This window comes from Tupaia chinensis, unplaced genomic scaffold, assembly GCF_000334495.1.
Source record: "Tupaia chinensis unplaced genomic scaffold, TupChi_1.0 Scaffold143673_1, whole genome shotgun sequence".
NCBI classification, from domain to species: domain Eukaryota; kingdom Metazoa; phylum Chordata; class Mammalia; order Scandentia; family Tupaiidae; genus Tupaia; species Tupaia belangeri.
The window spans coordinates 5516-60008 of NW_006203521.1; the positions used below are offsets into that span (position 1 = coordinate 5516).

At 43.4% G+C, this 54493-nt stretch overlaps 1 long non-coding RNA gene, 1 other non-coding gene and 1 pseudogene across 3 annotated transcripts; all 3 read left to right on the forward strand.

Annotated features, from left to right (window-relative positions):
- Positions 1 to 3235: 3235 nt before the first annotated feature.
- Positions 3236 to 3342, forward strand: LOC114005366 (U6 spliceosomal RNA). The gene has a single exon (XR_003547226.1). It is a non-coding gene; the product is annotated as a U6 spliceosomal RNA (small nuclear RNA).
- Positions 3343 to 10047: 6705 nt separating this feature from the next.
- Positions 10048 to 26887, forward strand: LOC114005365 (uncharacterized). 2 transcript variants are annotated; one of them, XR_003547225.1, is made up of 4 exons: positions 10048 to 10413; positions 11353 to 11481; positions 12522 to 12611; positions 26868 to 26887. It is a non-coding gene; the product is annotated as an uncharacterized LOC114005365 (long non-coding RNA). The 2 variants fall into 2 exon arrangements; XR_003547224.1 differs by lacking the exon at positions 26868 to 26887 and adding an exon at positions 14787 to 15092.
- A 14550-nt stretch (positions 26888 to 41437) lies between these two features.
- Positions 41438 to 43160, forward strand: LOC102478856 (ribonuclease P protein subunit p30-like; annotated as a pseudogene).
- Positions 43161 to 54493: the final 11333 nt, after the last annotated feature.

The window sequence follows — 54493 nt, forward strand, 5'->3', positions numbered from 1 at the left end:
GTAGATACTGGGGACCAGCAGTTGGCATAATGGCTGTCGCTGGACTCCCATGTAGTCGACTGCAGTTCCAGTCCCAGACTGGGTGGCTTAAACTCACATTGGGCGTGTGTGCGTGCATGCCCAAGATCCCAAGAGGAGAGTGGAAGAGAGGGGATTGCAGCGTAGCCATCCCCCCAAGGGTGATTTCTCACTTTCTGACTCTGTCTCTCTGTCTTTCTGGCAAGCACACACACCCTATAGCAAAAACCTCTCCAAAAAAAAAAAGAGAGAGAGAGAGAGAGAGAGAGAGAGAGAGAAACATATCAACTGTGTGTGTGTATGCATGCCCAGTCCCTAGAGAAAATGGAGAAGGAATTGTAGTCTAACCATCCAACCCAGGGGTGCTTTCTCACTGTCCTCTCTCTCTCTCTCTCTCTGTCTCCAGCAAATGTATGTGTTTATAGCAAATTAAAAGAAGAAGAAGAATCCTTACCCTTCACTGGTTTCTGCCAGTTTTCCAAGGATACCATCTGCTGGCTCCAGAACAAGTGGAATGTCCCAGCAGTCCCATCTTCCACCAGAAGAAGGAAAAAATAATGTCTTTCTACCTTTTTGAGTTTTTAGCTGGGACTCATGTAACAAAAAACAGATTATTAAGAAAAATAATAATGTTATCAACACTTACACATGAAGAATACCTAAGGAAAAAAATGAATATTTCTCCAAGTAATAGTTTAGAATTCGGATTTATAATGACTCTTCGGTTAAAAGGAAAGAATAAAGGTGTGGGGTGAACTGTGTATAGGGGAGTAGGAAAAGCCTGGCAAGCAAGGGAAAGGCTTGTTATGCAAATTTAGGTTGATACCTTCTCCACTGGTGACAATTTGTTGTTATTTAGTCACCCGTCTCTTCCTGGTTCAGAGAGGAAGACACCCTTACAAATGGAGATTTTCTATAAAATGTAAATTTTTTTGAAGATGTAAATTTTTCTTACAAAAGGATAACTTCTACTTTGTTTTAAGAGCTTTCCTGTGCCTGCTGTTTCTCAAAATAATCAGCTTGAAATAATCCTTACGCCAGAAAGACATTTTGGGCTGGTACATTCTGGTCTCCTATAATACCCATTTAAATATTGTCCTTTACCTCCCATTATAGCCTTCATTTTTTGGTATTAAATAATTTTACATTTATAGGTAGAGTAGATGGTATAAAATGTTTTTTTCTGTTTTAACTTAAGAAAATTTCTAACTGCTGAAAAAGTGTAATTTTTCTTTCTTCTTTTTTGTCTCTGTGACTAGAGGGAGTGTGTACTTGTCAGAGAGAGACAGAGAGGCATAGAGAGAAGGGAGGGGGAGAGGAGAAAGCACCCTCCGTAGTAAATGGTCATGCCACAATCCCTTCTCCATTTGTCTATCCTGTTGGGATTTTGGGTATGCAAGCACATGCACCTGGTATGCCACTGGGTCCAGGACTCAAATCATCTGTGTGGGATCCAGCTACCTTAACCACCAGGCCACCTAGCCAACCCCCCAAAGTGTAATTTTTCAATATGTTTGAAACATGAATCTCACATATATAAAAAAGTGAGTAGTTGTTGGGGACAGCAGGTGGTGAGGTGGTTAAGGCATTGGACGCTCTCACATGGCTGACCATGGTTCAAGTCCTGAATCTAGTGGCTTGCTTTCTTGCTTCCACTCTCTCTCTCTGGTCAAATTAAAATAAATGAATGAATAAATAAAATTAAATAAATAATTCTTTTTTAAAAAAAGTATTTGCCAAATATTTATTTAACTCATTAAAAAGAGACTCAACAAGATGACAAGGGTGATTTTTAAAAAATTAGAGAACTTGCCTTTACAGTGACTTAAAAAAGAGAGAGAGAAATAAAGAATGTTTACAGAATTTGATATTTACAAACAGAACTGATTATTATCCTATATCATCTGTAACCTTTGGGATCATCTTCTCTAAGGGACTGAAAAAATTAGCATATAGGTAGGATAAAATTAATTTAAACTGTTGTTTCTACAAGATAGGCTTCTAGTAAAATACTCTTATCAATAGTATAACTATACAAACAAAATCACAGATGATCCCTAACCAATCAGATAATCCTCTGGTAGGCCTGTTAGACAAAGTCTGTAAAAAAAAAAAAAAAAAAAGGTAATCTCTTTTCTCTATTTCAGAATTTTTTTCTTAACTTTTTTTTTCTTTTAATAATAGTTTAGGTAGACTGGCCTTCATGTATTTATCAATTAATTTTTCTTGCATAGAAATTTTTTTTATGTTTTTAATTTATTTATTTTAATTTGGCCAAACACACACACACACACACACAGAGACAGAGAGACAGAGAGAAAAAGTGAGAAAACAAACCACAAGGTCCAGGACTAGAACCATGGTCAGCCATATGGGAGAGTCCAGCACCTTAACCACCATACCATGTATAGATCCCCCTTAACATATTTTTGGTCACCTAAAAGTCTTCTTTCTTTCTTCAATCCTTCTTTACTTTTTTGTTGTTGTTGTTGTTTTAAATAATTATTTACTTAATTTTATTTATTATTATTACTATTTTGAATTTATTATAGGGCAAATGTACTCACCAGAGAGAGAGAGAGAGAGGGAAAGTGAGAAAGCAAGCTTCCATGTCCAGGGCTTGAACTATGATCAGCTATGTGGGAATCCACCATCTTAACTGCCATGCCACCTGATGGCCCCTCTTGTTTTATTTTTTTAGAGAGATTTTTGTTATTGGGCAAGTGTGCTCAGTGGAGAGACAGGGAGATGGAAAGCGAGAAATCACACCCCAGTATGAAAGGTCATGCCACAATCCCTTCTTCTCCATTTTCCTATTGGGATTTTGGGCACACATGCACACTCCCTGATATGACTTCAAGCCTCCAGGTCTGGGACTCAAACCACAGTCAGTCATGTGGGAGTCCAGCAATATAAGGATTACGTTATCTGCTGGTTCCTATTTTTTTTCTTTTTTTTTTTGGAGAGGTTTTTGTTATAGGGCACTTGCACTCGCCAGAAAGAGAGAGACAGATAGAAAGCAGAAATCACCCCCCAGGGGGGATGGCCACATCACAATCCCTTCTCTTTCTCTCTCGGGATCTTAGGCATGCATGCACACGCGTGTGGTGTGAGTTTAAACCACAGAACTCGAACGTGTCAGCTACATGGGAGTTCAGTGACGTAGCCATTATGCTAACTACTGGTCCCTATTTTCCTCTTTAAAAAAAAATAATTAGTGCTCGCTTTGGCAGCACATATACTAAAATTGGAATGATACAGAGAAGATAAGCATGGCCCCTGCGCAAGGATGACACGCAAATTTTTGAAGTGTTCCATATATATATTTTTTCACTATAGGGCGCGTGCGCTCGCCAGACAGACAGAGAGAGACATAGAGACAGAAAGCGAGAAATCACCCCCCAGGGGGGATGACCATGCCGCAATCCCTTCTCCTCTATTCTCCTCTCGGGATCTTGGGCACGCACGCGCATGCCCCCAGCGTGAGTTTAAGCTGCTGCATCCGGGACTCAAACCGCGGTCGACTACATGGGAGTCAAGCGACATAGCCATTACGCTAACTGCTGGTCCCCTCAGTGCAAGTTTTAAGCTGCCAGGTCTGGGACTGGAACCACGGGATGGTCGACTACATGGGAGTCCAGCGATGTAATCATTATGCTAGCTGCTGGTCTCCATTTTTTATTTTAAAGAATTATTTTTATTTAACTTTATTTATTTACTTACTTATTTTAATTTGACCAGAGAGGGACAGAGCGAGAGAGCGAGAGAGAGAGAGAAGTGAGAAAGTGAGCTGCCAGTCTGGGACTCAAACTGCAGTTCACCATGTGGGAGTCCAGTGCCCTTAACCACCTGCCAACCCTGGTCCCTGTTTTGTTTTATCTTGAAAAGGGAACCAGCAGTTAGCGTAATGGCTATGTCGCTGGACTCCCACGTAGTCAACCGCAGTTCACGTCCCGGACCCGGTGGATTAAAACTCACGCCGGGTGCATGTGTGTGCATGCCCAAGATCCAGAGAGGAGAATGGAGAAGGGAATGCAGCGTGACCACCCCCCCGGGGGGTGATTCCTCTCTTTCTGTCTCTATGTCTCTGTCTGTCTGGCGAGCACACGCACCCTATAGCAAAAACTTCTCAAAAAAAAAAAAAAAAAAAAGAAAAGTTATTGGTCTACACCAAAACTTTTTTTTCTCTTTTTCCCATTTATTTGTTTATTTCTTCCATGAGTGAGAAAGAGAGAAAAAGACAGATGACTGCTGGGTCTTGCTGCTGTGACCCACCTCCAGACTCAGTCAGAGCGGGATCATGGCCAGCCACGTGTCTGGTATCTCAAGGAGTTCTCTGGATGTAAATCCGGAACCTTACCATGTGAGTCAGCTTCAAAGAGTATTGCATTTTACTGCTGTGCCACCATCTGCCCTCAGAAATCTTTTTTTACTAAGTGCTTATTCAAGATAAATAAAAATGTTTGAAAGTGGCATATTTTTTACTCATTCAATATGAAAACAACTTTACTGTATCCCTTGGAAACAGTGTATATTCTCACAACTTTGATAACCTGCCATCGAGGAGACATTGGGAAACTGGGTCCTCTTTTAACAGCTGAGCCTATTTAAGAACTTTCTAAACTTCATCTTGAGTTGAGATATCTAGTCTCAGTTTATCCTGCTCAGGTCACTTAAATTGGCTTGGGCATTGATTTAAAGAATTTACTGGCACAACTCCATAGGGAATGTGACAGAGTAAGCTATTAGGGACAAGTGGGAAAATGTGGAGTTGGGGCCTTTTATCTGGAGAGGTTTTTGCTATAGGGTGCGTGCACTTGCTGGAAAGACAGAGAGACAGAAAGCGAGAAATCACCCTCCAGGGGGGATGACCACGCCGCAATCCCTTCTCCCGGCATGAGTTTAAGCCACTGGGTCCCATGAGTTTAAGCCACTGGGTCCCGGGACTCAGACTGCAGTCAGCTACATGAGAGTTCAACAACATAGCCATTGCGCTAACTGCTGGTCCTGGGACCTTTTAATTTCAGTTAGACCTAGACTCAAAGTTCAAGACCATTCAAGTGAGAGCCTTAAGATAGTAGGAGAGAGACCAGCAGATGGCATACTTACCTTGCTAGACTCCCACATAGTTGACTGCAGTTCGAGGCCGGGACCCAGCGTCTTAAAACTCACGCTGAGCTCATGTGCGTGCGTGCCCAAGATCCCGAGAAGAGAATAGAGAAGGGATTGCGATGTGCCCATCCCCCCGGGAGGTGATTTCTTGTGTTCTGTTTCTCTGGCAAACACATGAGTCCTATGGCAAAAATCTTTCAAAAACTGAAAAAAAAAAAAAAAAAGATAGTAGGGGAAAAATTCACTTCACTTCTGAAACTCCTAATTCTCATGGGTTTAGAGAATTTAAAAGGACAACATTTTCTTTCTAAATAACGGAAGATGGGCAATAAAATGTGATAGCAGGGCCAGCAGGTGGTGCAGTGGTGAAGGTGTTGGCTCCCACATGGCCGATTCTACGGGTCAAGTCCTGGACCTGTTAGCTTGAGAAATATGCTCGATGCGTGTGTATCTAAAATCCTGAGAGAAGAATGGAGGAGAGAGGATTGCAGCATGGCCATCTCCTTTGTGTGTGTGTGTTTTGGGGGGGGGATTTCTCACTTTTTCTCTCTCTCTTCAGTGAGCGCATGTGCACTATGACAAAAATATCTGGAAAAATAAATCATAGCAACCCATCCTCTGCCTCTAGGTCATTACCAGTCCAAGTAGCTTTTGCGTGAGTGGCATAGTCTACTGGATAAATATTTCTTTCCTTCTAAATTGTACATGTGCCTTCTGGAAATAACATTTTCATCCATAAGAGTAGATAATGGGGCTGGCAGGTGGTGTGGTGGTTAAAGGCACTAAATTCTCACATGGCCTACCATGGTTCAAGTCTCAGACCTAGCAGTTTGTTTTTTCATTTTTCCTCTTGCTATCTCTCTCTGGTCAAATTAAATAATAATAATAATGTAATTCTTTTTTTATTTATTTAATTTTATTTATTATTTTTATTTATCTTTTAATTTGACCAGAGAGAGAAAGTGAGCTGCCAGGTCCAGGACTCGAACCCCAGTTGGCCATATGGGAGTCCAGAACCATGCCACCTGCTGGCTCCAATAAAGTAATTCTTAAAAAAACAGTAGTTAATGGTGGGGATTTCAGATACTTATATCAGGTCAGTAGTACTGATATTACTGAGTGGTATAGTAAGTGTCCTAACTATCCTTATTGTAAGAGACCAGAAATATGCCACCCTAAAATATGACTGTAGGAGACCAGAATATGCCACCCCAAAATATGCCTATTTTGCATAAGAATTATTTTGAGCTGATTATTTTGAGAAACAGCCGACACAGGAAAGCTCTTAAAACAGAATAGAAGTTACCATTTTGTGAGGGAAATTTACATTATAAAGAAAAAAATCTGTGAGTCTGCTCCATAGCCTAGTGGTTAAGGGAGCTGGATTCCACATGGCCTTCTGTGGTTCAAATCCTGGCCGTAGAGGTTTGAAAAGCACGCCAGGCATGTGTGCATGCATGCCCAAAAAAGCCCTGGCAGGGTGAAGAGATGGAGGACAAGGGATTGTGATGAGTCCACGGCTCATTGAGGGGTGCTTTCTCTCTCGCCCTCTATCTTATGAGTAGATACACTCTCTGGCAAAAAAAGAAAAAGAAAGAAAGAAAACGAAAATATCCATTTGTAATGATGTCTTCCTTTTTTTCTCCGTATCATAGAGAGGAGAAGGATGACTAAACCATAAGAAACTCTTATCAGTGGAAAAGGCACCAGCTTAAATCAGAGAGGCAGAAAGTGAGAAATCACCCCCCCGGGGGGATGGCCACACCGCAATCCCTTCTCCTCCATTCTCCTCTCGGGGATCTTTGGGCACGCACACACACGTGCCCGATGTGAGTTTAAGCCACCAGGTCCGGGACTCGAACCGTGGTCAACTACGTGGGAGTCCAGCGACATAGCCATTATGCTAACTGCTGGTCCCAGAATGATGGTAATTTAGTTTGAATTCTTAGCCTTAAAGATTTACTAATATCTTGGGGCCAGCAGGTGGTTTGGTGGTTAAGGTATTGGACTCCCACATGGCTGACCATGGTTCAAGTCACAGATCTCTCTCTCTTTCTGTCTCTCTGGTTAAATAAAAAATAGTAATAACAAATGGAATTAAATAAATAAATAATTTTAAAAATATTTACTCATATCTCTGGGTCTCTTCCATGTATACACTGAGTTGTATACCAACTCTGATTTTCTCTTGTTAATCTGTCTTTTATTGGGGCAGGCTTGTGACATGGAGGTTAAGGCGGCTGGGTCCTACATCGCCCACTGCACAATTCAAGTTCTGGCCCCACGTACATGTGTGTATGCCCAAAGTCCTGAAATGGAAAAGAGATTACAGCCTGACCATTCCCCATTGGGAGGGGGGTGTGCTTTCTCATTTTCTCTCTGTCTCTCTCCAGTGAGCACTCGTATACTTTGGCAAAATTTTAAATTAATAAATAAATCTAGGACCAGCAGGTGGGTGTAGAGGTTAAGGCAGCTGGATCCCACATGGCTGATTGCACAGTTCAAGTCTCAGACCTGTGGTTTAGAAAGCAAGCCAGGGGGCCCAGTAGGTGGCGTGGTGGTTAAGGGTGCTAGACTCCCACATGGCAAACTTGTTCCCGTCCCAGGCCTGGCGGTTTGCTTTCTTGCTTTCCCTCTCTCTGTCTCCATTCAAATTTAAATAAATCAATGAAGTTAAATAAAATAATTCTTAAAAAAAGAATTATATTTTTAAAATTTAAAAAATATAAAACAAATCCTGAACTTCTCTCTCATCCCAGCAATGAGTTAGGCAAGAACCATGGCAGCTTTCTCCTTGTGGTGGCTGCACATGGGTCCCTGGCTGCCTCTCTCAGCTTATGGAAGAAGAATCAACATCAGATTCTGCAGTATAGGAATGACCTTAGACAATATCAATTGGGCGGGAACCAGCAGTTAGCGTAATGGCTATGTCGCTGGATTCCCACGTAGTCGACTGCGGTTCACGTCCTGGACCCGGGGGATTAGAAATCACAACAGGTGCGTGCCCAAGATCCCAAGAGGAGAATGGAGGAGAAGGGATTGCGGCGTGACCCCCTGGGGGGTGATTTCTCGCTTTCTGTCTCTATGTATCTCTCTGTCTGTGGTGAGCTCACGCGCCCTATAGCAAAATTAAAAAAAAAAAAACCTCTCAAAAAAAAATATCAATTTGGCAGCGGTGGATCAAATAATCTGAGTAGATCATGCAGGTGGATGGAGCAAAGCACATCTATGCAGGGCAGATGATTGTCCTGAGTTGGACAATCGTCTGCCCAGTCATTCAGAAAATGTGGGACCAAGAAAAGGACCATTTGGAAAGGTTCAGTGAATTGATGGTTGCATTCAAGGTCCGGCCAACAATTCTGATGCCCTTTTGGAATGTGGTAGGATTTGCACTGGGAGCAGGAACTGCCTTTTTGGAGAAGGAATACTCCATGGCTTGCACTGTGGCAGTGGAAGGGTCCATAGCTCACCACTACAACAACCAGATGAGGACGCTGATGGAGGAATATGAGGAGCTTCTTCAGGTGATAAATTCCAGGATTGGAGCTGGGATGTAGCATGATTGTTAAGGGCACTAGACTCACACATGGCTGACCAAGGTTCAAGTCCTAGACCTGGCGGCTTGCTTTCTCACTTTTTCTCTCTTTGACTCTCTCTTGGTCTGTCCCTCTCCAGGCAGATTAAAAGTAAATAAATAAAGTTAATAAAGTAATTCTTTAAAAAATAAAGAAATTCCAGGATAAAGAGCTTATCACCTTTGGGAGGGATGTAATTTTTCATCTCCCTGTCATAACAAGCTTTATCACTTTTTGCCATATCTTTAAACTTCGACTTTTCCTTTGCAGACATGGTCTTCCATCTCTCTGAACATTTCTTGGAGAATTCGGCAAAATTGACCAAAGAGTCTGGGTGTTTCTTTTTGTGCTCTTCCTGGCAGTTCTACACGAAGAAGCCATACGAGGACATTTTGCCCCTCAGCTTGTTGGGGTCTCCTTTGCCCATGGTGACAGATGGCGTCTACCTGATGTGAGCTCTCCTCAGAGTCCTGCAGAGTGGCTGGATCTGACAGAGAAGCTTCCTCCCCAGGGCTCTGGCATGAACACGAGTTAAGTATACTATTAAAAATATTGGATCATTGGGGAACCAGCAGTTAGCATAATGGCTGTGTCGCTGGACTCCCACGTAGTCGACCACGGTTTGCATCCCGGACCTGGTGGCTTAAAACTCACGCCGGGCGTGTGTGTGTGTGTGTGTGTGTGTGTGTGTGTCCAAGATCCCGAGAGGAGAATAGAGGAGAAGGGATTGTGGCGTGACCATCCCCCCTGGGGGGTGATTTCTTGCTTTTTGTCTCTCTGTCTCTGTCTGTCTGGCAAGCGCACGCACCCTATAGCAAAAACCTCTCAAAAAAAAAAAAATAATAATAATAATAATAAAAAATTGGATCATTGAAAAAGTCATTTCTATATTTTTCTATGCAAAAACGCATAATGACTTTTTAAAAGAATTATTTTATTGAACTATTATTGAATTATTTTATTGAATTATTTTATTATCCATTTATTTATTTTAATTTGACCAGAGAGGGACAGAATGAGAGAGAGAGAGGGAAAGTGAGAAAGCAAGCCACCAAGTCTGGGACCCGAACCATGGTTGGCCATATGGGAGTGCAGTGCTCCTAACCACCACGCCACCGGCTGGCCCTCTATAATGAATTTTCTGACAACCTAAAAATAACCCAGGTCCGGGAGTGGCATGACAGTTAAGATTCTGGATTCTACATAGCTGACTGTGCAATTTTTCAGACCCATCAGCTTTAAAAACATGATAGGCATGTTTGTACGTGTGCCCGAAAACCCAGGAGGAGAATGGAGGATTGTGCCATGATCATCCTCCATGGGTGTGCATTCTTACTTTTCCTCTCTATCTCCAGCAAGCACACATGCCTTATAGCAAAATAACATTAATAATAATAATATCCCAGCTCTAGGTCTCAGCTCTGGCACCACTGGGCCCTGCCAGGTTCTTAGACCGTAGCCACCACTGAGAACAGCTTTATCACCATCAGTCCAGTAGTGGTCAGCACAGCATGGTGGGAAAGATCATCAGCTACTCTGAACAAAAAGATTCTTTCTTGTGACTGTGAAGTTCACATCTCTGAGGACAACTTGAAGCAGCACTAACTACCCTGAAAGACTGTCCATTTTTCCTGGAGCTGGTCAAGTATGTGAACTCAGGATTGGTTGTGGCCCTGTTCTTAGAGCAACTGAACATGGTGTAGACAGGGTGAGTATGCTTGGGAAGGCCAGTATAACAGAATCTAAGCCAGGCATCATTTGGCAAAAATCTCGTTCATGGCAATGATTCAATAAAGAGTGATGCAATAGAAATGAACCTATGATTTAAACTGGAAGAATTGGTTGACTCCAAGTCTCTCGTCTCTGAATGAGAGTCCTTGGAGACAGGTCTTTATTTCACCAACTTAGACACAACAGGATCATTCTCTTCTAAAGTATATTTACCAATAACCTTTAGAAACCAGCAAGGGGAATCTTACTGTACTTCTTCCTACTTTTATTTTTATTTATTTTTTTCAGAGAGAGATTTTTACTAGGATTTGTGTGCTCACTGGAAAGACAAAGACAGACAGAAAGTGAGAAATCACCCTCCAGGGGGGATGGACATGCTGCAATCCCTTCTCCTCCAATGTCCTCACAGGATCTTGGGCACACATGCACATGTGCTCGGCATGTTTTAAGCTGCTGGGTACAGGCCTCGAACTGCAGTTGATTATATGGGAGTCCAGCGACGTAAGCATTACGCCATTTGCTGGTCCCTATTTTTTCTTACTTTTAAAAATGTCCCAAATAGGGAACCAGCAGTTAGTGTAATGGCTATGTCGCTGGACTCCCATGTAGTCGACTGCGGTTCACATCCCGGACCCGGTAGCTTAAAACTCACGCCGGGCGCATGTGTGTGCATGCCCAAGATCCTGAGAGGAGAATAGAGGAGAAGAGAATGCGGTGTGACCATCCCCCTTGGGGGGTGACTTCTCGCTTTCTGTCTCTATGTCTCTCTCTGTCTGTCTGGTGAGCACACGCGCCCTATAGCGAAAACCTATCCAAAAAAAAGTCTCAACCAGAAAATTTTAAATGACATGTGACTGGCATTGATTATATTTCTAGTAGATGGTGCTGATCTCTCTCATTTGCTGCCTTCCCACAGCTCCCAAGACATGGCAACTCCCTTGGCTGTGATTCCTCCCACCTGTCTGACGGGAGTTTGCTTTTGCACTGCAGCTTCTCTGGCTCATGCTCATTCATGGGTTGGATGCCTCTTGTCTTCAAGTAACAGGTACTCCACTCATCTTCATTTGTGCTACATGCAGTTGTACAATTGACAACCCAGGGTTGCAGTGAAAGACGGGGATTGGGAGGTGGGATTTATTCCCAGCATTGGCACTGATTTGTTAGTGGACCAAATCAAGTTCCTTAACCACCAGAGTCTCACCTTCCCCATTTAAAAAAAAAAAAAAAAAGTTGTCAAAGTGTGTATGTGCTCACCAGAGACAGAGAGAAACAGAAAGCACCCGCCAATGGGGTGTGCTCACAAGACAATCCCTTATCCTCCACCTCCTCATCCTGTAGGGATTTGGGGCACATGTCTGGTTTGGTTTTCAAGTACCTGGCGTCAGGACTCAAACACTTGGTCAGCCATAGTGGGATCTGGCTCTATCAACCACTAGGCCACAGGACCAGTCCCTTCCCCATTTCTTAAATAACACAGCCTGGGAACCAGCAGTTAGCATAACGGCTATGTCGCTGGACTCCCACGGAGTTGACCGCGGTTCGTGTCCTGGACCCGGTGGCTTAAAACTCACACCGGGCGCGTGTGCGTGCGTGCCCAAGATCCCGAGAGGAGAATGGAGGAGAAGGGATTGTGGCGTGACCATCGCCCCTGGGGGGTGATTTCTCGCTTTCTGTCTCTATGTCTCTCTTTGTCTCTATGTCTCTCTTTGTCTGTCTGGCGAGCGCACGCACCCTATAGCAAAAACCTCTCCAAAAAACAAACAAACAAAATAATAATAATAACACAGCCTGAGTAAAATCAGCTTGAAGGTCCCTTCCAGCTGTATAGGTTCTCTCCTGCTAGTGGACATAGGAGATAAAAAAATTTTGTAAATTACTATTATTACTTGTCTTCCCATTTAGAAGAGCAACCACAGCAAGTATACCAGACCTGACTGACCCTGGGCCAGAATTTTAACTTTTAGCCTTGCTGCGTTTCTTCCTGGCAAAATAGGTCCTGTCACAATGTTTTTGTCCAAATTGTTCCCCCTCCCGCCTCAACATTTATTCATCCCACTTACACTGACTACCTAATATGTACCATAGGCCCCGATACCAAGATGAAAACACTATGGTCTTCTTGAGCACTGAGCCCTAAGGGAAGACAGACCCATCCATAGACAACCTTAACGCAAGGTGAGCCATTTGTTCAGAGAGCTGTGCTTGGATAATGGGGCTGGTTGTCTGGAAAGGTTTCCTGGGGGAGGGCCACCTGTTCTGTGTTTTGTGGGGTAGATGGGAGCCAGCCAACTGAAGAGAAGTGGGAGAGGGAAGGCATTTCAGGCAATGGGAACAGCTTGAGCAAAGACACAGAAGCAGGGCACAGCTTGATGTGGGCCAGAATTATAAATCCTTGAGCGTTATTGAAGCTTAAAATTCAGTGGTGGGAGAGGAAGCTGGAGAGATGGGCCTGAGGTTCTACTTCAGGACAATGCTCAGAATTCCTGAGGGCCTCCAGATCCACTGCCTGGCTCATTTTCCATTCTTTCTCCCTTCGTTCTTCCTGGTTCAGTGAAGGTGTTGAATTCTTGTTTGCAGCCTCTTTTGGACTCGAGCTCCTGTTCTCTTGCCCAGTTGTACTCCCACTCTTTCAAGTCATCAGTTGTGATTCACCTGTAGGTTCCTGAACGATAAAAGCTTCCCCAGTGAGTCAGGAAACTAGCTCTGATTGTCTGGGAATTGTCCTCTGCTTTAAGAATTAAGGCAAAGAGCATCCATTCTGTTCATGGCTCCATCCATCGTTGTTTTCCTCTAGACCTGCAAGTTATTCCAGCAAAACCCAGCTTCTCTGTAGTGAAATGTTCAAAATGATTAGTATTTTTTTCAGAAATTACTTTTCTTGGGACCAGCAGTCAGTAGTGTAATGGCTATGTCGCTGGACTCCCACGTGGTCGACCGCGGTTTGAGTCCCGGACCTGGTGGCTTAAACTCATGCTGGGTGCGTGTGCGTGCGTGCTCAAGATCCCGAGAGGAGAATGGAGGAGAAGGGATTGTGGCCTGGCCATCCCCCGTGGGGGGGTGATTTCTCGCTTTTTATCTCTCTGTCTCTCTGTCTCTCTGCCTTTCTGGCAAGCACACATGCCCTATAGCGAAAACCTCTCCAAAAAAAAAAAAAGAAATTACTTTTCTTTTCTTTATTTATTTCTTTTGTTTGTTTGTTTGTTTGTTTTTGTTTCTACTATAGGGTACATGTATTTACTTAATGGGGAAGGGTGAGTGAAAAATCACCCCGGGGGGGATGAGCATGCCACAATCCCTTCTCTCCTCCATTCTCCCCTCGGATTTTGGCCTGGCATGATTTTCAAGCTGCTGGGTCCAGGACGTAAATCACATAGTCGGCCATGTGGTATCCGGTCACCTTAACCTCTGTACCACCTGCTGACTGGGAATTGCCGTTTAAAAGATATGTGCTGGGCCAAGCAGTGGCGCAGCAGTAATGCAACTGCACCCACAGGGAAAAGGCCCTGGATTCATAGTCCAGGGAGAACCATGCCCTATGGGAGGTGCTTTCTTCTTCTTTTGTCAAACTTTGTTTATTTGTCTATTTTAAATTTAACCAGAGAGGGACAGAGAGAGAGAAAGAGAAAGTGAGAAAGCAAGCTGCCAGGTCCGGGACTCGAACCGTCGTCAGCCATGTGGGAGTCCAGTGCCCTTAACCACCACCTGCTGTCCCCTGGAGGTGCTTTCTTCTGAGCACGCCAGGAACATGAATATACATGAGCATGATCCAGTCAGTGGAGACTGAGGTGGCTCTTGTCATGAATCCCTTGCTGGGGGTGCCCTCCCTGTCTTTTTATATCTCTCTCTCTCAAAAAAAAAAAAAAAAAAAAAAAGGGTAAAGTTATTTTTTACCAAAAATGATGTGCTTTTGAAAAGTTGGTTAGAGCAGGCCTGCCTGGTGGTTAAGGTGGAGGGATGCCACATGGCCATGTTTTGAGTCCTGGATCGTGTAGCTTGAAAAGTACACCAGGCATGCGTGTGTGCGTGCCCAGAATCCTGAAAGAAAGAAGTGGTGGAGAAGGGATTGTGGCATGACCATGCTACATGGGAGGTGCCTTCTCACTTTCTCTCTCCCTCTCTGCTTCTCTGTCTCGCTCCAGTGAGTACATGTGTCCTCTGGCAAATTAAAAAAAAAAAAAGTTGATCATTGTGCAAATGTTTTTGACTGCCTTTTGTGGCCAATTTTCCCTCCTTGAAGGATCCATATATAATTTAGGTAAAAATACAAAGGAAATTATGATTCCATACTAATAACTGTAGTTTTAGCAATATTCCTACTTTCATAGCTCCCCTCCCTCAACCTCTGTGCAGCATCTTCTTGGAGTACAGAGCAAAGCCGATGGATTCCAGCAGGATACTCACAGGATTTTGGCAGGCAACCGTCTCAGTTCTGAGATATGCCCAACCACCTGAAAAAGTAGAGCTGTGGACAGATTTGTGGATGTTGAAAGTGTACAGGTGAGGGGGGGGGATTAATAGCATAATCACCTGGACATTATTAGGCAATGATTATTCCATTTTCTGTGGCAAGCCACCTCCCTTCCATGTTTTCTCCAATGCAAGAGCCTGTTGGCTACTGCCAAGGCCTCACTGTGTCCAGAAACTGCAGTATCATCAAGCCCCATAGAAACAGAACAGTGGTGGGGCCGGCAGGTGGTGTGGTGGTTAAGAGCACTGGACTCCCACATGCCTGGCTGTGGTTAGAGTACCAGACCAGCAGCTTGCTTTCTCACTCTCCCTCTCACTCTGTCCCTCTCTGGTCAAATTTAAAAAATGAATAAATAAAATAAAGTTCAATAGAATAATTATTTTTTAAAAAGAAACAGACAGTGGTTTTCTCCACTTTGGTGATTTTCAATGACCATCCCAGGGAAAGACACAACAACCGCTCTCAGTGCCAATAGGTTTATCTGATTTCTCTTGTTTTATTATCATTATTATTGTCTTTGCAGGAGGGGAAGGAAAGAGGCCTGCTGTAGACTGAACTGTGTTCCCCTAAATTTGTAAAATGAGCCCTAACCTACAATGTAACTATATTTGGAAATAAGGCCTAGGTTAGGGTAGTTAAGATTAATTAGGTCGGGGAACCAGCAGTTAGTGTAATGGCTATGTCGCTGGACTCCCATGTAGTTGACCGCAGTTCGCATCTTGGACCTGGTGGCTTAAAACTCATGCCGGATGCGTGTACATGCGTGCCCAAGATCCCTAGAGGAGAATGGAGGAGAAGGGATTGCAGCATGGTTATCCCCCCGGGGGGTGATTTCTCACTTTCTATCTCTCTCTCTCTCTATCTTTCTGGAGAGCGCACGTACCCTATGGCAAAAACCTCTCCAAGAAAAAAAAAAAAAACATTAATTAGGTTGGGGCCAGCAGTGTTGTGGTTGAGGTGCTGTACTCCCTCATGACTGTATGGTTCAAGTCCTAGACCTGGCAGCTTGCTTTCTTGCTTTCCCTTTCTCTCTCTCTCTCTCTGGTAAAATGAATAATAATAATAATAACAAATGGAAATAAATAAATATTTTAAAAGATTAATGAGGTCATAAGGGTATGACTTTATTTGATAGGACTAATGTCCTTAAAGGAAGAGGAAGAGACTGTACAACTCTCTGTCTCTCTCTTGTGTGAGAACACAGCAAGAAAGTAGCCATCTGCAAGCTAGGAAGAGAGCCCTTACCAGTAACCTTCATCTTGGACTGCTTAGCTTCCAACACTGAGAAAATATTTCTGTTTTATATTTTATGATATTTTGTTATAGCAGACCAAGTAGATTAACACACAGCCATTTTCAATTCATGTATTCATTCCCTATTTTTTTTAAGAGAGCTTTTTGGCTATAAGGTGCATGCGCTTGCCAGAGAGACAGAAAGACAGGAAGTGAGAAATCATCCCCCAGGGGATCGTCATACCCCAATCCCTTCTCCTCCATTCTCCTCTCAGGATTTTGAGCACACGCACACATGCGCCCAGTGTGAGTTTAAGCTGCCAAGTCCAGGACTGGAATTGTGGTCAGCTATGTGGGAGTCTAGCAATATAACCATTACGATGTCTTGTAGTCCCAATCTCCTTTTTTGGAGCATCTTCCATGAGGCTGTGTGATGGTAAATTTTATGTGTCAACTTGATTGGGCTAAAGGAAGCCCAGATAGCTGTTAAAACACTATCTGATGGAGCCAGCAGGTGGCATGGTGGTTGAGGCGTTGGACTTCTCACATGGCCAACTGCGGTTTGAATCCTGGACCTGCTGGCTTTCTCTTTCTCGTCTTTCTCTGGAAAACTTATGTAAAAAAAAAATAAGAATAAGAAGAAATTAATAAAATAAATAATTCTAGAAAAAAGACAACAACATTATCTGATGTGTCTGTGAGAGTGTATCTGGAAAATATTAACATCTGAGTAAAGAAAATCTGCTGTCACCAATGAGGGTGGGTATCATCCAATTCACAGAGGACCGGAACAGAACAAAAAGGTAAGAGAAAGGAGACATAACTCTTCTAGAGCTGGAACTCCATTGTCTCCTGCCTTTGGAAGTCAGAGCCCCAGTTCCTGGGACTTATACTAGGGTACCCCAACTCCAGTTTTCAGGCTTGGAACCAGCAGTTGGAGTAATGGCTATGTCGCTGGACTCCCACGTGGTTGACCGCTGTTTGCGTCCCAGACCCGGTGGCTTAGAACTCACACCGAGTGCGTGTGCGTGCGTGCCCAAGATCGCCAGAGGAGAATGGAGGAGAAGGGATTGCGGCGTGGCCATCCCCCCTGGGGGGTGATTTCTCGCTTTCTGTCTCTATGTCTCTCTCTGGCTGGCTGGCGAGCGCACGTGCCCTATAGTGAAAAACCTCTCAAAAAAAAAAAAAAAAAAAAAGGCCTTCAGTCTTGAACTGAATTATATCAGCTACTCTGGTTCTATAGCTCACAGACAAAATGCTGGGGGACTTACATGCCTCCACGATCACGGGAGCCAGTTCCCATGATGAATCTCCTCTTACATGTATTTATGTAGCCTGTTGGCTCTATTTCTCTGGAAAATCCTAATGCAGGTAGGGTAAGATCCAGTCTTGCAGTCACCAGATCTGGGTTGAGTCCTGATTCCATCACTCACCAGCTGAGTGACTGTCACCAGTTTACCTAGCCTAAGTTCTAGTCCTTAGCTATAAAATGGGGTAAATAAGAGTATTTTCTTCTTCCTAGAACTCTGATAAAGATTAAATAAGATATTGCCTATAAGTTGTTAGGACAAAGACCTAATACAGGTGATAATTTTGAGAGGCAGGGTGATACAAAAAATTAAGAATGAGGACTTTGGAGCCAGATTGCCTAAGCTTGAACCTTCGCTCTGTCACTTACTGCGCGAACTTGGAAAATTAGTTACCTTCTCTAGGCCTCAGTTTTCTCATCTGCAAAACACTGAATTTACTTCATAGTGCTGTAGCATTTCAAAATAAATGAAAAGCTGGGGACAGCGGCACACACCTATAGTCCTAGCTTCTTAGGAGACTGAGACAGGAGGACTGAAACAGAGAGAGATCCTGTCCAAAACAACAACAACAAAACAAATGAGCATATGAAAAGCATTTCAAATAAGACCTGGCATTCAGGGCATTTTGTAAAGTTTTCATATTTTTGCCATAGGGTGTGCGTTCGCCAGAGAAAGAGAGAAGAAAGTGCGAATCACCCCCCAAAGGAAATGGCCATGTCACAGTCTCTTCTCTTCCATTCTCCTTCTGTGATTTTGGGCACACAGGTACATGTGCCCGGCATGATTTTCAAGCCACCAGGTCTGGGACTTGAACTGTGGTTGGTGGGAGCCTAGTGCCTTAGCCACTGTACCACCTGCTGGTCTTGTTTTATAAAGTTCAAACTGTTCCCTTGAGGCCAGCAGGTTAAGGTGCTGGACTCCCACATGGGCCAACCATGGTTCGAGTCCTGAACCTGGTGACTTGCTTTCTCATTCTTCCTTTCTCTCTCTCTGGTCAAACTGAAAAATAAAAATAAATAAATAAAGTTTAATAATTCTTTTTTTTTTTTTTTTTTTATTAAAAAAGGTTTTAACTATCCCCATCATCTTGTGTTTAGGGGAGAACGAGAAAGCTGATAGCAGTGGCAGGATGATACAAAGTTTCTGGTTGAGGTCAGTGGAATGGACAAAGCCTCCTACTGGGAATCAGGATACCTAAACAGATATTCCCACCTGCTACCCAGTGTGTGACTTGGGCAGTCCCTTCATCACCCAGAGTCTCATTTCTCCTTCCCTCATATGGAGGCTGGATGAGAGGGTCTCAGGTGTGGGGCCCTCATTAGGCATTGTTGGAGACTGAAGCAGGAGCAGAGACTAAAATGACAAAGCAAAATTTTAAGGTGACATTTTGGAGCACCCTGAGGAAATACTGCTGTCCTGTTGATAGCTGCCCACTCATGTTGTTTGGGGAAAGTTGGATGCACAGGTAAGGGACCTAGTTTCTGTGCTGGATTGGGAGAGATAAGTCCCCTCCACCCCCCCCACCCCCCCAATCTGCACACTCCCAAACTCCTTGCCAGAGTGTAGCAGAGTGGCACAACTTTTTCCCTTGCTTTAGAAACCCAGGTTACTGCAGAAAGTGTAAAATATTCATGCTGACAAAGGCCTAGGAAGCTTCAGTGAATGTTTCCCAGGGGTTTAGCTGTGCTCGGGACTTGAATTCAGGAGGAAAATGAACTGCCACCTCCTTCTGGAAAACTATGCAGGGAGAAGCAGGACACAGCCCTCAAGAGGATATGACACAGCAGTAGTTCCCTAAAGGGGGAGTTTTGGAAAAAGCTGACTCAGGGCCATGGGATAGGGCTGTGGTCCCTATTGGAGGGGTCTCCTGAGACCAAATTTCCATGCGGACCTGCACAATCCAGGAGAGAAGTGGGTTGTGAACTGCCTCTGGAAAGGTTACCCTACCTGCGAACCAGAGGAAGGCAAAGATTAAGGGCTGGGAGAACCGTATTGTGTTGGTGATCCCCCTGGGGGGAAGTCTGAGGCCAGGCCCTTGTAGGAGGACCCTGTGGAACTGGGATTCAGCCTGTTACTTTTACAACACACCAAGGACAGGGTTAAATAGTAGAGATACAACCAAGAATAAAATGCAGCCCGTTTTCTCTAGTTAGGTCGAAAGCACAGACCCAAACAGACAACTGAAATATAACTTGGCCCAATGGTGAAAGACCGTGTTCTGCTCCAAGATAGCTGTGGTCATCCATACAAAAGAATGCCAAGCAACTGTTGCAAAGAGGAGGCATTGCAGTGCAGCCATGGTAGCACACACTGTATGCTGCTGCTTAGCAGGCTGAAGCCACATGGGAGGCTTGGGTTTGACTCCTGACCCACCCCGAAGAGCTAGGCATGGTGGCATGTGTCCATAGTCCAGATATTCTGAAGAGTTAGGCGTAAGGATCCCGAGTTCAAGGATGGCCTGGGAAACATAGAGATACCCTATCTGAAAGAGCCACATGCGGTGGCATGTACCTGTGGTCTCTGCTCCTTGGGAAGCTGAGACTGGACAGAAGTCTGACTGCTTTTTTGAGCATCTCTGCACTAAATGTCACTCTAGTGTCGAGATCACTTGTCTTACGTGTCTCAGTTCCCTTCAAGAATTTACCACCCTTGAAGAGGGCCCAAAATGCTTGAGTAGTCAGCTCTTATTTTGCATTTACTGGATGGGCCTGTGTCCTGCAGAGAGGAAAGGGGGAGTTTCAGAAGGGGAGTGTGTGTGTGTGTGTGTGTGTGTGTGTGTGTGTGTATGTGTGTGTGTGAGAGAGAGAGAGAGAGAGAGAGAGTTTATGGCATTCAGGAAGCATGACTTAAATAGAGGTTCGACTCATTTTTACCAGCTGCCCAAGTAGATACAGCCAGTGCTCAGGCCTGTGGAAGGAGGACAGGACTCAGGTTTGTCTTTCAGGTTGCTTTAATCGCACAAGGTACGAGGGGGCCTACACATCATGATGGCGCAGAGCGTCCTATGCTGGTCCGGCAACGGGGAATGCAGTCCACAAGGGTGCGGGGAAGGCCAAGTGCCAGCACACTAGGTGTCTACGAGGCACAGTCGGCGAGCCGGAGAGGAGCTCCATGAAGATCTTAGAGAATGATGGTGGCGACTGTCACGAGATGACTGAGGGCTAATGAAGAGGAAAAGTCCACCTGGTGATCCTAGGGTACTGAGATTGGGACTGGTGGCCGATAGTGGAGTGTCAAAATGGGCGGAGCAGAGGGCTGTCTGGGAGAGGAGAGGTCAGTGTGCCAAATGGCAGAGCCTCCGGCAGCAAGTGAGGTCTCAGATATAGTGAGACGGGCTCTGGCCTAAGTGGAGGACAGAGCTGATGAGCTGGGCTTAGGCTCTCTTTTTATGTCAGATTTTGACAGGCTCATGGTGACTTGACAAAACATCAAAGTATTTTGATAACATTTTACATGTAAGCCTATGGGATTTTGGTCAAAACAAATTGGGATTTGTTTACATATTTTTGCCAGTCATAAGGCGGGTGAAGCACAGGCCATGTTTACATCCATTACACTATTGGTCAGCATATGGCTAGTCTGCTATTAGCGATAAGCACTAGGGTGTTGGCTGAATGCTGAATTTCCTGAACATATACTAATGCCAGTCTGAATGTACTACAAAATGGAGTCAGGTATGCTCTCAGTGAGCAACATTACAATCAAACATTTTCTTCACAGCAAACTACTAACTTAGCCATTAAATGATATGTCAAGTGTAACAATTCTTCACAGCAAGTAAAACAACATATTAGGTATAACTGCCTATTATTAATTGTTGTGCTTGGGATTCCCTACAGGGCCGCCACTAGTCCTAAAATGAGGAAATCTCCTCCCCTCCCCCAGTCACTCCCAGTATGCCTCCCAGTTGCCCGGGGTGCCTACCTGGCAGGGAGGAGCAAGTGCCCTTTATCCTCAGAGCTGAGCAGCTCAGTCTCTCATTTGCCCATGAACAGTTCGGTTTCTCCAGTGCAAACACATAGCAGCCAATTGAAGCAACTTGACGAAGGCAAAGGAGGAAGACCCCTTAGAATGCTCCTTTTATTTTTTCTTTCCTTTTTTTTTTTTTTTAATAATTAATGCACTTTCATACTTTTGGTTTCCTAACTACTCACTGTGGACAGAAGTCTGACCACTTTTTCCTATTTTTCCAGAGTCCTTTACAGAGGACCTAGGGGGAGGCATGCCCACAAACATTAACAGACCATTTTCTTCATTAACAGGATTCTTCCTACATCCTGGCCCTGGCATAGTATATTTGAGATGTATATTTCAACCATTACAGTATATTCTTTTGCTTATTTCTTCCCAAGACATAGAACTTCCCTTTGATTGAGATGTAGATTAAGCATTTCTTTTATGAATCTCTTTCCAGGACACAGATCTTTCCTTCCAATCACCAACCTAAAAATTGTGGAGCACACCTATATTTTATACGCTCCCGCCTCCACATGTCCCTTCTTTTTGGGCCAGACCAATGGAAATCTCTTCACTGATTTTGTCTGTCACTCTCAAAATCAAATAAAAGGAACCCCTGTACCTGATCACCTCAAGAAAGGCATGCATGCCTCCTTTCTGGGCCTAGGTCACTCATATTCTGCTTGGGAATAAACCACATTAATTAGTAATTTTTAATTTTTTTTATAGTTGGTTATTTTACATTGACAAGATGGAGGGTTGAAAAACAGAAAGACCCTGTCTAAAATTGCCATATACATTCACACATGCACATATACACACAACCCATGGAAAATAAACATCAATACATAAATAAAACAACGAGGCATTGCTTCATATATTCACCTGAAAAGATGTATAGGGAATATGAAGTAGAAAAACAATGTAGGGACCAGCAGTTAGCATAATAGCTGTGTTGCTGGACTCCCACGTAGTAGACCGCGGTTCGCGTCCCAGACCTGGTGGCTTAAACTCACGCTGGGCGCATGTGCGTGCGTGCCCAAGATCCCGAGAGGAGAATGGAGGAGAAGGGATTGCGGAGTTACCATCTCCCCAGGGGGTGATTTCTTGCTTTCTGTCTCTCCGTCTCTCTCTGGCGGCGCCCGCGCCCCCTATTACAAAAACCTCTCAAAAAAAAAAAAAAAAGAAAAAAAAAAGGCAAAAGTTGGTCCCTAGCCTAGTGGTTAAGGAACCCAGATCCCACATGGCCAGCTGGTTCCAATTCTGACCCTGGCAGATTGAAAAACATGCCACGTCCTTTCGCAGGAGTGCCTCAAACCCCAACAGGATGGAGGGATGGAGGAGAAAGGATTGTGGCATGACCACATACCTTTAGGAGATGTTTTTCACTCTTTCTGTCTCTCTGTCACTCTGGAGAGCACATGTCCCCTCTGGCAATTGAAAAAAATTAAAAACAGGAGACCAGAAGGTGGTGTGGTGGTTAAGACTTGCACATGGCAGATCACTGAGTCCCAGACCTCATGGCCTGAAAATCATGCCAGGTGTGTGTGCATGCATGCCCTAAATCCTGAGAGGTGAATGGAGGAGAAGGGATTGTGGCATGGCCATCCACCCTGGTGAATGATATTTCACTCACCCTCTCTTTGTGTCTTTCTGGTGAGTACATGCACTCTTCAGCAAAACCCCCCAAAAAAACAATAATTGGACCAGCAGATAACAAAATAGTTATTGTCGCTGGATTCCCACATAGTCAACTGTAGTTTGAGTTCTGGACTCGGTGGCTTAAAACATCACACGCATGTTGAGTGCATGCCCAAAATCCCAAGAGGAGAATGGAGGAGAAGGGACTGCGGCACAGCCATCCCCCTGGGAAGTGATTTTTCACTTTCTGTCTCTCTATCTCTGTCTGTCTCTCTGGCAAGTGCACGCACCTTATAGCAAAAATCTCTCTGAAAAAAATAATAAATGGGGACCAGCAGTTAGCGTAATGGCTGTCACTGGACTCCCATGTAGTCGACCGCAGTTAGAGTCCTGGACCCAGTGGCTTAAACTCACATACAAGCACGCACTTGTGTGTGTGTGCCCAAGATCCCAAGAGGAGAATGGAGGAGAAGGGATTGTGGAGTGCCCCCCTCCCCCGGGATGATGTCTCACTTTCTGTCTCTCTGTCTTTCTGGTGAGTGCACGCACCCTAGAGCAAAAACCTCTCCAAAATAATAATAATAATATAATAATAATAATAAATAAAAACAAAATGAGGATGTGTATAGTGTGTGTGTGTGTGTGTGTGTGTGTGTGGGCGCGCATGCACTTGCTTGCTTATGCATAGTATACTTCTTGGGAAAATACAGAAGAATACAGAAGAATATTTTTATTTTTTTAATTTAACTTTATCCATTTATTTATTTTAATTTAGACAGAGAGTGATAGAGTGAGAGAGAGTGATAAAGTAAGCAGCCAGGTCCAGGACTTGAACCGTGGTCAGCCATGTGGGAGTCCAGAGCCCCTAACCTGCCGACCCCCAGAAGAATATTTAAATGATTATCTCTGGAAAGGCTTTGGGCTGACAGAAAGAGAACTATTAGTGCTTACTTATATTTTCTGTATTGCTTTAAATGTTTTAAACATAAACATATATTACTTTAATATTTTTTTTTCCTTAGAGGTTTTTGCCATAGAGTGTGTGCGCTTGCCAGAAAGACAGAGAGAGACAGAGAGACAGAAAGTGAGAAATCACCCCCCAGGGGAATGGCCACGCCGCAATCCCTTCTCCTCCATTCTCCTCTCGGGATCTTGGGCACGCACGCACCCAGTGTGAGTTTAAGGCACCGGGTCCAGGACTAGATCTGCGGTTGAGTATATGGGAGTCCAGTGACTTAGTCATTATGCCATCTGCTGGTCCCAACTTTAATAATTTTTAAATTGTTTAAAATATTAAAATAATATGAGAAGTGCAATTGCAGAAATACACAGCAAGTACATTTTTGGGATACATAAGTAGGAGGTAGGGGAAGTGGGAGGCTACAGAATTTTTCTTTGAAACTGAAGAGGTTAGGTAAAAGCTGAAGGCAAGGACATTTTCTCTCTCTCTTTCTTTCCTTCTCTCTCTAGTTTGCTATAGGATCCATGTGCTCACCAGAGAGAGACAGGAAGAGAGGAAAAGTGAGAAAAACACCTTTTGGGGAGACAGCCATCCTACAATCCCTTCTCCATTCTCCTCTCAGGATTTTGGGCATGGACACACACATGCCTGGCATGAGTCTTAAGCCACAAGGTCCATGACTGAACCACAGTCGACTACATGAGAGTCCAGAGACGCAACCCTATGCCATCTGCTGGTTCTCTGACTGGCTTTTATTTAAAGAATTATTATTTTTTCTATTTATCATTATCATTTTTTAAATTTGGTACAGGGTGCACATGCTCTAACGAGACAACAAAGAGAGGGAGAATGAAAGTGAGGAAACAAGCCGCCAAGTCCAAGCTTGAACCCCAGTAGGTAATTTTGGAGTCCAGCGCCTTAACCATCCTGCCATCTGTCGGCCCAAAGCTGACTGACTTTAAAGCCTCTACATGGCCCACAAATCTCTGCAGAAATGCACTGCAACCCCTCATCTGGCCACATAGACACACAAATCCTCACCGGTGGCCCAACCTCTGCTTCTTTTCTGTCTGCAGGCAGAAGATCTGATACATAGAGAATTCCCCCTACTGTCTTTGTGACCCTGCACTGCTGTCATTTCTTTTTTCTTTATCTTCCTAATTATTTTTATTGTAATTATATAATTTGCATAAAATCATTGTACACAGCAGGGCCAGCAGGTGGCTTGGTGGGTGAGGAACAGACCCCCACATGGTCAACCATGCCAAGACCTGGTGACTTGCTTTATCATTTTGCTTTCTCAGTAGTCCCCAGAAAAAAAAAAAACTTTTAAAAAATGGGGACCAGCAGGTGGTATAATGGTTACGTCACTGATGGTTCAAGTCCTGAACCTGGTGGCTTAAAACTCATACTAGGCACTTGTGCGTGTATGCCCAAGATCCTGAGAGGAGAATGGAGGAAGAGGGACTGCAGCATGGCATCTCCCTGGGGAATGATTTCTTGCTTTCTGTCTCTCTAGTGAGTGTATGCATCCTTTAACAAAAATCTCTCTCTAAAAACAAAACAGAACAAACAAAACTTTAAAAAAATAAATTAAATAAAATCTACTCTTCTGGTTATTTTGAAAATTCTACTTACTTACATGTGCTCTCTTCTTTTTCAGTTTCTGGTGTCCACCATTACACTTTCTAAGTCTACACTTCTTTTTTAATTATTTTATTTCACTTTATTTATTTTAATTTGACCAGAAAGGGACAGACCAAGAGCAAGAGAGAAAGAGAGGGAAAGCAAGAATGCAAGCTGCCAGGTCCGAGACTTGGACCGCAGTTTGCCACATGGGAATCTAATGCTCTTAACCACCACACCACCTACCAACCCCTACTTCTACACTTTTAAAGTTTATTTATTCCATGAGTGAGAGAGAGGGGGAGAGAGATACAGCACCCCTGACAGCCTCAGCCAGCCTGGATCATGGGCACACATGTCCTCAGTGTGCTCAGAGAGGTCTCTGGCCTCAGATGGCAACCCTACCATATGGATGTGCCTTACAAAATGTTACTTTGTGTGTGTGTGTGTGTTTATTTAATTTTAAAATGTATTATTATTATTATTATTTTGCTATAGGGCATGTATGCTCACCAGAAAGAGAGTGAGAGAGGAAAAGTGAGAAAGCAAGCCTCCAGGTCTGGGACTTGAACCACAGTCATATGGGAGTCCAGTACCTTAACCACCACACCATCTGCTACTGTCTGGCCTCTGCAATTGGATCTTTTAGCGTCTGTTAATGAGTAAGGACATTTGCTTTTCAGCATCTGGTTTATTTCACTTAGCATATTCCTCCAGGTTTGACCATTTTGCTTCAAATGACAAAAATTTATGGCTAAATACCTACTTTGTTGTGTATATATCTCCAAGTTTGCCATTAGGTTCTTTATTTAAAATGCCTATCTCGGGACCAGCAGTTGGTGTAATGGCTATGGCTATGTCGCTGGACTCCAGTGTAGTCGATCACAGTTTGAGTCCTGGACCCGGTGGCTTAAACTCAAACCAGGCATGTGTGCGTGCATGCCCAAGATCCTGAGAGGAGAATGGAGGAGAAGGGATTGTGGCATGGGGGGTGATTTCCTACTTTCTGTCTCTCTCTGTCTTTCTGGTGAGTGCATGCGCCCTGTAGAAATAAACCTCTCAAAAAAAGATGCCTATCTCGGGGCTGTGGTGGTTAAGGCAGTGGACTCTCACAGGGCCAACTGTGATTCAAATCCCAGACCTGGTGACTTACTTTCCCACCTTTGCTCTCTTTCTCTGGTCAAATTTAAGAAATAATAAATAAAATAATTCTTTTTTTTTTTTTTTTTTTTAAGATGTCTACCTTGGAGCCCACAGGTGGCATGGTGGTTGGAGGTGCTGGAGCAGTTCAAGTCCCAGACCTGGTGGCTTGCTTTCTCACTTTCTCTCTTACTCTATTCCTCTCTGGTCACAATAAAATAAATAAGTAAGTTGATAAATAAACTTAAATAAAATATTTTTTAAAAAAATAGATGTCTATTTCATGGGCTGTTCCCTGGTCTAATGGTTAAGGAAGCCAGATCTCACATGGCCAACCACATGGTTGTAGTCCTGGCTTGAAAACCCCACCGGGTACTTGTGCATTTGTGCCCCAAATCCCAACAGAATGGAGGAAAGGAGAAGAAGGGATTATTGTGTTACTTCTCCTTACTGGGGATGAGGTGGGAGGAATGTTTTCTCTCTTCGTAGAGAAGAGTTGAATTAGTACTCTGGGCCTTTCTATTGATATTTGACCATCTTGTCTCCCAATCCGAACTCTTATTAAACAGGGTCTCACTATGTTGTCCAGTCCAGTTCAAGAGCATGGTATGCTTACATATGCATGCAACTTCTCTACGAGGCTGTTCATTCTGACATTTGTAACAGTAACCCTAGGAAGAATATTGCTAGGAGGCAGTCAAATAAATTATAGTACTTACACACAATAAAATACTGCATTCATACAAGAATAGGGAACTTCTTTTGGTACTGATATGAACTGATCTTAAATATGTATTGTTTAAATGAAAATGAATATAAGGCACAGACCAGAGGTTAGGGATTATAAAAATAAAAATATGCTGCTCACTTTGGCAACACATGTACTGAAAACACACACATAACTTAGGAACTGGAAACTAGTCACTCCTAGGGTGTAGGGACCAAGCATAGAGATGAGAGGAAGACGGACATTATTGTATCTCCTTTTACCTTTACAATATTCCATTATTTATTGTCAAAGTTTTGGGAGAATAAGAAAGAGAGGGAGGAACCAGCAGAGGGCATGATGGTTAAGACGCTGAAGTCTCACATGACCAACCGTGGCTCAAGTCCTGGACCTAGTGACTTGAAAATCATAACAAATAGAGGCCAGCAGGTGGTGTGGTGGTTAAGGGTGCTGGGCACCCATATGGCCCACCGCAGTTTGAGTCCCAGACCTGACAGCTTGCTTTCTCACTTTCCCTCTCTCATTCTGTCCCTCTCTAGTCCAAATTAAAATAAATAAATAAAATTAAGTAAAATTAAGTAAAATAATTATTTAAAAAAAGAAAATCATACAAATAAATAAATAAATGTTAAGAAAGAAAAGAAAAGAAAGAGAGGGAAAAAACTTTACTTGTTACTGATGGGGTTGGGGGATTATAACCTAAAAAATGAAGTTCTAATGGTAGAATTTAGGACTTGAACCTCTCTATCCTTCAAGACCAGTCCTGCATTTTTTTTTTTAAGAATTAATTAATTAATTAATTAAACTTTTACCAGAAAGAGACACAGAGCAGAAAAGTGAGAAAGCAAGCCACTGGGCCCAGGAATTGAACTGTAGTCAGCCATGTGGGAGTCCAGAACCTTAACCACCACACCACCTGCCAGCCCCTTGATTTAAAAAAAAAAAAAAAAAATTTTGTTTGTGTATGTGTATGTGGGTGGGTTTTTTTTAAGACAGAATCTTACAACATTGTGATTTTCCTGCCTCAGTCTCCCAAGTAGCTGGGACTACAAACAGGCATCACCACAACTGGCTTTTTTACTTGCACAATTTTATCCAAGCTTGGTTAAGTTTCCAAGCTCAAAGAAAAGAGACAGCAAATTGTAAGTCAGGGAAGAGGTTGAGGCAGAAGTCTTCTTTAGCTTCACAAAGTAATAGATGACAGCCTGTTGAGAAGAAGAAAGAAACATTCACTAAAAAATAATAACTCCTGGGACCAGCAGTTAGCATAATGGCTATGTCTCTGAACTCCCATGTTAGCTGACCGCAGTTCGAGTCCCAGACCCAGGAGCTTAAAGTCACGCCGGGCGCGTGTGCTTGCATACCCAAGATCCCGAGAGGAGAATGGAGAAGGGATTGTGGCATAGCCGTCCCCCCAGGGGTTGATTTCTTGCTTTCTATCTCTCCATCTCTGTCTTTCTGGTGAGCGCACCTGGCCTATAGCAAAATCCTCTAAAAAGAAAAAAAATAACTGCAAGAAGTCCAGTATTTGCCATTCCACATGACTTCTCAGATATCCCGAGGGCATAAGGAGTCTCCCCACAGCTCTGATGTCTGTAACCAGGGCCTGTGGTTTGAGAAAGAACTAAATTCCCCTCAGGGTTCTCTGATGGAGAAGAAAGATAAGAGCAGTAAAATTTAGAAAGATTTTTTTTTTTAAAGATAATTATTACTTTATCTCTTCATGGAGAAGAGTTGAATTAGTACACTAGTACATTTGTTATTATTTTTATTGTTTTTTTGTTTGTTTGTTTTTGAGACAGAGAGACAGAAGGCGAGAAATCACCTCCCAAGGGAAATGGCCACTCCACAATCCCTTTTCCTCCATTCTCCTCTTGGAATCTTGAGCACACATGCACACGTGCCCGGCGTGAGTTTAAGCCACTGGGTTCAGGACTCCAATCATGGTCAACTACATTGGAGTCCAGCGACATAGCCATTATGCTAACTGCTGGTCCTTCTCCCTTCTTTTTTATAAAGTGTATTTATTCATTTATTCTATGAGACTGAGACAGCGATGCCCAACAAGGTCTTCATGCTTCCAGTTTCAGTTGGCCCAGATCATAGGCATGAGCTTGACATTTTTAGGGAGGTCCTGGGGCATGTACCTCTTGCCTTTCCACATGGGTCCAGATGTGTTTCCAGTGTGCCATCGCCTGGCCCCTATATGCCTCTTGTTTCTCCAGTACCACACTGTCCTGACTATGGTAGCTTTACAAAAACTCTAGGAATCAGGTCACGTAAGTTCTCTAATGTTATGCTTCCTTTTCAGAATTCTTTTGACTAGTCTGTTTTTTTTTTGTTTTTTTTTTTTGCCTTTCCATATATACTTTACGATCAGATCATAGACTGATTTTTACTGTAGTGCACGTGTGCTCGCTGGAGATACAGAGACAGAAAGCAAGAAATCACCCCTCTCTTTCTCCTCTCTTTCTCCTCTTTGGAATCTGGGTACGCATGCATGCACATACACACACCACTGGGTCCACGGTTGGCCATGTGGGAGTCCACTGCCTTAACCACTACGCCACCTGCTGGGCCCCAGACTGTTTTTCTCTGAGGAACTATAAGCTTACAGGGCTGCTTGATCAGAATTCACACTAATGTTCATGATTTATGAAGAGGTAGTTCTAGTGTTGGGTAATGGGTTGTGCAAGATTCTGAGCCAGACTGCTGGAATTCAAATCCTGGCTCCAATTCTTCCAAAATTTGGGAAAGTTGCTTGACATCCCCACATCTCAATTTCTTGTTCTATAAAATGGAGAATACAGAACCTATTTTGTAATATTTTTGTGAGATTTGTGTTAACACAGGAAAAAACAAACAGTAACTAGCTCACAGTATGCTCTTAAAAGTTACCTACTATTTGTATTACTTTTACCTATCTCAATCTTTCTCCTTCTCTCACAACCCCTGCTAAATTCACAATTGTTAAACTACAGATTTTTTTTTTTTTTTGAGAGGTTTTGGCTATAGTGCACGTGCGCTCGCCAGAAAGACAGAGAGGAAGCGAGAAATCCCCCCCGGGGGGATGGCCAGGCGGCAATCCCTTCTCCTCCATTCTCCTCTTGGGATCTTGGGCATGCACGCACACGTGCCCAGCGTGCGTTTAAGCCACCGGGTCCGGGACTCGAACCACGGTCGACTACGAGTTCAGCAACATAGTCATTACACTAACTGCTGGTCCCCTATTTGTATTACTTTTACCTATCTCAATCTTTCTCCTTCTCTCACAACCCCTGCTAAATTCACAATTGTTAAACTACAGATTTTTTTTTTTTTTTTTTTTTGAGGGGCTTTTGCCATAGGGCATGTGCGCTCACCAGAGACAGACAGAAAGCAAGAAATCACCCGCCAGGGGGATGGCCACACTGCAATCCTTTCTCCTCCGTTCTCCTCTTGGGATCTTGGGCACACACGCACATGTGCCCAGCATGAGTTTTAAGCCACTGGGTCTGGGACGTGAACCATGGTCGACTACTTGGGAGTCCAGTGACATAGCCATTACGTTAACTGCTGGTCTCAAACTACAGATTTTTTGAGGACATTCTTCAGGAATTTAAGCCATTTCTTTATTTTTATGTTATTTATTTATTTATTTATTTTGCTGTAGAGTATGTAGACAAAGGGAAAGTGAGAAATCACTCTCCAGGGAAAATAGCCTTGCTGCAGTCCTTTCTCCATTTTCTCAGGATTTTGGGCACACACCTGGTGATTTTTAAGCTGCCAAATCGGGGACTCAAACCAGTCCAGCACCTTAACCAGCAAAGTGCCCCCTGCTGGTCTAAATTTTAAGCCATTTAATAGCAACTCATCACATAGCTCTTTTCAACAAATAGAAATTATTCAAGCCAGCAGATGATATGGTAAGATGCTAGACTCTTGCATGGCCAACTGTGGTTCAAGTCCTGAACCTGGTGCCTTGCTTTCTCATTTTCCCTCTCTCTCCTCTGTCTCTAGTGAGCACACATACCTTATAGCAAATTTAAAATAATAAATAAAATTAATAATTCTTGGAGGAAGAACAAAAAGTAGAAATTGCTTTTCCCAGAACAAGACCAGAAGTTGTCCACTGGTTTCCCAGATCCACCAGCAATTCTGAGTCCAAATTTGTTCCACTGGCTGCATGACAGCAAATAAATTGAGAGACAAAGTGTTGGGGAAAGAAGTTGATTTTTGAGAGTCTACCTAGCCATGAAAATGGCAGACTAGAAACCTAAGAGACTATCTTAAGGAAATGGGAATGAAACCTTGATTTTTATAGCAAGAATAAAAGCTGGGAGGGATAGTCAGGAGCCAAGGAAGGACAAACTGTTCCAGACATTGAGGCACTGAGGTGGGTCTTGGTTATTTCTCTTACATGGTCCTCTGATTCTGACTGATCAAAGTCTGTTCACTATGTTCCCAGAGATCTTAAGAAAACAAAGGTTATTTACTGTATACCTTCCTATCTTCCTGGGGGATAGTGGACAAGGGTCACAGGATACTTCTCCACTGAAGAATACAGGGGACATTATCTCTGGGTTAATGATTACTTAGCCTACAGGAAAGGCTAAGCCTTTAGAGAAAAAACATACAGGAATAAGATGGAATCTCTATGGCTAAGCACTTTTTATGTTAATTCAGAAGCAGGCAACAGTTCAACAGATGGGCATTTCTATCTATTCAATAGGAATGAGATGGCCTGAAGGGTGGAGGGTATGTTTACTCAGGTGCTAAATACTTTTTCCCAAATATTTTAATAATTTTTATCATAGTTCTAAAATGGATTGTTTCTTCCCTGCATTCTTTTAAAATCCACTAGACATCATTTGACCTTTCTTTGGTCCTCATTTCATTCAATGCACTTAGCATGCTGCTTCAGCATGCTTTGCAGTTTTGCTTTTTGAGCCCCAACAGTCCTTAATAAACAGTCCTTCCAGTTTTGAGATTCAACGCCTTAATGCAATATCTCAGTGGAATTATAGAATTGACAGGACCATTGGGAAGCTTTCTGTGTTCCTCAGGTCTCAAATCTTTGTAGAAATTTGTTAGTGCTTAAAATGTAGGGGAAGGGCCTGCTCGTGTCATGGTGGATAAGGTGGCTGGATCTCACAAAGGCAATTGCGTGGTTTAAGTCTTGGACCCAGCGGCTTGAAAAAAACAGCATGCATGTGTGCATGTATGTCCGAAATCCCAAAAGGAAAAATGGAGACGGAAGTCTGGCTTGGCCATCCCCCATAAGGGTGTGCTTTCTCACTTTCCTTCTCTCTCTCTCTCTCTCCTTCTCTTTACCCCTGGCGAGTGCATGTGTCCTCTAGCAAACTTAAAAAAAAAACAATGCAGATGGGGCTGGCAGGTGGCATGGTGGTTAAGGTGCTGGACTGTGGTTCACGTCCTGGACCTAGTGGCTTGCTTTCTCACTCTCTCTCTCTCACTCTGTCCCTCTTTGGTCAAACTTAAATTAATTAATTAATTTAAGGTCAATAAAATAATTCTTTTTATAATTTTTTTAACAAAAGTTTATTCTTAAATGTACAACACATTTTAAGACAACACTTCATTCTAGCTGTAGCTGCTATGATGGGGAATCCAGATGTTTAAGTAGGAAAGGAATCAAGGTAGTCGCCATGGCCCCAGACACAAGAAGCACCTTACTTTTTGCCCGATTTCTTTTTCTTTCTTTTTTTTTTTTTTTTGAGAGGTTTTTTGCTATAGGGCGCATGTGCTCGCCAGACAGACAGAGAGAGACATAGAGACAGAAAGCAAGAAGTCACCCCTCAGTGGGGATTGGTCACGCCGCAATCCCTTCTCCTCCATTCTCCTCTCGGGATCTTGAGCACGCATGCACAGCGCCCGGCATGAGTTCTAAGCCACTGGGTCCGGGACGTGAACTGTGGTCGACTACGTGGGAATCCAGTGACATAGCCATTAGGTTAACTGCTGGTTCCCGCCAGATTTCTTAATTCCATCAGAGGCCAGGAGACCCTTCCCCGCCACCCTGGCTTATAGCCCCTCAAGCTTCTGCTCCTTTTTTTGCTTGTGCTTGAAAGCCTTGTCTTCCTCGTCCATCTCCTTGGCCTGCTTCTTGGGCTGTTTCAGAGGCTTCTTTCTTCTTGCCACCTTTGTGAACAGACATTGCGCCTGCAGACCCTCTCCCAGACTCTGGAATCAGAAATAGAGCCAAATAAAATCACTCTTTAAAACAAAGCAAAACAAAAATAATAATCAATAAAATAAATAATGTTTTAAAATGCAGGTGAAAAATAGTCTATTAATTTGAGTTACTCATTTTGGATCAATACAAAATCCAGTTAGAAACATGATTAATTCCCCCTTAGCCCCCACACTCCAGATTCTTCAGAGTGAAGTGCTTTGTTCTATTGTATTAAAGAGAAATAATTAAACTGCTCAGAAAAGTATTGGTAAGAATACTGCCAATAGAGATTGCTTCAATAATGGAGTCCAAAATAAAATGAACAAAAAATTAGGTGTTGAGATAGATCTAGATTTTGCTTTATCAAGTGTTTCCTGCTATTTAGAAGACATGAAAATGAACTTTGCAATGAGGAAGTATTATTTTATTTCCATTGGGAAAATATTTCCCATTTAACCTATTTCCTTTATCAAACCAGAGGAAAGCAGCTATTTTGGAAAATAATAGAATATAAAAATATATCTGAGTTCTGTGTAACTATGAGGACATTTGGTCCATCATAGCTAAAAGTCTGATATTTGGGCTAATGTTTTATTTATTTTTTTCCTTTTTTATTTATTTAATTTTATTTCTTCTTATTATTATTTTTGAGAAGCTTGTGCTATCAGGCATATGTGCTCGCCAAAGAGACTGAGAGAAATGGAAAGCAAAAAATCACCCCCCCAGAGGTGATGGCCATGCCACAATAACTTTTCCTCCATTCTCTCCTTGGGATTTTGAACATGTGCTCACACATGCCAGGCATGAGTTTCAAGCTGTGGGGTATGGGACTTGAAATATGTTTGGCTACCTGGGGGTACAACGCCTTTAACCACCAGTCAGCGGCTGGCCCCTATTATTACTATTTTTAAACATATTATAGGGCACATGTACTCACCAGAGAGAGAGGGAGAGAAAATGAGAAAGCAAGCTGCCAGGTTAGGGACTCAAACCACTGTTGGCCATGTGAATCCAGTGCCCTAAGCACCATACCACCTGCTGCCTCCTATTTATTATTTTCATTCTAAAAATTGTATTTATTATTATTATTATGTTTTAATTTGCTCTAGGTCAAATGCACTCACCAGAGAGAGAAAGTGAGAAAGCAAGCCGCCAGGTCCAGGACTCAAACTGCGATCAACCATGTGGGAGTCCAGCACCTTAATCACCAAGCCACCCACTGCCCCCCCCCTTATTATTTTCTTAAAATAATAAAGAAAATATTTATTTTCTTCTGGTCTCATAGCCTACTGGTTAAGAGAGCCAGAACTCATGTGGCTGACTGTGTCAGAGACTGGCCTGACAGCTAGAAAAACATGCCAACTGTGTGTATATGTTTACGTGAGTGCCCAAAATTCTGATACGATGAAGAAATGGAAGAAAGAGATTGTGGCATGGCCATGTTTCACTGGGGGTGTTTTCTCTCTTTTTCTCTCGCTCTTGCTCTCACACATTTACTCTATGGCAATTAAAATTAAAGTTTTTTCTTTTTTAAGAATTACTTTATTTAACTTTATTTATTTTTATTTGACCAGAGAGGGACAGAGTGAGAGAGAAAGAGAGAGAGAGAGAGAGAGAGAGAAAGAAAGTGAGGAAGCAAGCTGCTAGGTTGTGGACTTAACCATGATCGGCCATGTGGGAGTCCAGCACCCTTAATCACCATGCCACCTGCCAGTCCCCAAATTAAAGTTTTAAAATTACACAGGCACAGATAGGCACCTTCAGCAAAGGCTTCACACCATGATCCACCCTCAGTCAGCCAGCCCCAGACCACACACCAGCACATGTGTGCCCAGCATTTGTAGGGAGTTCTTGAAATGTGAACATGAACTTTCCCAAGGGGGTCAGCCTCACTGAGCACTGGGTTGCGGCACTGTGGCCCTGCCACTATTCAGCCCCTGGGCCAATATTTCAAATGTAAGACAAGAAAATCAATAGCTCAGATACTGTGCTTCATTTCTATCTTTTGTTACTAGGCTTGTTATGGAAATAACTTTGGGACCTTTTAAATATAAAGTGAATTGGGACTGGGATCAGCAGTTGGTGTAATGGCTATGTTGATGGACTTCCATGTAGTGGACCAAGGTTTGAGTCCTGGACCAGGTGGCTTAAACTCACATTGGGTGCATGTGCATGTGTACCCAAGATCCCAAGAGGAGAATGGAGGAGAAGGGATTGTGGTGTGGCCATCTCCCCTGGGGGGAGGTAGTGATTTCTCGCTTTCTGTCTGTCTCTGTCTTTCTGGCGAGTGCATGTGCCCTATACCAAGAACCAACACCCCCCCCCCCAAACAAAAAAAGTGAATTGGGACCAGCAGGTGGCGTGGTGGTGTGCTGGACACTCCCACATAGTGGACCACGGCTCGAGTCCTGGATTCTAGTGGTTTGTTTTCTCACTTTCCCTCTCTGTCTCTCTCTGGTCAAATTTAAATTAATAAAACATTAAATAAAAATAAAAAAATAGAAAGTGAATATGCATTTCATAGTGAGGTAGAGACGAGCTAGTCAGCACATTGGACCCCATGGCAGCCTTTGTCTTCTTTCTTCCTTCTCCTGTTTTTTTCTTTCCTTTTTTCCCTATGACAGGATGCGAGGGCTCTCTGGAGAGAAGAGAAAGTTAGGAAAGCAACCCCTGGGAGAGATGACTATGCTGCATTCTCTTCTTCTCTGCTCTCTTCTCTGGATTTTGAGCACGTATGCCCATGTGCCCAGCATGTTTTTCAAGCTACAGAGTCTAGTACTGGAACCATGTGGTCTGCTATGTGAGATCCAGCCACTTTACCCACCACATCACCAACTTGCCCCCTTCCCCTTCTTCTTTCCCCTTCCTCCTCCTCCTCTTTCTCGTCTTCTCTCAGTGGATGGGGAAGAAACCCAACTGGAAGCTCATGGTAATTTTCCATTCTCCTGGAGCCTGTTCCTTGCTGCTGTGCTCTTTAATGCTCCATATTCTGCCTTCAAGCAGGAGGAAATGATTATTTTCTTCTATATAGCAGTGTTTTTTGTTTCTCTTCCTTACTGAGCTATCATTAAGTCATGGACTTCTCAGGGGAAATAATTTTAATCTCTTAAAGGGTGTTTTACAAGCCCTTAAAAGTGATTCAAATCCATCTAGCAATATTTCACTAGTAAATTAGAGAAGGAATGAGCTATTAGAAAAGCTCATTTGCTATTTAACGTGAACGTGTCCCTCTCTGGAGGTGGCCCTCAGTAGAATGGCCTGGCAGACAGGATAGTCCCTCCCACAGCCTCCCTGCTGCCTTCAAAACAGCTGTTGAAGCCCCATTTCTGCTCTCCGTGGCTGACTCTTAATCTCTACTGCTGGTCTTGACATAGTAAAATGTGCAAGAATCAGTGTTCAAGTTATTGTGGTGGATTTATAGACGACCGGGCTCATGTTCTGTCCAGGAGTAGGTAGTGGACTATTCCAGGGATCAGGGCGGTCTCTCTCTGGTTTTCTTCCCATTTCTGATCCCAACGAGCATGTAAACTTGTAGGTTTTCCAACCACCCTCACCGTCCAGTTTCTGCTCCTACACAGAAGATGTTCACTGAACACAACTATTCAAAACAAGGGCTCCTTGCCAGCAGATGGCATGGTAGTTAAGGTACTGGATTCCTCATGGCCAACTATGGATTGAGTACTGAACCCAGAGGCTTAAAAAACATGCAAGGCACTCATGTATGCCTGCCTAAAATCCTGAGGGGAGCATAGAGAAGAGGTTAAGGCTTGGCAGTCTCCCCTGGGGGTGATTTCTCTCAGAAATCTAAAAAACAAAAACAAAAATCCTCCCACAGGGCTCCATATTATAGATTCTGCCAGTGGAAACGAGCAGAGATCCCCTAGGAGAGATAGGTCCTCAGTTTCCCCTTCAGTTAAGAAAAAAGTGAGAATTTCCCAAACTGAAAATTAAAAAGGGCTGAACTAAAAGTAAAGTGTATTTTCAAAGGTTCTTGGAATGCAAGGTCAATTTACATTGTAATGGCCCAGAGTAAGGGGTAAGTCTTCAGACTTTGGTTATGAAAACAACATTGACCATGAATAAGGGCCATCTGACCTCTAAAAATCTCAACTTAAAGGTAAGGTTTTCATTTCAATATGTAAGATGTTTTGTAGGATGGAAACTGCTGGCTGTGAGCTCAAAGGCCCTAGGCTGAGTGGTTTCAGAAACCTGAACAGAAATTTAATTATCTAAGACCTCACCAATCAAGAACGCCCCATGAGATGATCACACCCTCTTGAACCAATCACTGAAGATCATGCACTTGGGACCTCTGCCCCTAATTTTGCCCTTAAAAACGCATGTGGGAAACATCTCAGGGAGATGGGTCTTTTCAGCATAAGCTGCCTGCTATCTTTGCTTTGTACTTTGCAATAAAGTTGTACTTACCTTCATCACACCATGTGCCTATGGTTTGGTTTTATAACACTTGGGCAAGGGAAACTGATTTGAGTTTGGTAACACCAGCAGCTGGACTTTTGACTGTCTTTAAGAGTTTTTGTTCTCAGTTTCTTATCTTTGAAGTGGGAATCAAAGAATGGCCTAACTTGTAGTCTTATTCATTTTTTTTTTTTTTTTTGGAGAGGTTTTTGCTATAGGGCGCATGCACTCGCCAGACAGACAGAGAGAGACATAGAGACAGAAAGTGAGAAATCCCCAGGGAAGACGGCCAAGCCACAATCCCTTCTCTTCCATTCTCCTCTCGGGATCTTGGGCACACACCCACACATGCCCGGTGTGAGTTTAAGTCACCGGATCCGGGACTCGAACTGCAGTCAACTACATGGGAGTTCAGCGACATAGCCATTACGCTAACTGCTGGTCCCTAACCTGTAGTCTTTATTGGGTCATTAATTGGAAGAAGTAAAAGAGGCCAAGATATTTTCAGAAAGTAGAAAAAGATTATTTTTTAAAAAATAATTATTTATTTTATTTATTTATCATTATTATTTTTCATATGAGTTTGCCAGAGAAAGAGAGAGAGAAAGGGAGAGTGAGAAAGCAAGCCTCCAGGTCTGGGACCTGAACCACGGTCAGCTATGTGGAAATTCCAGCGCTTTAACCACCATACCACCTGCTGGACTGGAAAAAGATTCTTTATAAACTTCTTTCTTTGAGACCCCAGAATTGAGCTGTATACTCCTGGATATAATTCTTCATCTTCCTCTGTTATCCCACAACAATATGACAAAGTGTCTATTAGCCTGACCTAGTCACAGCTGACAGATCATGAGAGCTGGAAAGGACAGCAAGGGCTACTTAGTTAAGGATTCTCAACTGTAGCTGCTCATTATAATCACTTAGTAAGTTTTTTAAAAAAGTACCTTGTCTGAGCCCCACCCCCAGACCAATTATATCAGACTCTCTGGAAGTAGGGATTTAGTCTATTTTTGTTAAAGCTTCCCAAGTGTCTAGTGTTCCAGCCAGAATAAAGTACCAACTATCTAGTCTAACAAACAAGGACAAGACAACCTAGGAAATGTGATGTGTGAAACCAAAGCTTCACAGGAATATCATTTAATTTGTGGCAGGTATAAGGGAGGAAAAATATATTTTTTTCAATCCTGATAAAATTCTTAGCTGGAATGGACTCCTGTAATAAAATACAGAGTGTAACAAGAAGAAAATAGGGGGGGAACCAGCAGTTAGCGTAATGGCTATGTCGCTGGACTCCCACGTAGTCGACCGCGGTTCGTGTCCCGGACCCGGTGGCTTAAAACTCACGCCGGGCGCGTGTGCGTGCGTGCCCAAGGTCCCGAGGAGAATGGAGGGGAAGGGATTGCGGCGTGACCATCCCCCCTGGGGGGTGATTTCTCGCTTTCTGTCTCTATGTCTCTCTCTGTCTGTCTGGCGAGCGCACGCGCCCTACAGTGAAAATCTCTCAAAAAAAAAAAAAAAAAGAAGAAAATAGGGGCAACTAGGTGGTATGATGGTTAAGGTACTGGACTCACACATGGCCAACCATGGTTTAAGTTGCAGACCTGACAGCTTGCTTTTTTTCTTTAAGAAAGATTTTTGCTATAAGGTGCATGTGCTTGCCAGAGAGACCAAGAGACAAAAAGCAAGAAATCATTCCCCGGGGGCATAGCCACACCCTTTCTCCTCCATTCTCCTCTCAAGATCTTGGGCATGCCTACACATGTGACCAACGTGTTTTAAGTTGCCAAGTCTGGGACTCGAACAGTGGTTGACTACGTGAGAATTCAGATGTAACCATTACGCCTTCTGCTGGTCACCCTAGTGGCTTGCTTTCTCACTTTCTTTCTCTGTCTCTCTGTCTCTCTCTGGTGAGTGCATGTATCCTATAGCTAAATTTAAAAAAATAATAAAAAATCGGAAACAGCAGGGGATGTGGTGTTTAAGGCACTTAGACACTCCCACATGGCCGACCACAGTTTGAGTCCCAGACCTGGTGGTTTGTTTTCTCACTTTCCTTCTCTCTCTGTGTGTGTCCCTATCTGGTCAAATTAAAATGAACAAATAAATACAAATAAATAATTCTTCTAAAAAATTAACAAATAATAAAAACTAGGAACCAATAAATGGCATAATGGTTACATTGCTGAACTCCCACATGGCTGACCATGATTTGAATCCTGGACCCAGTGACTTGAAACTCACACTGGGCACAAGATCCCAAGAAGAGAGTGGAGGAGAAGGGATTGTGACATGGTCATTCCCCTGGGGGGTGATTTTTTGTTTTCTGTCTCTCTGTTTCTCGGGTGAGCGCAATCGCCCTATGGCAAAAATCTAAGAAAAAACTGAAAATTAATTTTTTTTTGGGGGGAAGGTTTTTGCTACAGGATGTGTGTGATCACTGGAGAGACAGTGAGAAATCACACCCCTGGGGAAGGGGGGATAGCCACGCCGCAATCTCTTATCCTCGATTCTCCTCTTGGGTATGCTCACACATGTGCCTGGTGTGAGTTTCAAGCCATTGGGTCTGGCACCTGAATCGTGGTCGGCCATGTGGGAATTCAGTGACATAACCATTATGTCTGACATCTGCGAGCCCCGATAATTCCTTAAGAGAAACAAAAGAGAAAAATAAATAGAAGTGCATGTGTGTGTGTGTGTATATATATACATATATATGTATATATACATATATATATATATATAGGACACCCAGGAATTTTTTTTTTTTTTTTTTTTCGAAAAGGGGAGGGGCTCACACATCACAGACAGAAAGTGAGAAATTACGTCCTGGGGGGGATGGCCACACCACAATCCCTTCTCTTCCATTTCCTCTCAGGATTTTGGGCACCCACAACACATGGGCCCAGAGTGATTTTCAAGTCATGGGGTTTAGGACTCAAACCAAGGAATGGGATATGTGGGATCCAGCCTTCTTAATTTGAACCATGTGGGAGTCCAGCACCTTTAACAACCACACCACCTGCCAGTCCCGACCCTGTAGTTCTTTTTCTTTTTGGAGAGGTTTTTCACTATAGGGCGCATGTGCTCGCCAGACAGAGAGAGACATAGAGACAGAAAGCGAGAAATCACCCCCCAGGGGGGATGGTCACGCCGCAATCCCTTCTCCTCCATTCTCCTCTCGGGATCTTGGGCACGCACGCACACGCGCCCAGTGTGAGTTCTAAGCCACCGGGTCTGGAACGTGAACCGCGGTCGACTACGTGGGAGTCCAGTGACATAGCCATTATGCTAACTGCTGGTTCCCTCGACCCAGTAGTTCTTAAAGAGGTATCTTACAGGTGGGACTTCAGCATGGTGATGTTTGCAGATTTGGACCTGAAAGGGAGTCCTGACCTGAAGCCTCTGTGCAGACTTGTGAAGACACTGCCCACCTTAACTATTCAGTTGCCCTCAGTCATGTTATTTACCTTAAGAAAAGAAACAGGAAATTGAAAAACCAGTAGCTGTTTCTGAACTCTTCACAACTTTGCCAATTTTATAGGGAAAATCAGGACCAATTAAAATTTTAACTAGATTGGGGCTGGCGGGTGGCATGGTGGTTGGATGCGCTGGATTCCCACATGGCCGACCCTGGTTCGAGTCCTGGACCTGGCGGCTTGCTTTCTCACTTTCTCTCTCTCTCTCTCTCACTCTGTCCCTCTCTGGTAAAATTTAAACAAACAAATGAATAAATAATAAATAAAGTTAAATAAAATAATTTAAGAAAAAATTTTAACTAGACTGACAATTATTGTTTCAGATCCTTTTCACTGCAATGTTTTGAAAGTAACTTCTTCAAGGGCCCAGCTGTATGATATTGCTCCAAAGACAGAAAAGTTTTTTCATGTTGCTTGCACTCATTTAGATGTGGATTTAGTCTGTGTAACTGTGGCAGAGAAGCTACCATTTTACTTTAAAAGACCCCCTATTAATGTGGCAATTGACCAAGCTCTAGGATTTGAACTTGTCTACAGCAGAGCTATCAAAGATTCCCCTGTGAGAAGATACATGATTCTCAATACCCTTAATTTGATGCAAATCAGCAAAAGAATGTAATTATATTTAGTGCTGCAGAAAGGCCTTTAGGTGATGGGCAGCAAGATGGCATCTGCAGCAGGTTTATGTAGGTAGTCAAGCCACATATCCATGAAAAAGTTTCCCTGACAAAACAGACAATTCTAAACCAAACATGTCAGAAGCTTTGAGATTAGCAGGGCTACCATCCCATTCTTCTGCAGTTTCACAGCATTCTAAAGTAAATCACCAGATTTGCTGATGTATCTCGGTCCACCAGACACGGCAGAAATAATAAAAACTTAACCTCAGAAATACAGAAGGAAATTTGTGCCTAAGGAAGAAATTGAATGTATCCAACATGGTGGTCCAAAGTAATCACTGTGGCTGCTGTTTTCTTCAGATGGAAGAATTGTCTTTACAATAAAGAACTTCCAAAATGATACATGAGAAGTTGTATATTAAACAATTTACTTTAATAAATATTTTGTTAAAAACAGAAATATAGAACATGTGGATAGACACTTGTATCTCCTAATTTGTGTATCTTTGTCAGCTCCAAGCTTACCTGTCACTACTGGACTCCCACAGAATTGACTATGGTTAGTCTTGGGCCCAGTGGCTTAAAACTCACGCTGGGTACATGTGTGTGCATGTCCAAAATCCCAAAAGGTGAATGGAGGAGAGAGGATTGCAGCATGGTCATAACACCCCCAGAAGGTCATTTCTCGCTTTCTGTCTGTCTCTCTAGCGAGCATATGTGCTCTATAGCAAAAATCTTTCTAAAAATTAAAAAGAAAGAAAGAAAAAGAAGAAGAAATAAGAGGACCAACAGAGTGACGAGTCAGGATTGTTGTTCAGGCTATCTGAAAGTGACGCCAAGGCAATTAATATCTACCAACTTCCGAGCAGCTGTTCAAGGAGAAACTAGAAAATGGCAGTGAAAAAACCTTGGCTATCAGAAGTGGGTGATGAATCCTTCCTGTTTGCAAGAAAGTCAAGTGTGAGAGTTGAAATGCCCAGTCTCCATCAGCACTCCCTTTTTCCCTTTTATAGTTCACCAGCCACAGCAAAAGTAAAACTTCTACAGGGTTTACTGGTTTCATTTGGAGCTAGAAATCAATAGTCCATTAAAGCAGTTTTACATTCAAGCTGTTAAAACAACAAACAAAATCTTGTGATGCATTTTTTAAGAAGGCTACCAGCTTAATGAATTTAGATATATTAGGTTGTCAGGAAAGTCATGATGTGTTTTTCTTTTTTTAATTTTATTTATCCATTTAATTTGACCAGAGAGAGACACACAGAAAGAAAGAGCATGGGAACGTGAGAAAGCAAGCCATCAGGTCTGGGACTTGAACTGTGGTCGGCCATTTGGGAGTGTCCAGCGCCTTAACCACCACGCCACCTGCTGGTTCCATGATGTGTTTTCTATGCAAAAGTGTGTCATGACTTTCCCGACAACCCAATATTTTAAGAGAAAAACAGGGACTAGTTTACTTATCCTTTGCCCTAGTGATAAATACAGCAAGTTTACTTGAATAAGATGTTTCGATATTTCAAGAGACTTTTTTTTGAGAGATTTTTTTGCTATAGAGGATGTGTGCTCTCTGGAGAGAGAGAGAGACAGAGAAAAGGTGAGAAATCACACACACACCCTCCCCCCAGGGTTTATGGACATGCTACAATCCCTTCTCCTCCATTCTCCTCCCAGGATCTTGAGTACGTACACACACGCACCCTGAGTGAATTTCAAGCCACCAGGTCCAGTACCCGAACCACCATCATCTATGTGGGAGTCCAGCAACATAACCATTGAGCCATCTGCTGGTCCCAAAACTCATTTGTTTTTTAATACTTTTTAAAGAATTATTTTATTTTGGGACCAGCAGTTGGCATAATAGCTATGTCACTGGACTCCCACATGGCCAACCGCGGTTTGAGTCCTGGACCCAGTGGCTTAAACTCAAGCTGAGCACGTGTGTGTGCGTGCCCAAGATCCCAAGAGGAGAATGGAGGAGAAGGGATTGTGACATGGCCATCCCCCCGGGGGGTGATTTCTCACTTTCTGTCTCTCTGTCTCTCTCTGTCCTTCTGGCAAGTGCACACGCCCTGTAGCAAAAAACCCTCTCTCTCAAAAAAAAAAAAAAAAAAAAAGAATTATTTTATCATCATCATTCAAAAAATAATTTATTAAATTTCATTTATTCATTCATTTATTTTTAATTTGCCAGAGAGAGACAGAGAGAGAGAGAGAGAGAGAAAGAGAGGAAGTGAGAAAGCAAGCTACCAGGTCCAGGACTTGTACCGTGGTCAACCATGTGGGAGTGTCCAGCACTTTAACTACCATACCACCTGCTGGCCCCTCATCATCATCATTTTAAAGTCCAGGACTCAAACTATGGTCTGCCATGTAAGAATCCAACACCCCAACCACCACGCCAGCTGCTGGCCCCTGATTCTTAATTTGCTATAGGGTGCATGAGCTCACCAGAGAGAGAGAGGGAAAGTGACAAATCACTCCCTGGGGAGATGTCTAAAAAGCAATCCCTTCCCTACTATCCCCTCAGGATTTGAGGCATGTATGTACACGCATATCCTGAATGATTTTTAAGCCACTGGATTCAGGACTCAGACTATAATCAGTCATGTGGGATACAGCCACCTTAACCACCACACCACTGGCTGGCCATTAAGAGACTTTTAAAAAATGTTCCCCATTCATTAAAATAGTTTTTTTGGGGGGAGAGGTTTTTGGTATAGGGTGCATGTGCTCGCCAGAAAGACAGAGACAGAGAGACAGAAAGTGAGAAATCACCCCCCAGGGGGGACAGCCATACCACACCCAGTGTGAGTTTAAACCACCAGGTCTAGGACTCGAATTGTAGTCGGCTACATGGCAGCCCAGAGACATAGCCTTTACACCAACTGCTGGTCCCTCCCTGTTCATTTAAAAACGTATGTTTTGTACTTGATATACATGGTTTCCTTTTTAATAATCTTAATAAAGTGGTTATTTTGAGCACTATTAAAACTTACATTGAGGGACCAGCAGGTAGCGTGGTGGTTAAGATGCTGGACTCCCATGTGGCCAAACACAGTTTGAGTCCTGGACCCAGTGGCTTAAAACTCACGCAGAGTGCATGTGCATGCATGCCCCAAATCAACATATTACTAAGTCATCTGCTGGCCCTGGTTGATCTTACTTTTTAGCTGTAACATTTATGAAAGGGGAGAGGATGTGGCATAGATTATGCTTGGCTTCTTCCTCTGTTACTTCTTACCTCCATATGTCTTTTTTTTTTTTTTTTTTTTTTTAAAGAGATTTTTTCCTGTGGGATGCATGTGCTTGCCAGAGAGATAGAGAAAGACAGAGATACAGAAAGAGAGAAATCACCGCTGGGGAGATGGCCATGCTGCAATCCCACATGGCAGACCACAGTTCAAGTCTTAGACCCAGTGGCTTGAAACTCACACAGAGTGCATGTGTATGCATGCCCAAAATCCCAAGAGGAGAATGAAGGAGAAGGGACTGCAGTGTGACCATCCCCCTTTAGGGGCGACTTCTCACTTTCTGTCTGTTTCTCCAATGAGTACACATGCCCTATAGCAAAAATCTCTTAAAAAACAACTCATATTGAAGGGGTTAATTTTGGTTGACCTTTTTTTTTTTTTAAGTGTTTTTTTTTACCATAGGTTGCATGCACTGGCCAGAAAGAGAGACAGAAACAATGAGAGAGAAAGTGAGAAATCACCTCCTGGGGGGATGGCCACACCGCAACCCCTTCTCCTTCATCTTCTCTCAGCATTTTGGGTATGCATGCACATGTACTTAGTGTGATTTTCAAACCATCAGGTCCAGGACTTGAACTGGTTAGCCATGTGGGAGTCCAGTGACATACCATTAAGCCATCTGCTGGCCCTGGTTGATCTTACTTTTAAGCTGTCACATTTATGAAAGGAGAGAGGATGTGGCATAGATTATGCCTGGCCTCTTCCTCTGTTACTTCTTACCTCCATGTCTTTTTTTTTTCTTTAAGAGATTTTTGCTATAGGGTGCATGCACTTGCCAGAGAGACAGAGAAAGACAGAGAGATAGAAAGAGAGAAATCACGCCTGGGGAGATGGCCACATTGCAATCCCTAGGGCCAGCAGGTGGCGGGGTGGTTAAGGCACTGAATCTCATGTGGCCAACAGCGTGTCTCAAGTCCCAGACCCAGAGACCTGAAAATCACACATGGAATGGAGAACTATTTGTGCCCCAAATCTTGAGAAAATGGAAGAGAAGGGATTTGGGCATGGCCATCATCTCTGGGGTCCTGGGGGACTTTCCTGCTCTCTGTCTCTGTCTCTCTGGCAAGTGCATGTGCACTCATGGCAAAAATCTTAAAAAAAAAAAAAAGTCAGCCTATGGGCCAGCTGGTTGCATAGTGGTTAAGGCAACTGGATCCGATATGGCTGTGCTGTTAGAGTCCTGGATCTGGTGCCTTCAAAGACATGCCAAGTGGGACCAGCAGATGGTGTAGTGATTCCATCACTGGACTCTCACATGGCCAATAGCTTTGAGTCTCAGACCAGGTGGGCTTGAGACTCATACTGGGCACATGTGGGTTTGTGCCCAAGATCCCAGGAGGAGAATGGAGAAAAAAGGATTGCAAAGTGGCCATCCCCCCTGGGGGTGATTTCATACTTTCCCTCTCACTGTCTTTTTCTCCAAGCGTACAAGTGCATGTGCCCCAAGGCAAAAACCTCTACAAAAAAGAAAGAAAGAAAGAAAAAGAGAGAGAAAGAAAGAATGAGAAAAGAGGAAGAAAAAAAGAAAGAAGAAAGAGAAGAGAAGAAAAAAAGAGAAAAAGAAGGAAAGAAAGAAAACACGCCAGGCTTGTGCGCATGTGTTTCCCAAATCCTGAGAGAATGGAGAAGGGATTTGGAGGGTGAATTCTCACTCCCCCCACCCTCCCTTTCCAATGAACACACATGTCCTATGGCAAAAACTATTAAAAAGAGAGAGCAAGAGAGAGCTAGTTTGTAAAACAAAGATGGGGGCCAGCAGGTGGTGTGGTAGTTGAGGTGTTGGACGCTCGCACATGGCTAACCACGGTTTGAGTCCCAGACCTGGTGGCTTGCTTTCTCATTTTCCTTCTCTCTCTTTCTGTGTCTCTCTCTGGTCAAATTAAAATAAATAAATGAATAAATTTAAAAATTAAAATAAATAATAATTTTTTAAAAAAGGGATGATTGTGAGTCATTTGTCAAAAATTTACATTGGCTCATTTAAAATAACACAGGCTAAACATTACCCATCATAGATTTGCAGTAACATTGTGATAAAGAAAGGGTGTAGGTCATACTGTGAATCTATAACCACTTGCTACATTAGTTTTTTACTGTAAACTCTACTTAAGACTAGCCTTTTGAGCAATAAACCCTGTAAGTGTAGAATGTATGTAACCAAGGCCTCTCTTTGCCAGATAAAATTTAATGAACCTCTCATTTCATACAACTGGTTTTCTTTCTCAATACCTACTATGAGAACTAAATACTGGAAAAAAGGATAGATACGGGGTCAGCTGATGGCACGGTGATTGTTAAGGTGGCTGGATCCCACACAGCCAACAATGCAATTTTTTTTTTCTTTTTGCTGTAGGGCATGTACGCTCGCCAGAAACACAGAGAGAGACAGAAAGATAGAAAGCGAGAAATCACCCCCCAGTGGGGGATGGCCACACCGGAATCCCTTCTCCTCAATTCTCCTCTCAGGATCTTGGGTACACACACCCATGCGCCTCGTGTGAGTTTAAGCCACTGGGCCCGGGACTCGAACTGCGGTCGGCTACATGGGAGTTCAGTGACATAGCCATGACGCTAACTGCTGGTCCCAGCCAACTATGCAATTTGAGTTTCAGACCTGGTGGCTTGAAAAAACACACTAGGAATTAAAATAAATAAATAAAGTTAAATAAAATGATTTTTATAAAAGGGGAGCTAGCAGGTGACGTGGTGGTTAAGGGCACTGGACTCCCACATGGCCAACCGTGGCTCAAGTCCTGGACCTGGCAGCTTGCTTTCTCACTTTCTCACTCTATCCTACTCTGGTCAAATTAAAATAAATAAATAAATAAAATAAAGTTAAAGAAAATATGTTTTTAAAAGAGAGAGAGAGAAAAAGAAAAACATACTGGGCACATGTGCATGATGTCCAAAATTCCAAGAGGAGAATGGAGAAGAGATTGCTGCAGCATAGTCATCCCCTGGGGGATACTTTCTCACTTTCTCCTCCCTCTGTCTCTCTCTCTTTCTCTTTCTGACAAGGGAATGTGCCCCATAGCAATTTTTTTTTTTTAAAAGGGTAGATACCAAAGTAAATTAATCACTGTCCTTAAGGAGCAAACTATTTGCTGGATGACTTGATCATACACCAATAATTAGAGAGAGAAAAAGGTGAATTTCATGCTCAAAGATATTTATTGCAATAGTATGTATGCATAGTAGTGAAAACCTGGAAATAATTTTTCAGTAATAGGAGAATTCTTTTTTTTTTTTTTGGAGAGATTTTCACTGTAGGGCGCGTGCGCTTGCCAGACAGACAGAGAGAGACATAGAGACAGAAAGCGAGAAATCACCCCCCAGGGGGGATGGTCACGCCGCAATCCCCTCTCCTCCATTCTCCTCTCGGGATCTTAGGCATGCACGCACAAGCGCCCGGCGTGAGTTTTAAGCCACCGGGTCCGGGACACGAACCGCGGTCGACTACGTGGGAGTTCAGCGACATAGCCATTACGCTAACTGCTGGTTCCCGAGAATTCTTTTTTTTAAAGAGATTTTTACCTTAGGGCTTGCATGCTCACCAGAGAGAGAGAGAGAGCTAGAGGGAAAGTGAGAAATCAGTCCCCAGGAGGGAATGGCCATGCCACAATCCCTTCTACTCCATTCTCCTTCTGGGATCTTGAGCATGTATGCAAACGCATCCAGTGTGATTTTCAAACCAGAGGTGTGGGACTCAAACCACGGTCAGCCATGTGGGAATCCAGTGCATAATTGCTATGCTATCTGCTGGTCTCAATAGGAGAAGTCTTAAGTAATGTAGGTTATATCTACTTGACCTAATGTTGTAGAACCATTAAGTTCAGTTTCCCTAGGAGTATTTTTTCTTTCTTTCTTTCATGAGAGAGAGAAACAGAGACAGAGAAACAGGTCTCCCCAACAGGGTGTTGTTACGTCATGACTCTTCTACCCCAGCCTCCCAGCCAGCCAGGATCGCAGGTGCTCTCCAATGCTCCCTAAGTGTTGGAGCCAGGCTAGGGTCTGAACCAAGGCTTATATGACTCCAGTATCACTCAGTGGTGTCCTACCACTTATTGCCCAAGGAGACTTTAATATCACAAATAAGTAACCTCATTATATATGGAAAAATAAAAGATGAAATTGTACATAGATTATGATAATAAATTGTATGCATAGACAAAAAGACTGGGAAGAAACACATACAAATGTTAACAGATACTAGGACCAGCAGGTGGCATAGAGGTTAAGGCACTGGACTCCCATATACCCAATGGCAGTTTGAGTCCTGGACTTGGCAGCTTGTAAATCACACTAGGCACATATGTGTACCCAAAATCCCAGGAAGAAAATGGAGGAGAATGGATTGCAGTGTGGCCATCCTCCCTGGGGTGGGGGGAGGCATTTCTCACTTTCCTTCTCTGTGTCTCTCTCTGGAGAGCACATGTGTTCTATGGTATAAACTTCTCAAAGAAATGTTAACAGGTACTGGGATTAGGGTATGTCAATGGTTGGGAGTGGGAATCTTTGTTTTGTTTTGTTTTTGTCATAGGGTGTATGTGTTCACCAGAGAGAGTCAGAGGCAGAGAGAGGGAAAGTGAGAAATCATTCCCTGGAGGGAGGCCACACTGCAATCTCTTCTCCATTCTCCTCCTGGGATTTTGGGCACACATGCACACATGACTGGCATAATTTTCAAGCCACTGGATCTGAGACTCAAACCACTATTGACCCTGTGGGAGTCTAGTACCTTAAACACCACACCACTTGCTGGCCCCAGCTTTAACATTTTTTCTCTAGTTTTCAATTTTTTAAATTTATTTCCAGAGAGAGAAAGAGCGAGAGAGACAGTGACCCTTGACAAGATTTTGCCACACAATAGTCCTCCCCCTAGACTCTCAGTCAGCCAGGATCATGGGCACATGTAGGCACACCCAGCAATGCTCAGGTCAACCCAGTACTGAACCCCAGGCCTTGTCACATGGCTCCAGCATCATCAGTGCTGCTCTACCACCTGCGCCTCGTGGCTGGGCCTACCTGGGCCTCAGTTCTTCTTAAAAGTCAAAGCCAAGGTATATGATGAAGGCTATTCCTTGCCTCTGTACTTTGCAGCATTCTTCCTGTTGTAGCTAACCAGTGCAGGAAGCTCATCTGAAGCTATGGGCTCAGAAAGGCTTCTCAAGAATCTCTCAGAGGGTTAATTGGAAAGTCAAACTGGACCCAAGTCTCCTCTTTTCCAGTCTGGACCTTAGTAGTCTGTGCACTTGGGCAGGCCTGAGGGGTAGAAGGAAGGCTGCAGTAGTGGAAGTAAATCTATTCTGGGCTGAACCTATTTCCTGAGAATCGGGTCTCACTCCCCACCCACCTTATTCACCCTCAGAATAAATGATCTAAGAAAGTTGCTTAAGTACATAAGCTCCTTTACTTATCATCAAAACAATATTTAATCTTTTTCTAGAGAGATTTTTGTTATAGGGCATGTGTACTTGCTAAAGAGACCAAGAGAGACAGGGAGACAGAAAGTGAGAAATCACACCCTGCCTCCATGGGGGATGGCCACACGACAATCCCTTCTCCTTCATTCTCTTCTTGGAACTTTGGGCACGCATATGCACCCAATGTGAGTTTCAAGATGTCAAGTCTGGGACTTGATCTGTGGTTGACTACATGGGAGTCCAGTGACATAACCATTATGCCATCTGCTAGTCCCCCCAAAAATATTAAAGATAAAGTTAAGTTTTGGGGCCATCAGAGGTCATAGTGGTTATATCACTGGACTCCCACATGGTGGACCATAGTTCAAGTCCTGAACCTGGTTGCTTAAAAATCATACTAAGTACATGTGCATGCATGTCCAAAATCCCAAGTGGAGAATGGAAGAGAAGGGATTGTAGCATAGCCATCCCCCCCACCCCCAACCCCAGGCGGGTTGATTTCACGCTTTCTGTCTCTCTTTCTGGCGGGCGCACATGCTCTATAGCAAAAACCTCTCCAAAAAAAAAAAAGATGGACTCTAAGAATAAATACAATACAGATTTGCTCTGGTTTTCTTATGGCTTGGTTACATTAGACCTATGGATAGCTATCATTACCCATTTTATAGTTAAGGAAATTGAGTCTCAGGAAAGTGAAGAGAATCATTTCTGTCAGTCAGTGAGTAAAGGATGTTAAAGAAAATTATTCATGATACTTGTTGAAGATGATAAGACAGACTTCATTTGTGGGAGGACTATGGAGATTAGTAGAAACCTTGAACACTGCTATGGGACCTTGCAGTGGAGGAAAGAGATTGAGCTCAACTGAGAAAATGGCATTGGGCCTAGTCTTGTTGCTTAGTTAGTAGGTAAGGGAATTGGATCCCACACAGCTTACCAAGTGAATCAAATCCTAGCCCTGGCAGCTTTAGAAACATGTTCAACAGGATGGAGAGTTGGAAGGGAAGGAATTTTGGCATGACTATGTCCCATTATGGGCAGGGGCTTTCTCCCACTCTGTCTGTCTGTCTCTGGTGAGCACACATGCCAGATGGCAATTCTTTTTTATTTTTTTCTTTTAAAGAATTATGTATTTAATTTTATTTATTTATTCATTTATTTTAATTTGACCAGAGAGACAGACACAGAGAGAGGGAAAGTAAGAAAGCAAGTCACTACCAAGTCCAGGACTTGAACTGTGGTCAGTCATATGAGAGTGTCCAGTGCCTTAACAACTACATCACCTGCTGGTCTGGCCAGATGGCAATTCTGATTAAAAAAACAAACAGGGGCCAGCAGGTGGTGTGGTGGTTAAGATGCTGGACTCCCATATATATAGCTGACCAGTTTGAGCCCTGGGCCTGGCTGACCGCAGTTCGAGCCCTGGGCCTGACAGCTTACGAAAGACACTGGCCCGTGCATACATGCCCAAAATCCCAAGAGAAGAGTGAAGGAGAAGGGATTGCAGTGTGGACATACTCATCAGGTATATTTGTGTGTGTGTGTGTGGGGGGGGGTTTGGGGTAGGGAAGAATGACTTCTCGTTTTCCCTCATTCTCTCTCTCTAGTGAGTGCACATGCCTAAAAATAAATCAATGAAATAAATTAATTTAAAACAAACAGCATGACAATTAGAAATGTATAGCCAAGGAACAAGGTAGGAGTCAAAGGGTAAGAAATTACTGATGGGGGCCAGCAGATGGTGTGGTGGTTGGGGGTGCTGGGCTCCCACATGGCTGACCGTGGTTCGAGTCCTGGACCTGGTGGCTTGCTTTCTCACTTTCTCGCTCTCTCTCACTCTGTCCCTCTCTGGTCAAATTAAAACTAAATGAATAAAAATAATTAAGTTAAATAAAATAATTCCCCCCCAAAAAAAGAAAGAAAGAAAGAAAAAAGAAATTACTGAGGAAACATCGGGGTAAGGAGAGGATTTGGGTTAAACCTTCCTAGCAGGATTGTTGATGAAGGCAGGCCAGAGTGATCAGATATCACCTGGAGAATGGTGGAGGTGAAGAAACAGTTAGATATTTAGGTTATCAGATATTGAGAGGGGTACTTGTTTTATAAGTACAACAAGTTTGTGTAACAACTGCTGAATAATGAAAAGACAACACAGAAGTCCAAAAACCAGGCCTAGCTGAAAGCGCTCAGAACTCGGGTAGATTTCGATCAATGAAAGACTATTTGTCAATAGTAAGGGTAGAATCTGAATGCCAGAGTCTAACTCCAAAATAGGGTTGACAAATTTAACAAAACTATTTTGTGGTACATACTTACGCTATCAAGCATTTGTTGTTTATATGAAACTCACATACAACTGCATGTCCTGTTTTATCTGGCAGCCCTACTTCAACCTCACTTAATGTTTGCCTTTGGGCCAGGGCAAGGGGTTTAAGAGTAATGGCCGCCTTACGAAGGATGAGGGATAAGCCCTGAGCCAGGAATAGTTCAAGAAGAAAGAGGAAGTCAGGCTGTAAAACCCAGGTGCACTATCTCTAGTTCCAGTGCCTGGTGAGGAGTGACCCCTGGTGGCCACATGACACTCTGAAGCTGCAGCCAGCCAGTCACCGGGACCAGGCTTCTAAGCTGCCATCCTTCTTGGTTCTGACTTCTGAGAGCACTGATCTGCTCAGGCACCGTGGGTAAGAAAACCAGGAGTGCAGCCGGGGTTCAGAGCCAGCTAGGATAGAAGTTTTTTTAAACCATTCAGCTAGACTGGAAGTTCTGATCCACTCCCTGCCCTGGGTCAGCCACTCTATCTCCCCCAGGTGGCTGATCTGCAAAGAGCAGATACTCAGGCCCCTAAGAGGAGGCGGCTGAAATCCAACTCTCCCTATCTTACTCTGCCACCACCAGCCAGCTGATTTCTCTGCAAGGCTGACTCATATCTCCTTTACATCACTCTCACAACCTTTGTCCCTCCAGCAGACTAGCTGGTGCATTCTCATGGCCATGGGAGGAGTCCAAACTAACATCCCATGGTCCATAGCAAGTCACATGGTGAGCCCAGAGACAAAGTGGAGGGGCCTACAAAATTAGGGGCAGAAAGGAGGCCACTGAATTAGGGCTATTAACACAACTGGCTTGCCAGAAGGGCCTAATATACAAGGGCATTGTTATAAGTGTTTGCTGTACACCAGTGAACAAGCTTTCCAAAAAGCTTGTGGAGAAGACAAACAATAAACAAAAAGAGTAAGTAAAATAGGAAGCTGATCCATGAAGAAAGAAGTGTGATTAGTGCAGGGTTGAGATGACATAGCAAGTGGGACCTACTTGCTGAAGATTTGAAGGATGAGGAGCCAATAATGTAAAGCCTGGGACAGAAAACAGAGAGCAGAGAGCACAGCCAATGCCAAGGCTCTGAGATAGAAAAGAGGCACTGAGCAGGGAAAGCAAAGGCATCCAACAAGATTGGAGCAGTGGCAAGGACAAATGGCAAGGAGTCTGGGTTCTGGATTGTATGCTAAGTTTGATGGGAACCTACTAGAAAGTTCTAATTGGGTAGTGGGGAGGAGAGTTGGGAATGCATGATCTGACTGTACTTTATAAAAGGTCACTCACTTTGGCTGTTGCCTGGAACATGGAAGAACA